Genomic DNA, 72,089 nt, shown 5'->3' on the forward strand with positions numbered 1-72,089 from the left:
AATAAAATCTGTCCTACGTGAAGTCACTGACACATTTATTTAAATTGAGGTTCTTTTTCAGGGCAGAATTTGACAGGCTGTATAAAGCATAAAACGTTCTGATCTTTTTTTTTTTTTCCCCTAAGAAATGCAGTTCTTTCCTCCTGCTTCCACTTTTGCATTTCAGATTGCTTCTCAGAGTAGTTTGAAAAACTTGGTAATTTGAATAATTATAAAAGGATCAGATAAAATACCAATTAAGGAAGAGGCAAAGGTTCAACCACTGTTAAAAGCTGTTAGTTCTTTCCTATTCATCTGTCTGTTCCATGCAGTCTCACCTATGTTCACTAGGTACAGGACTGTAGGCATTTATACCTTTTTTCTTAGCTTTGAATTTTTGTTGCTATTTACAGAAACACAAGAGTGTTAAAAAGAGTTTCAGAATACCCACTTGTTATTTTGGCCATATAAATTGTCATGGAGGCTTAAAAACTGCACAAATTAACTGACTTGTACATACGTTGATGTGTGTGAGGTGCAAGACTATAGACACGAGTGAAATCGGAATTTACACTCACGACCCTGCCTGCTACTGACTATTTCAGGGCCAAGTTGGATTCAGGGGCAGCAACCAATGCTGTTTAATATTTTTTTCTCCTCTGGGTTTGTGTGATGGGTCTTTGGGCCTGATGACTCATTAACAGCTGTGTTAAATAACTAATGCGAGGTGACTGTGCTGACCCCAGTCTCCAACCTCTGCTGCTGCTGATCTATGCCTCATTCCTAATTTTAAATTACTGTGACATGTAAATATTTTGTCAGCCTCTTGTACTTTGAAGCACTTGCCAAGCGTTCTCTCTGGCCTTTGAGCCCAATGACTGTCATGGTGTGGTGGGTAAAGACATGGGACAGCCACCACCTGTTTACAGCCTGTGCTTGAAGCAGCCATGCACTTGGAGCCAACCATTACCACTGCTGATCTGACCCTGGTGACATGTTCTGTGAATCCAGCCCCCTGTGCTATTCCAAAATTCTTCAGGAATTCTTCAATAAGTGTATTTCATTTCAGGTACACAGTGAAGATGAAACCCAGCTTTCCTCTGTGTGCTCTTGTGCGGAGCGCACAGCTACTCTGCCTGCCTTTACTGCAGGCTGATACACTTGTGTTGCTTTCCCTTGTGCAACACCTTTCCCCCAGCAGCAGTATCTGAACGTGTTCAGTAAAAGCTTTCCCATTCTTGTACAACCCAGCTAGGACTGCTGAGCAGTTCCTCTGTTGATGTATTTAGTGCATGTGTTCAAATTCCTCACCCAGGAGCCAGTGGTGTGGGCTGCTCCAAACCCAAGCTCCAGCTACCCAACACCCAACTGACCTGAGGTACATGGATTTATTTCTTACTTGACCAAAAGGAAAACCAAAGGACATCGTGAAGTCTGCACCTTCCACACATAGTATAGAATACATTTCTATATGCTGTATTTTCAAGGCATTCACCTTGAGAAATTAAAAAAAGATAATGATGGAGATAAACCTGTAAGACAATGCAGCTACTGCTGTATTAAAGAAGGCTGAACAGCCCTTAAAGTGACAGTCTGAGGAAGACATGATGTGTACCATCTAGGGAAAAAACAAACCAGTTTTCTCAATAATGGGTTTTAGCTATTTTTGGGTTTACTTTTTTTAACTTAGCAACCAAAGGGGATGTACACCATAAATTACATCTCTAAGGTAGCCTGTGTTTCTCATGACAGGCTGATTCTCTGGGAAATAAGTAACTGTTAGATTACATTAAAATAAAAAAAGTAAAAAAAAAGCTTACTGCTTCAAAGTAAGATATTCAGAATCTCAAAGTAAAACCACAGTTTTGGTTCAGATCACTTCCACATTATGAAATAGTCTTTACATACAAAATCATAGTACTTTTAACCCACCATGGACCCAGGACCTGGATAAATAATATATAGAGTGGCTGATTCTGACTGATTCTCTTCAATCTCTCACAGAATAGGCCCGGCACAGGAGGCTCAAGGACAGCTTCCTCACAGAGCACACCACAGCGCTGCAACGTGGGAGTGACAGAGCTTCTTAACCAAGCAGCTGTAATGATTTACCTACACTGGACCTTTACCTTAACCTTGTTCCTGGAAGTTTCATGTGAAACACTCCTTAGAAATAAAGGGTCAGCATTATCATTACAGAAAATTTCAACCCAGATGGCTAATGTTTGCCAACATTCTGATGCACAACAGAAAAATGTGGTCTCAAAAGGGAAAGCAATAATCATCTTTACTGACGATTGTACTGGAATGGAATGCATGCTCAGAGAAGCTGCTTTAGAGAGCCTTCTGTCTATTGAGAACACAGAAACACATTCTTGTGGTGCAAAGCTACCCCTCCTGTCTCACAAACTAACGTGTGAGTGAACTTCAGTTTAAAGGAATAAGCAACATGCTCAAAAAACAGGTCTGGTTACTTCTCGCTCAATGAGAGAGAAGAAAAAAAAGCCTCACTGATATCTTGATTTTTTTAATGACTAAGTGTAACAAAACCAAGCAACCATGTAACAAGATAATTGTACACATATATTCAGTAACTTCAGAGGTGTTAGTCTATAACTAGATCACGTGAACTGACCTCAATACTTGTTCCCTCCTTAACTCTTCCTTGCCCTTTCACATGAAAGATTCATATGCAGTGCAGCTCCAAGCCACTGCTCAAAGGCAGTAGAAATATTTTCATTACCTTCAGTAGGAAATGTCATAGGCCAGGCATTGAAATAAAAGGCCTTTCTGGCCTCTGTTTTAACTTCCTGTACCTCAGTGTTTGCTTTCACTGATCAGAATACCCTTTCTGACTATCAGATTAGGATTTTTTTTTTACTAGCAGGAATCTTCTGAGAGTTCACATATTTTTCCTTTTGACATGACTGCGTATTTCAAAGGCTCTTAATTGATTCAGATGTAAGATTTATATGATCCAAGGTGTGCAACAAATTTACAATCTAATCATTTGATAGTGCAAATACAAAACTGGCAATTAACTGGACCAAAAAAGTTTTCTTACAGGACAACTCTGTTCAATCCTTACTATTTCAGAAGGACGCCTTGGTAAATCCTGCTCAAAAAACCACATTATCTGTTTTGTGTTAATACATTGATCCCATGAAGGAGAGCAAATTTTTATAATTCATTGTGTTGAAGACCTTGAGAGATTCTGCTGGATAAGTCTTGCAAGTGCTTCTTTACCTAGGAGGAAAACAAAACAAATTTTACTAAGACAGTGAATTATCAATATCATATATTCAGATTTTGCTACCAGTATATGTGACAACAGGAAGAACAGAGACCAGGGAGATTTCAGGCATTTTAGAATTAGGTCTATAAAAAACACTTGTGCGTACCCTGTACTAAACATGGAACACAGCTGTGCCTTAAACTTCCCATTTGGAAGTCATTCAGCTTTCATGAAAAATCAGCACTGGACAATCTACATACCCTCTACTACTGAGTTAACCTTTCAACATGTATGTACACTGGATTTATACAGACCTTATATCCTAGTTCTTTTGTCTTTTCTTCCAGCATGGCGTATTTCTCTTTGTTCCTGTTCAGATGATCTTTATCTCCAGTTCCCTCTACATGCTTCAGTTTCTGGTGTGAAATCTCTAATTGTTTCTGATAATGATGGTGTTTTTCAATTTTTGCTTCAAAGTGTTTCAGCTCCTCCTAAGACAACAAATACACATAACTTCACAGGATTCTTTCCTTCACAACTTCTTTCCAAGGCTTTGCCTCTCTTTCCTTGCCAAGACATCCCTAATGCTATTTCACTAAGTCAAGCACAGAAAGCTTTTTCAGTTCCCTGCTTCTTAAGAATGTCTGGACAATACATTACCACACAGACACCAATTTTGAAGGCAGGTGCTGAAAACATCCCACTGCAGAGTCCTCAAAAGGAGGCTGCTGATGGCTGTGAGGTGCTATGAGATAATAGCAGTGAATACCAAATAGAAGTTTATACATAAGAACAGTGGACTGGGTGGAGGGAGACAGACAATTTTTAAGAGAAGCCTCTTTTAAAAATCAGGTCCTGGATTTGCTATTTTCTGCTCAGACTTAAATGTTTTCTGGGTTTGCAGTCTGCTATGATTTATCTGAAATAGGATGAATTAATTAACAAACAAAAAGCCCTCTTAGTTTGTCCCAAAGACAGTGGCCAGACTGACTGTGGTGTTCAGGGACATATCGGAGACAGTCCTCAGATAACCTGGTATACTGCAAGGGGGACCAGAGAATGAGTAATGTCTCTATGCACCAAAGCATGCTCTTGTTTTGCTACTTCAAGGCAGTAAATTTAGATTCTCTGTGTCTTAGGACACCTCCTCTGTGAAAAGAGTATGAACACTTTAAACTGTTATGCCACTTATGGCAGCAGTTCTATGCGTTACATGCAGAAAAACTCAGACAAACCCTACAGTGAAATCCCCGTTTGACAGAGCTCACCTAATTTTGGTCACTGATGTGTTTCAGTCCTGATGGCTGACAATATTCCTCTCATTTGAAGACAATTAAAAAAAAAAAAAAAGTAAAAATCTATCGTACTAATAGATCTTCTTGAGCTTTTGAAGCAAAGGGCTTTTGTTTTTGACATTTATGACAAGGAAATAGTTTCCTTTTGCTGTAGAACATTCCAGTCTGTCTTACATACTCCATTCAGGACCTCAGTTTGGGGTTTTACTGCTCTGAGAAATCATTTTAGCTGCTCCTCTCAGATGATGTACCAGCAGAGCAGCACTTGTACCTCTCATTATTAAACCCTTTTGAAGGCTGGTACTGTGGCCAGTCAGGAGAAGACAACTTCAGCTGCTCAAACAAGGCTGAATGGAATCTGCACATGATTTCTTTAATTCTGCTTTCATGGACTTTTTAAATAGTCAGATATTTCACTATGATTCTTACTGGCTTTCTTTTGTTGGGATATCCCAACATTCACAGTAACAAGACAGGTTTGCTCTGGTTCTGGTGAAGAGGGTTTGCATGAATGAAGATTTCTACTAAGACAGTACAATAAGCAGGTATGTGTTCTTGCTTATGGAACTGGGATCTTCTTTTTCACTGCAGCAGATACGAAGGCCAAATTTACCTCTCATGCAATTGTACAGTCCTGACGAAAATGTCCCACTGAGGTCAGCAGAAGCCTTGCTGCAGACTTCAGCAGGCTTTCCTCTGACAGTCTTAAAAGCAGGGCCACTGAAATCAGTGTAATTAAAACACTTGCTTTGTAAGAGAATCAGGATGCATATGAGTTAAAAGAAATCAGATGGGTCTTTGATATCTAAGAGACAGATTTCAACCCCTGTCCCAGGCAGTTAAAACTGTCTCATTACCTTATCCGGAAAAGAAGGTCAAGGTGTCCCTAGCCATGTCTTGGAGGGTAAGACAACATTGTAAGTACATGGAACTCCGTGAAGAAGCCCTAAAGAGTTACTTCTCCAGGCTACCAATCAAAATTATTCTGATAAACACGCAGTCAGATGAAAAAACCACCTGTTTTTTCAACTCAATTTGAATTAAATAAAACCCCACAGGAATTAATTTCTATAATATTTCCTTGAAAAGTGGTCTTTATCATGGTACTTTTGGGTCATTTCAACACAGCTCCAACACAGGAAGTTAGCAATGCAAGAGGTGGCCATGAGAGGGAAATTGTTGGGTATATAGAGTGCACTGCTTCCCAAAGAAGTAATTACATTAAGACATTGGGTAAGAGACAGAAATCTGGTGCACTGGAAACAAACAAGTAGGGCCTGATTTTTCAAAGATGCAACACTTATTTTCACAGGAACCAGAATTTTCATTTTGCCCATGCATATATGACCATTTACATATATGTTTATGTATTTGAAATATTAAGAAAGAAGCATGGCTCTTTTTTATGGTATCTGAAGAGCAATATAGAAGTGGCTGCACTCAGAGTAACATTGAGTGTTTCTTTATGTGGGGAAGTATCTTTCCGTAAGAGATCTAACTGGAATTCTACTTACCCGAAAAGATTCAAGCTCCTTCTCAGTAAAATTTGCCGATTTGGCCATGTCCCACAAATCAATCACTCTTGGTTCTTCAAATTCTAAACAAACACATACCACTAAATGAAAATCTGGACACAATGCTTTTATGTCCACCTTCTGTAAGAGATGAGTGTAGTTTCTCACACACATACACACAGCACTGCATTACTAATAGGTCTATTTAGATGAAAAGGGGGAAAAATCCAAGTACTTAACTTAAAACTATAGTATTGCTGTAGCAAGTATTTTTTAAAAAGTAAAAAAAACCCCTAGGAACTGAATAATGGCTCTGCTTGCCCTACATGTTGTCTCAGTTACCTGCCCTCCTGGGCTGAAGGCATAATACCCCTTCTCACGTGGGCACGGAAGACAGAACTATTCTCTTTACAGGTTGTCCCTATTCTTTAATTCGGCTTCTAGTGTTGGCTTCTAAATAGAACAGGCTGGCTTATCTCTTCAGCCCATTGTGGTTACACCACGTACTGTGATACCATGACTACATCTTATTACTTGCCCACTGATTTTTAATTTTTTAAAAATGAGATTAATCCCAAATAAGCATAAAACCCACTGTATCATACCACTGGTTGCGTCATATCCCTGGTGACTGACTTTACGCAAACGCTCAAACCCCTGATTGATGCTTCTTAGCTTGTCTTTGAGTTCTCTGTGTTTGTTGTGCAAGATTTCCTCTTTCACCAGGTTCTCTTCAGATGGGTTGATAACATTTTTGTGGATATCTGTTGAAGAAAGAAAGTGTTATTGATTGTGAGCCAAACTGTGATAGGTCAAAAGCTCCAGAAATCCCCCAAATCTGAAGTGGATAAAAGATGATAAGTTCTTAGCATTTGAGCTGAGTGTAAAGCATCAACACCACACTCCAAGAAGCGGTAATTCCTTTTGCAGGTCAATATTAAGATCAAAGCCCCTCAGTGCTCTGGTGGGTGATATTACAGAAATGCCTTTTAACTCCTATTGGCCACCAGCCAAAATTTTAGTAAGGAAATGTTCTTATTTTCCTAGATGGGCAATATCCCAAGGAAATGGGATAAGGATGGTTGATGAGTCCTGTTCCCTCTTCCCTGGGCATTTCACGAACCAATGAGCACATCTGATGTTGAAATGTCTTCCAGCAGCTTCCAGCTTGGACTCCACAATGCACATCAAACTGCCTATAAGCTTTAGAATACTTTGGCTCTAACAATTTTATCGAGGATTAGTACAGCAAGCTGGGTTCAGATCCTTGATGCTTTAATACACCTCAGGCTCAATGCCTAAGATATTCAAGTATATCCTCTTGGGCTCCCAGCTGGTGAGATAAAACATGCATGTTCTGCAGACTTTAGGACCACATTTTGCAGCAGTGGATCTATGCTTGCTGCATAATTTCCAGTAAACTACTATGGCCATCATTGCTAATCTGATGGTATCTTCCCTGCATGAAGTGCAGGCAGAATCAGAAAACTGAAATGGCAACATTTTCATTAGCTGGCAAGATTTTTGGCAGCTAACGCAGAACTAAACCCAGCAATTATCTGGAAATGTCAGCATCTGCAAGCAGTTCTGACAGAAATGTCAGACTTTGGGAGTTTCAAAGAAACTTGGAAACAATGGAGGCAATGGGCAGAGAAAAGAGTTGTACTGATCTCAAAAACATCAGATAAATGATCAAGCACCTTCTGTTCTGCTCACAGTCTCCAGCAGAATATTGTATTCACGAATCTTTTCTTTGTGATGCTTAAATTCTCGCCAAAGCTTATCCAACTCCTCATCAGAGAACTTCCCAGAGGTCTTGGCCTGAAAGAAACATGAGCTCATTTTGCTTTCCAGGCCAAGTGCTTTTAAGTGTACTCAACTGCCAAAACTTCTTCCCACTTCCCACCACATTTAGAAAATTATTAAGTCCAGCTTTTCCTTAAGATCTTTTGTTTTAAATCCCTTTATATTAGTGTGAGGTCAGGATTTAGACATCGATGAATATGGTGGCTTTAATCATGTCAAAAGAAAGTTTGCTTCAGGCTTATAAAGCTAGACTTGCTATGGACTACCCAGTAAAAAGTGTCCGTCGTTTCTATTCCACAGGAAACAATTTAATACAGAAATAAGGGCCATGGGCTCCATATGAACTGTAAGGGGACTGTTTGCATGAGGGATGCAGCCTGATATTAAGCACAGTCTTTACTTAATCTTACTCTACCGGCAAGTGAAGATTTTATCACTTCCATGCATTTGCTCTGCAGTGATCTGTTTCCCACTGGACTGCTTTTTAGCAATTAGGGAATCACTGGTCAGACAGCTGGAGCACTACCCACCCCACAAATCTGGTGACTTATTTGCTGCAATGTATGATCAAAAGTGAATGTTTTTGATACCTATTCAGCCCCATCTCTTTTTTTGCTTAGGGAATATTTCTATCTAATGCACTTTACTGTTCCCCAAAGCACATAACATCATGTCCCTTGCCAGAGCTCTAACATTTTACATTACAGTAACATTTTAAAATCCAGCATTTTTTTTTCTCTGCTTTACTACCACTACACTAGACTGACTTAAGAATTCTTTGCTTTACCTGACTACTTGTTTCTTAAAACTTGAATTATTTCATTTTTGAAGATTATGACTTTGCCAGTTTTAACCACCCAGACTGACAGTATTCACTCGAATACCATGCTGGGAAAGTCCTTATTTAACACCCCCCACTACACATTTCACTTTTAAGCATTCTATGAAATGGTTCTATTTTAAATGCATCTTTTTAAAAGAGTCCAGAAACAACACTAAGAAAACCAGGAAGAACACCATAGGTATACTACCACACACTGCAATAGTCACACAAAGGGAAATCATGAGTTCAGTGAAATTTGAGGAAAAACTCTGTCTGTGGACCCAGGATCTTATCCTCTGTGCAGACTGATGCAGGTGTGTTCTTTGGCGAAGAGAACCTGCCACACCTGATGACGTGGATGCAGATGGGATGTCCTCAGGGCACAAAGATGTGAGTTACAGAGCACAGCAGCTTGGCAGTATTTAAAAGCAGAGTAGTAAAGTTATTCAGTTCCAAGTCGAGGAGCTATCAGAAGACACAGACAATAGTTCAGTGAATAAACACTGATTTCCTACACTCCAGTTCCTGGAAACCTTGCTCACCTTGCTCCATAATTTTTCCAGTCTTGGATCATCTAGTGTATCACTTTCTGTACCGTCTTTAATGTAGTTGGTATCAACTAGTTGAGAGTCCTTCTTTCCATTCATTCCATATTTAGTCATAATGACTGCAAGGGAATAGAAGATACAGAAACATTAGATCCATCTATGGATGTATGAAAGATGAGAGACTGGCTACATCCCTGATTTGCAGAGCTGGATTTTGCAGCTCATAGTGGAAAAGCTAACAGTTTAGGATGCAGAGGTCCCAGGTTTAATGACCTCTTCTGAAAATATCAGGAGCAAAGCAATCTGTTAGCCTCCTGCAGCTCCCTACTGACCTCCAAAGAACTTGTGTGTGCTCAGTGTCTGGAAAGACAACCTGTTATTTAATGGTTCAAATACAAATACAGGTGTCTAAGCATACGTCTGATGCAAAGTTTAAACTCCTTCTGCAAAGATATCTTACCATTTAAGTTGCGTCTGAGTTTGGCTTCTTTCTCTCCATCTTCATCTAGCCCTTCAGCCTTCAGTTTTTTCCAGCTTAGCTCATCCTTTTCTTGTATTTTTAGATCACTGTGCAACTCCGCCAGTTTCACAGCAGAGAGATGAAGCTAACAAGAACAGAGCAAGGTTTGTATTCAGTTATGTGGAGTCATCTCTTGCTGCAGTGTTACCTCAGAAGCCAGTATAGATGTGCAGCCAGTATAGCACAGGTTTTTTTTGTTTTACTCTAATGCTATGTATCCACCTGAATTTAAGGGCCTTAAGGTATGAGCCACTGCATACGTAACCCCTCTTGCCTATGAACACGGCTATGCCCCCAGCATACTAGTGTTAACAGAGCGATCACACAGCCTTCTCTCTCAGCTCTTCAGCTACTTGGATAACAGCAAAATTACGTAAGTGTTAAAAACTTGTATCTTTCTTTGCTGTTCCTTCAAGTAATATTGAAATGGCATTTTTCCTCCACTTTTAACGGGACCACCTTCTGAAAATGATTCTACCTTAAAAATATCCAGTACCAATACAGAGAATGTAAAAAAAAAAAAAATTGATTAAATCAATTCAGTCTCACTAATTAACAAAAGGCAGTAACAACCAAATTTCTCAAACAACATGCCATTGCTACCACATGTGCTTTCTTGTGGACCACCTTCTAACCATATAGTTAGTGAGTTGGTAAACTTTATTTGTCAGTGTGGTTTTGTAGACTACCAGGACACTGAGGATGGCCTGGCAAGTCAAAGAGCCACTTTATCAGCAATTTTTACTATGATCAAGGTGCAAAATTTTCTAAGATCACGTGTTAACATGGTTTATGTGCATTAAAAACATATAAACCCTAGAGGTATTTCTGTCCCACATAACAGAACAAAAAGATAAGATATTGAGGCTGAAGCAATGAAAAAAAATTAAGATTTAAATGAATGATAGATCAGCTTGAAATTTTGTGAAATATAGGGAAAACTGGAACAGGGACAATGACTAATATGCAGTTGGCTAAGCAGCACTGCTGTAAGTTCAGCTTGAACTGCTGAACTTCCACTTTAGCTATTCAGTTTAAAACAAAGAATTATAACAAATCTTATTAATGCTTCAGAACTTCTTTTGTGTGTGTGTGTGTGCATCTTAATAACAAGGTGAGGTAAGAAAAAGCCCAGAGAAGAGAGGAACTCAAAAACCATGAGCAACGTGACTTCCAATACAGTTCTACCTGACCTGTCTGAGTCCTTCTGCCTCCGACCTCTGAGCTGATAGCTCCTGGGAGCTCAGGTCCAGCTCTGAACCACCTCGGCTCATCTGTCCTAGGACAAGCTTATTTACTGGAGGGGTTATTTTGGTCATTAAAATCAGATTACAGACTACAAAAATACTCATTTTCAGTGAGGAAGCAGTATTTTTAATAAACACAGACTCAGAACTCATTATTTTTAAACATCAGAATGAAACTGAAAAGGTTCAGCCATTCATTTGAGCTAATGCACTAAATTCCTATAGACAAGAATTCAGGAAACTGTGCACACTGTTTCTGCTTTCAGCTTAGGCTGCCCTATTAATTAGTCTTGTGCTAGTGAATAGAATTATTTTAATTTTTAAACTAAGTTTTTTTCCTTTAACTTGCATTTGGCTTACTGAAATAATTTAATAAAATCTAGAGTAGTTAGAATCACAGGTAAATATAAAATTTATAGAACACATTTTGTGGCTTTCTGAAGGACTGCTCACCCAGCTGTGTGTTGCAGTGCTGAATTGCAGTATCTATCTTTTATGTCAAAACAAAGGAGTTCCTTATTTTCAGTGCTTTCTCCACCACTTCCAAAATGACAGAAAGAGAGTTCAGCACTGGTGCACACAAATACTTCAAAGCAGGTCGAACACACAGACATAGTTTTCCTCTTATTTCAGACCTTACCCAGACATACTGAAAAATCATTTTCAAAAACACAGGCTAGGTGTCAGTTGTACCGAGAAGTGAAATTTAGATGGTGGCAAATTTAGTTCAAGCAGGTGTTGTCTCTCTGAAATCTGGCTCACGTATACAGAATTCACTAAAGCTTAGTTCTTTACTCTGACAAAGTTAACTTCATTTTACATTTTACTATCTTAATGTAGATGATGTAATGCATCTCAAATTTGAATTCCAGAAGATCCAGACATGAAAAAAGACTGTAATTCGAAAAATAAGAGGAAACTGACAATACTATCATTAAAGTTTATTTGTAGTCTCCATGTTGTTTCCTCTTCAGCTGTCAGTTCACAGCTGGAGTTTCACTATCACACACTGCCCTATCCCCCATTCCATCCTTCTCCCACTGAGGGAAGGATTATTTTTGATACTTTCTTTTGGCATGCTGGGAGGCAACGTTAGGGCAGCATTACAGCAAATTTATTTTTTGACTAAACCCTGGGATGTCCTACCTCTAATTCAATAGCTCAGGCTGGGGAATGTCTATCCAAGATACAGAAAACCCAGAATCAATATTAACTATATTTCTTTGCCTGAAAGAACTAAACCTTTACCAGCCATGACCCTAACTCCACAATATTCAGGGGATAAATATGGGTATGCAGTGCACTTCTCCCCTCCTATTGGAGCTGTTCTGCTTAGCTGTAATTAAATATTTTCACTGTAATTAAATATTTTTACTGTATTTTCACTTAAATATTTTTTTAGCTCAGAGTGAGAGAAACTCAAGTAGCACTGTCAAAATGAAGGCTCTCATCTGGGAATGGTGATACCCATTTGCTGGTCCTCCAGCATCTGACTACATCACCTGGTATAAATGAAGGTGACATAACCACCAAGGTGGAGGGTTTCTTACTTTCCTGCGCAGTGAGCTCCTGTCCTGTGCAAAGCAGGAACTAAGGCCACTGCCTTCAGACAGATGAGAGCATCACGCCCCCTAACAAAACGGCTAAAGCATTCAATCAGCGACAACAAGAACCAGGCTCGGATCCTCCATGGTACCAGAGAGACTTCACTCTCCCTTCTGCTTCCTGGACACGTAGTTTAGCTGCTGGATTTAAACATGGGAAGATCAACACTTCCCATGACACAGATACATATGGCAGGAGAGGGTAAGGAGATAGCACCTGAGAAGTCCTTACACGGCACCGCTGGGACACAGCGCCGCCTAGAACAGCCCGCAGGGAGCAGGGCTGTGTGGGCCCCGCTCTGAGCTGCCCGTCAGGGACAAGCAGACTTGAAAACCAAACAAAAGCCACCGCAGCCCAGAGGCCCCACACCAAGCCGGGGCCTACCGAGGCGATGCCGGGCCGGACAACCTCGGTTCCTCCTCACACACAAGTCCCCCGCTCCAACCGCCGCCCGCGCCGCTTCTCCCGCCGCATCCCATCTCCTGAGGCGGCTGACAGGGAATGCGCGTGCGAAGCGGCCGAGCCCGACGCTGGGTCTCCCGCAGAGCTCTGCCAGGGCACCCCCGCAGAGCACCGCCATGGCCCCGGCTCCTCCCGCGCCGCCCTCACTCACCCGCTGCGCCTTCTCCCAGATCTGGTTCAGCCTCACCACCCGGAACTCCCCAGCCTCCCGCCGCTTGGCGCCGGCGGCCGCCAACCCCTCGTTGGCCTCCCGAGAGTACTTGCTGGCCTGGACGCTAGCGGCAAGGAGAAGCGCAGCACCGAGAGCCGCCAGAGCCCGCGACGCCGCCATATCGCGCTGGACGGGGAACTACAAGTCCCGAGATGCCGTGCGGCTTCCCGCCCTGAGGGCCTTGTGCGGCGGGGGCTCCGCGCCTTGCTCGGCGTGGGAAGCGGTGTTTGTGTAGGAAAGCAGGCTGAAAATCCAGTTTAGGTAGAAAATCGAGTGTCTACTTTGGGGTCTGGGTAGCGTGAGAAGAATTGGGTTTGGGGTCTTTCTCTTCAAGCGGGTTCGTGTCATTCTCCTGAATGTTTACTTCACAAAATGTGGAAATACACTGAACGTGGCAGTTCTTGTGAGTGGTTTTTTTCGCAGTCTGTAGTGACTGTGGTGAACGCGCTCCTGCACCCAGTGTGTCCTTCAGCGAAGTGTTCTGTCAGCTGTGTGAGGAAAAGGGGACACGATGGGTTTAAACACCACACCTTTGAACGAATAAAGTTTTCAGATATTAGCACGATGTTCAAGAGCATACAGAAAAAGAAAAGGCAGCTCAGGAAGGGTGGAAGGCAAGAATGGGGACCAGTTCCCCAGTACTCCCTATGAGAAGAAGAAGGACTCTGTCCTTCCTTGGAGGTGGTAGCAGAGGACACCTCTGCCCAGGACAGTACATAGTGTTTGATGGTATGGGGAGAGGGAGGATTGTGAGAAATGTAATAATGAGTACATTGGGTTGTTATCAAGGGGTGAGCTATGGGAATGTCCCTGAAGTTGGTGGTGTGTCTGAGTGAGGCTCTTGGGCAGGAGTGCCCCGTCCTGCACGGCACCAACCTCCCTTCGTAGTGCTTCCTCCTCAGGTAGGCACCCAAGAAGTGAGGTAGGCACGGGAAATCTTTGGAGGTGATTAAGTCAAGCTGTTTAAGAAAAAAACCCATAATGCTGCAAAAATGCCCAATATTTAATCTAGGGTTGGTGTATATCCTCCCTGATTTTTAAAAAATGCACTAAAATCGAATGCTGCTGTGAAAGAAGTGCAGGAGATGCAGACCACACTCCACGTGGGTGTTTCTGATGGGAAGGTGGTGAAGAAAACTGTTCCTTCTCTTTTCTTGATGAATCCTCTTCACACTGCACAGTCTGTGTAGTACGGGGTCTTTGGCATAGTTGGGCATTTCTGTGTTGAGTTTGTTTAGCAAGGCAGTGGTGGGGTTACTTTCCTGAGCCTAGCTGGTGGTGGAGGCAGAAGTTCACTTCATAAACTCACCTCAGATCTCGTGTGTGACCTTGAGCAAATTAAAGCGTAGCTCTGCAGTACTGTCAACACCAAGCCTTCACGCATTATAAATCAGTCCTATGAAAACGAATAGATTGCCTGCACTATAATAAGATTTCTGAAAACAGTGCCCCAGGGAGGATTTTAACTGGACTTTCATTTTTGCCTTGTAAGCAATATAAACATCTTGTCTTTTCTCTTTCACATTTTCCTAAATCAATGCAGAGATTCTCAGTCATATAAACCTAGAAGCTGTTGCTATAAGACTAAATTGCAGAGGCGGGCAAAAGTATTGCGATGTACATTGCATAGAAGAGCAACTGAAGTGAACATTGAAGTCTAGCAAAAATGATGGGAAAAGAAGCCCACCAGCCTTACCCAAATCTTGCAGAGCTCTCCACGTCAATTTTAGGATTTAGATCTTGTTTTAGTCTCATTGTTACTGTGTATACATGTATTGTTGAGTCATTTTGGAACAGATGGTTTCGTCTTGTCTGTCATTTGAAGTATTGATTGAGTTTTCAGGCTCTGCAAATAAATTCAACCTCCATGCTATATAAACTCTTACAGATTATATAGCTATATAAACTCTTACATTACAATATATAAACTCTTACAGTTCCCACTCTTTTTTTTGTATTGAGCGTAGTTGTGCATAGCTTTATGCATTTGTTTGCTTGAGTTTTTGAGCTACACTGGGAAAATTTTTAGAAGTAGGTAAGGGATGCAGCACCATTAGTTTTCTTATGCTGGCTGGTTGGATCTCATTCTCTAGTGCCATTACATCTGTGTCAAGTGATCTCTGCTTGGTATTGTTCTGTATGTCTTGGCCCAGGTGCTTCAGTCTGACAAGTAAAAAACCAAAATAACTCTTGGGACTTCTGTGTAGAGACTTTGGATTTACATTGGTGTTGATGAGGCCAAGCTCATCAGAGAGTGCACCTTAGTGTAAATAAGAAACATGCAGTGGGAGGTCATGGGAAATCAACTCCATCGTTTCCCTTTTCTATGTGCTTTGGGTCAAATTGTCCCTTCATTTTTCCCTAGCATAGTTGAAAAGCAGCTCAACTGAATCACTGGAACTGTGCCAAAACTGATATAAGCCATGGAAGTGTTGCGGGCTCTTTTGTTTGCATTGTTCCAGAGGGCTGTAGCTGAGTTGATGGACCATTGCTTTTTGTGTGTTCATTCTTTATTATCCTTATTAAAAAAGAAACATTAACAAAACATGATGTAGACCACATTCAGAAGTCTGTCTTCTGCTCTCTGCTCACTTGAAAAACAAAATTAGACAAATTTGAAATGAGGATGACATTGCAAGGCAGTAAAAAGATCAGAGAAAGTTTTAGTTAAAAGAAAGACAGAAGGAAGTCTAATGGCACTTACGGAACAGTGCAGGGTTCCTGGTAGAATAAAAGAGAAGAGGACTTTGAAGCTGATGTTCAGAGGCTTGAATGTGATTCAAATTACATTCTTCTGAGTACAGTGCCAGGAGACCTTTTCCTTCAAGAGTCAGTATAAGAGCTGGATCAGCTTCTTCTGTCTTCAGTTTTACCAAAACCAGTTCACCACTGAATTTGCACCTTCACATATTATATATACCTATAAAATCTAAAATACTTATATATCTAAAGTCTATACCTATATATCTAAAATTTTTTGCAAGTGATAGAAACTGCCCAGCATTCCAACTACTCTGTTGCAGAGCTCTGGAAAGGAGAGTAGTTGCGGCCTTTCTCATCTCCATCTTCTATCCTAGCGATATGGTCTGCAGGCTGCCCCAGATGGAAAGGGATGTGTTAGATGTTTCCCAGGGTGCCTTTCCCTTCCCTCTGGGATACCACAGATATCTCTGTGTAGTAACATGCACCGTACAAGTTGTAGGACTTTTCCAATGCCCCACTCTTAGCCAAACTAAATTATAGCAAAGAACAGCACCATTGCATAATTTTGTTCCATCCATGTACGACTGTCAAGGTGAAGTATGAAAGTTTGTTTTTATGACCCTCAGTCCTCTCTGTAATGAAGGATTTTCTTAATACCTGAGCCTTGGTAAAATTCCCACCAAACCCATCACCTCTTTCCAACCACAACCCTCATCCCGTGTATGAAAGAACAGTTCTACAGGCAGTGGGCTAACCTTTCTACCTTTCATTTTTCAAACTCTGGTCCTCATTCTATCTGTGCCAAGAGCAGCACTCAGGTGAATCAAATCTGTATCGAAGTTTTAGGAGAATTGCTTGCTCTTCCCATCCAGTTCTTCCACATTTCTTCTGTATGTCTCATTATCCTATAACAAACACACTTCAACCTTTTGTTCTCCAAATTCTAGCCCAAATCTTAATTTTAATAATATCCAGTTCACTGGGAGACATACCTCTCCCAGAGTATTTCTACATCTTTGTCCCACTGCACTTCATCTTTCAAAGCCCAGTTTGAGCAGTAATAAACTGACCTACCTAACTCTTTATTTGGAGAAAAGTTCTCATTCTCCAAACCCTAATCCTAATTGTCCTCCCAGCCGGAATATAACCCAAGACAGGTTTATCTATATTAAACCAAAAAACATAATGTTTCCAACTAACTCCCTCATTTTACTTGTCTGAGCAGCCTGCAGTAAACATTCTTTAGGACTTTACTTCCAGAAGTGTAAACATAACCATAACAATAACACTATACAGAAACAGACTGTAGTTCTATTTTGCAAAAATAAAAAAAAAACCCAACAGCCTAATTTCTCTTCTAAGCCATGTTTCTCACTCTACTTCTCCAAAGTCAACATTTAAGAGTTTCTCACTTGTAATGTGAATTGAATCATAGAATCTAGAAGGATTTGGATTGGAAGGGACCTTAAAGATGATCTAGTTCCAACCCCCCTGCCATGGGCAGGGACACCTTCCACTAGACCAGGTTGCTCAAAGCCCCGTCCAACCTGGCCTTGAACACTGCCAGGGAGGGGGCAGCCACAGCTTCTCTGGGCAACCCATTCCTGTGCCTCACCACCATCAGGTCAGAATATCTAGTCTAAATCTACCCTCTTTCAGTTTAAAACCATTACCCCTTGTCCTATCCCTACACTTTCTTATCATCTTTCCCTTTAAGTACTGGAAGGCTGCTCTAAGGTCCTCACTGGGGCTGTGGGGACCCGAGCCACCCGCACTCACCCCTTCTCCTCCAACTGCTCCTGTCCTGCCAGGCACAGGCACTGGACAGCATTGCAGGAGCTGTGCTGCTGGTAAAGGTCATTGAAGGTCCCATCCTCCTCCCAGGCAGCATCCCTGCGTGACCTGGGGGATGCTCAGCCCCAGGGGCGAGGGGGACCCCCCGCCACAGCCAGGGAGGCAGAAGGGGACTGGCTGTCACAGAGCAGGAGGGAGGCACTGGGGAGTGTGTCGACCTGTTCAGGAATTTTGATGCCGAGGCAAAACATCGGCGCCTGGTAGGTCTGCATGTCTTGGCAGAGTGGGCAGCAGAAGTGGTGGAGGACAGAGCACAGTGCCTGGCCCTGGGACAGAGCTGTCATCAGTGGTGGGGGGTTCCCGCTCGCTCTCCCAGAGCTGGGTGTTGGGGTGACGACAGGAGTGATGTCAGGGGCCGGGGGCAATGCTGCCTGCCTGGATGCAGCGGCAGTGGAACCAGGTGCTGGCACAGGCGGGACAGACCAGGGTGTTGTAGCTGGGCCGCCCCGCCAGGGCCTCCTGGCAGGTGGGGCAGGGGGACAGGTCCTGCTGCACCGCTCGCACCCTCTGTACCTGCCGGTGCTTCCAGCAGAAGGACCTCTGGGATGGAGGTGAGAGCTTAGCCCCAGCCCTCCTCTGCCCTGGCCCTGGCTCCGGCCCTGATGGGTGGCTGCACTCAGAATCACAGAATCACAGAATCAACTAGGTTGGAAAGGACCTTGAAGATCATCTAGTCCAACCATTAACCTAGCACTGACAGTTCCCATCTACACCATATCTCTCAGCGCTATATCGACCCTACTCTTAAACACCTCCAGGGATGGGGACTCCACCACCTCCCTGGGCAATCCATTCCACTGCCTAATAACCCGTTCTGTAAAGAAATACTTCCTGACATCTAGTCTAAACCTTCCCTGGCGCAACTTGAGGCCATTCCCTCTTGTCCTATCACTTGTTACTTGGTTAAAGAGACTCATCCCCAGCTCTCTGCAACCTCCTTTCAGGTAGTTGTAGAGGGCGATGAGGTCTCCCCTCAGCCTCCTCTTCTCCAGACTAAACAACCCCAGTTCCCTCAGCTGCTCCTCGTACGACATGTGCTCCAGACCCTGCACCAGCTTCGTTGCCCTTCTCTGGACACGCTCGAGTAATTCAATGTCGTTTTTGTAGTGAGGGGCCCAAAACTGAACACAGGAATCGAGGTGCGGCCTCGCCAGTGCCGAGTACAGGGGTAAGATCACTTCCCTGTCCCTGCTGGCCACGCTATTTCTGATACAGGCCAGGATGCCATTGGCCTTCTTGGCCACCTGGGCACACTGCTGGCTCATGTTCAGCCGGCTGTCAATCAACACCCCCAGGTCCCTCTCTGACTGGCAGCTCTCCAGCCACTCCTCCCCAAGCCTGTAGCGCTGCTGGGGGTTGTTATGGCCCAAGTGCAGCACCCGGCATTTGGCCTTATTGAAGCTCATACAGTTGGCCTTGGCCCATCGCTCCAGCCTGTCCAGGTCTCTCTGCAGGGCCTCCCTACCCTCGAGCAGATCAACACTCCCACCCAGCTTGGTGTCGTCTGCAAACTTACTGAGGGTGCATTCGATCCCCTCGTCTAGGTCATCAATAAAGATGTTGAACAGGAGTGGCCCCAAAACCGAGCCCTGGGGGACACCACTCGTGACCGGCCTCCAACCGGATTTAACTCCGTTCACCACAACTCTCTGGGCCCGGCCATCCAGCCAGTTTTTTACCCAGCAAAGTGTGCGATCATCTAAGCCTCGAGCAGCCAGTTTCGCCAGAAGAATGTTGTGGGAAACGGTGTCAAAGGCCTTGCTAAAGTCAAGGTAAACTACATCCACAGCCTTTCCCTCATCCAATAAGTAGGTCACTTTGTCGTAGAAGGAGATCAGGTTTGTCAAGCAGGACCTGCCTTTCATAAACCCATGCTGACTGGGCCTGATCCCCTGGTTGTCCCGCATGTGTTGTAAGATGGTACTCAGGATGAGCTGCTCCATCAGCTTCCCGGGTATCGAAGTCAAGCTGACAGGCCTGTAATTTCCCGCATCATCCTTCCGACCCTTCTTATAGATGGGCGTCACATTGGCCAGTTTCCAATCTGTCGGGACTTCCCCGGTCAGCCAGGACTGCTGGTAAATGATGGAAAACGGCTTGGCGAGCATCCCAGCCAGCTCCTTCAGCACCCTTGGGTGTATTCCATCTGGTCCCATAGACTTGTGTGTGTCTATGTGGTGTAGCAGGTCACTGACTCTCTCCTGGATTGCGGGGGGGTCGTTCTCCCAGTCTCTATCACCTGGCTGAGGGGGCTGGATTTCCTCAATACAACTAGTCTTGTTATTAAAGACTGAGGCAAAGAAGGCATTAAGTACCTCAGCCTTCCCCTCATCACTTGTTACCAAGTTTCCTTCAGCATCTAGCAGGGGGTGGAGACTCTCCCTGGTCTTTCTTTTGCTATTGACATACTTATAGAAACATTTCTTGTTATCTTTGATTGCTGAAGCCAGATTAATTTCCAGCTGGGCTTTGGACCTCCTGATTTCCGCCCTGCCTAGCCTCACAGCCTCTTTGTAATCACTGTGAGTGGCTAGCCCCTTCCTCCAAAGACTGTAAACTCTCCTTTTCTCCTTGAGTTGCAGCCTAAGCTCCCTGTTCAGCCAGGGTGGTCTTCTCTGCCGTCTGCTCCTCTTAGAGCACCTGGGGACTGCCTGCTCCTGAGCCATTAACACTTCTTTCTTAAGGAGCGCCCAGCCTTCCTGGACCCCTATACCCTTCAGGACCATCTCCCAAGGGATCCTGTCAAGCTGGTGCCTAAACAAGACAAAGTCAGCTCTTTGGAAGTCCAGGATGTCAGTCTTGCTTAGCCCTTTCCTGGCCTCTCTAAGAATAGAGAACTCTATTATTTCATGATCTCGCTTGAACTCCCCCAAAAAACGGGAAATGCAGCATCGCTTGCTGCCGCAGGGGAAGTGGATGTTTTGGGGGCATCACCAGCCCCAGCAGGTGACTGAGGTGCCTCCCAGCTGGCAGGTGCAGCACCTCTGGGGATGGCAGAGAGGCAGCTGATGTCAGTGCCGCACGCCCCTGGGGAGCCTGGTTAGCCCTTGCTCAGCACAGCCTCATGACATTTCGGTGGGCTGCCTGGCCAGTGACACCGGACCACTCATAGAGTTGTGTACCCTCTCAGATCTCCAAATTCTGCAAAAATGGGCCTTTTTGGATACACGAGGATTTGGTGAGTTACTTGCAGATGGCTGCCAAAGCATCCTTGGGGGGGAGGTCGCTGGCCTGTGCAGAGATGGCCACAGGACATGGGGACCGTGGTGGTAACACATGTCCCCCTGACGTCTCCTTCCACACCACCCACTTCAGCTCAGTCTGGGTGTTGGGGAAGAGGTAGCTGTAGAAACCCTCTTCACTGGCCCCTCTCTAGGTCAACCCACTGGCATGGTAGTGCAAGAGGGGAAAAGAGGGTGTGTGCTGGGGGCTGTTGGCGGTGTAGGCCTGGGGGCTGGGGGTGTCAGGCCCCAAGGACTCACCAGGAAGTTCTCGTGGATGCAGAGCCTCTTGTGCTGGTACAACTGCCCAGTGACCTTGAGCCACAGTCAGCCCGCCAGCACAGCCAGCACAGTGCCAGGGGACAGAGGGATTGTCACCCTCATCACTGTGCCCATGGGGGTAGTGCTGGGAGCAGAATAGGGGAGAGGCCTGAACACCTTCCGACGGTGTGGGGGCCTCTGCTTGCATGGGCGGGCACTGGTCAAAATCTCCTCTGGCAGGTGCTGGGGGGCTTATTCTGTGCTCACCTTCCTCCTTGGGGACCTGACGCTTCATTCTGAGTGGGGATACTGCACAGGAGAGTCCTGCCTGCTCCTCCAGCAGCGCTGTGGGACAGGGCGGGAGGGGCTGTGGCACCCTGCAGCGCCCAGACCTCAGCTCCATCACTGCAAGAGGCTGTAGTGAAGGAGATGGCAGGGCATGAGGATGTTGGTTTGGTTGAAGACCATCTTGATCCTCCAGTGTTTGAGACAAACACATCCCTGAGCTGGTGGTGGATGCCCAGCGGGGCTGCCCAGCTCGGGGGCGTTGTGACTCAGCTCCACACATGCTGTGTGGGGAGGGCCCTGAGAAATGGGCCACCCCTGGGTGAGATGCCAGCGTCACTCCACAGGGCCATCTGGGTCATGCTCAGGGCAGGAGCTGAGCCCAGGCTGGGGAGGGGGAAGCACTGCAGGAGCTGCCATGGGGCCAGGCCGCCCTGCCCAGGGGGAAGCAGTGAAACCAGGGTGCAGTGGGGGCCAGGGGGTCCCTGTGTGTCCCTTCTCTCGTGTCGGGGCTCCAGCATGGACTTCAAAGACACCCAACGGGCTTGAAAATCCAGACAATTTCTTTAAGCATTAAAAGCCCTGACTTCTCATTAACAGGCAAGTTGATACCTTTTAAATAATTTTTTAACTTTCACTTTCTTAGCAAGCAAAATTTAGTTTAACAAATGTGTGACAATTAGAATAAATTTTCCCATTGAAGAAGGATGCAGCTCAAGCACTTTGTTGTGTGTCTGGTGCTGAGGGCTGAGCCCACTGCACTGGGGTGGCAGTGGGGAAGGGTCAGTTCTCCAGGGTCTGGAAATGCTTCAGATACGCCTGCACCCAGGGTGCCTTGGGGTCTGCGCACAGCTCCTTCCCCTTCCTGGTGACCAGGCTGCCGGGAGAAAACCAATGTTAGGGCGCTCTGCTGGGGCAGCGGGGTGCCTGCGGTGAGTCCCGCTGGCAGAACTCTGGGTGTCCCCGGCCATGCCCCCTTCCACCTCCCAGCCACTCTCAGACACTCTTGAGGCACTCCCGGGCTGTTGCACCCAGAGCCCCAGCAGTGTTGGGCACTCACATCACCCCTGGCAGGGAGCACATGTTGCTGGTCATGTAGGCGGAGGAGATAGCACCACGCGGAATGATGAGGGACACGTATCTGACGCAGCAGGAGGTGACCTCTGTGGGAGCAGAGAACAGCCCCAGTGAGACCTCACACTGCGGCAGAGGCTCTGCCTGGGCTCCCAGGGTATTCACCATCACCTGTGCTGTAGTCCCCAGGGACATCCCCTGGAAGCCTCCATCGCCGAGGCTGAGTCCCAGCCCTGGTGATGACCACCCGCTCCCAGCCCTTCCCATGGACACAAGGGTCCCGTCAATGGGGTCGGGGCTTTCTCCCGGGGAGGGACAGCAAACCTGGCTTCTTGGAGGACACAGTAGTGCTGGACTCACTAGGAAGGAGGTGAGCCGAGGAGCAGGTGGCCATGACAAGCAGAATGGCCAGGGTGGCTGCAGGGACCTTCATGGTGCTGTGGGAGCCGAGGGAACCACCAGTGGGGCTGGAGCTGGTGTGACTGCAGGGATCTCCTCTGCACAATGCTCGGTCCCTGCTGCAGCTGCTCTCCTTTTATCCCATGGCTGCTGGGTGGGCACAGGGTTTCAAGGAAAGAAAATGGGTGCATCATACCGGGGAAATTATGTAAGGATCACCCAGTTTTGCTGAGCTAGAGAAGGCAAGGAAACCACAGAAGGGGAAGTGCTGGCCATGGGGCTGCAGCTTTGGATTCCTTTTGGGGAAAGGGGCTGACTAGAGCCCAAACAGTTGCGACACCAACCCTGCTGGTGCTGCAGTGATCCCACCAGCCAAGAGCCAGGCTGGGGCACGAAGGTCCATAACCAGAGTCCTGAGAAAAATCAGGGCAAGGCCAGAAAAAGGAAGAAAAATGAGGAAGGAGCAGGTTTTGCAGCTTGCTTTCTGAGTGTGCACTGACAGGGGCTTTGGGAATTACCTTCTGGAATTGCAGATGCTGCCCTTTTTCAGTCACGCTACAGTCTCCTTGAGGTTTCATCTGCAAGGCTGCAATAAGCTGATCTCAATGGTTGCCAGAGGAATCCTCTCCTCCCTCCAGCTCCTACTCTTATTGCCCTAGCTACTCCGTGACACCGGTGTATTTGCTTTTTTTGGGCTATGCCAGTAGAGAGAGCCTAAATGGGATGAAGTTATCCTGCTTGGAAAGAAGTGGGCAATGTGACTGTCAAGAGGCTGCAGACCACAGCCAAAACTAAAATCCTTAGACAGAGAGGTGTAAATCCTCTGTTCACCCTGGGGACAGGGAGGAGGGCAAGCCAGTCTGCACCTTGAGACTACTGCTCCAGCCATGGAGCAGGGCAACAGAGTCCAGTCATAGAGTCCTAGAATTCTAGAATGATTGGAGTTGGAAGGGACCTTAAAGATGATCTAGTTCCAACCTCCCTGCCACGGGCAGGGACACCTTCCACTAGACCAGGTTGCTCAAAGCCCCGTCCAACCTGGCCTTGAACACTGCCAGGGAGGGGGCAGCCGCAATGTCCTCTCTGGGCAACCTGTTCCAGTGTCTCGCCATCCACACAGTAAAGAATTTCTTCCTTATGTCTAAACTACCCTCTTTCAGTTTACACCTCTCCATCTTTCTGTAGGCCCCCTTTAAGTACTGGAAAGCTGCCATATGGTCTCTTCAGAGCCTACTCCAGGCTGAACAACCCCAGCTCACTCAGCCTGTCCTCACAGGGGAGGTTCTTCAGTCTCCTGATCATCGTCTTGGCTTTCTCAGGACCTGCTGCAACAGGTCCATGTCCTTCTTGTGTTGGGGGCCCCAGAGCTGGACATGGCACTGCAGATGGGGTCTTAGGAGAGCGAAGTAGAGGGGGAGAATCCCCATCCTCGCCCTGCTGGCCACACTTCTCAATGCAGCCCAGAATACTGTTGCAATACCAGTTGCAATTCAGTTTGTAGGTGAAAATGCTGAAAAACAATTCTATCTGCACAATTCCATCACACCTTTTTTTTGAGGTATTCAGCATCCATCAATTTAAGTTCATAAAGTTTTAATTTCCTCCTTTGCTCCTAGTCCAACCCTGAATTACATGATTTATACTTTTATCAGGTTTTAATATAATTATTAGCTCTTTTCATCACTCCTTCCCTCTCTGTTTCTGAGGGTTAGAAGATCCATGAGTAATGCGAGTTCTGCTTTCCCAGTTCTCTTTGTTCCTACTTCTGTCCTTAAACTTAACCCCAGCTGTAGCCTTAAATACAAACTAAGCATATCCATTATCCCTCCTCACTGATCTTTAGTTTTGCAGATATGCGTAATCCACCAGTGAAATGAAATTACAGATGTTTACTTTCCCAAAGTATAGTATATACTGTAAGTCCTAACTTGTATTATGACAAACTTGAACCTATTTGAAAAGATACTCCATTAGTATATTTTATGGCCAATGCTCCACTCCGTGCTGTTGTGGTCTGAGTAACTTGAATTCTGCTAACTTTCTGCCTACTTCTCTATATTTAAAAATGTGTAAAGATCTTATATTTAACAGAACCTTAAACATATTCTTGGGACCACTATAAAGACCAAAAAATGAAAATAACTGCTAGTATCTGCAGATCCTGATTTTATGCTTGGTTTTGTAAGTCTGCACTATCCCAACAATATATCCAAATCATAAACTCATATTTTCCTAAATGTTTAACTAGACTACAGCACAAGCTGAAGCCTGAGGTAGGTGACCCGTAACTCTTCCAAAATTGATTTAATTACTTTAGTATAATATACCTTTGTCTCTGCTGAGAACATCCAACAGCATACTGGTCAACAAATTATGTCCCACTACTCCTCTTTAACCTAACACTAATTGTAAACCACCACTAACAGTCTCCTTAAACACTCCCTTTCTTGTCTGCCGTGGTAAAAAGTACATGTACACTCATCTTTCGGTTCTAATTTAAATACATTTAGGACATTTTATGTAGGGGAGGCAAATAATTTTGAAACTGGGGGGTTTTTGTTTGTCTGTAGGCTACTTTTTAGTTAAAATAGAAGCTGCCCTTTGACTGACCTTTTATCTTCATTGAGATAATATAAATAATATAATTAATAGATCCTTTGTGCTTATCTAACAAACTATAAAAGCAATAATAATTGTCTCTTGGATATAATATTTATGTATATTTATAGTCCCATTCAGAAAGATGCACTACAAAACCCAATTAAAGTTTTGAGAATGACAAGCAATTAAGAATCCTAAATTTCTTGATTGAGATTAGTTATCAGGAACCTATTATATCTGTGCTATAACTATGCTTTTCCTCATTTAGAAGAAAATTAATCCAGATCCCAGCACTATTTAGTGCTTTAGTAAATTAACCACATCATAGCAGATATCTTGGACAGGTGCTCAATCAAAGAATAACTTCCTTCCCTGTCTATTTGGAAGAGAAGCAGTGATATAATGTCTTTCTGAAGAATGTAGCAGGAAACAAAAACAAGCTCAGGTACTACCTTATTCAAAAGTTCCCCCAGTTACAGATTTCTGTACAGTTCTGCTCTCATCTGTGAAATTTAGCATTTTCTACTTTCTAGAAAGAGTTTTTTCTTTCTTTTTAGCAGTCAGTTTTATATCTATAACAACCTCACAACTTTGTGATTATTAAATATTACAGAATAAAAATAGAAGAATATATAAATGCTTTTCCAAATAGTCAAGGTTTGCCTGTAGCTTCATCTGAGGTACCATAGTACTTGAGCATACTAACATCAGTCCTAGTACATTGCCTATTTCTGTTTTGGTGGGAACCACTCTACATTTCACCCTCCTGAAGATCTTGACTTTTTCCCTTGCTTCTGTGTGTTAAATAACAGAGTTCAGCCAAGGTTGATCTAAGATAACTGGAGATCTTCTATCCAGAGGTTAAAATCAGCTGTCTTGTTTTGCAAGAGACTATACAGGCCCCCTAATGACAAGATTCAGTCCCAAAGAAGTGGGAGAAATGTGATGAGAAGGCAAAATTGGCTTGAAGGCATCTGTCTATGCCATTTTAATGGTGATGGCAAACCAAAGCTTCCTGTGGTACATAGCACAGCAGTTAGCTACAGCCTGATCTTGTGAAGAGGCACAAACGTACCTTAACGCTATATATAATCCTACTAGCTCTACTTGCGTCTACAAGGTTTTATTTTGCATTAGGTCTTGATAGTTTAATATCTTGTTGGCCTTATAAAGATCCAGGTCCATGCTGGTAAAGCACTTTTGGGTTAATGTCAGGAATTGATAGCACAGGAACCTTCCAAATCAAGATGGCTTTGGAGATGCCTGACTGTTGCTTGGTTGGTGACACAAAACCTTCTCTGTGTCTGGTGTCTGCCCCAGTATGGTTTTGTAAACAATGGAGGGATCCTATTTCTTCTTTTACTTTCTTTTAGTAACAAAAGAGAAAGCATAATTCTGGATCTTATACATTCATTTTCGGAGAGATTCATTGTACCTTATACTCTATTTCACCTTAAATTAAAGAACTTTTATTCAGGTGTGCTTTAGATTTTCCAGGACAAACCAGTCCGAGATATGTATCTGGGTTGATACTCAGCTGAAATCTGTCATCAAAGACACAATCCTGTTTGTCAAGGGGTTAAGCCTTTTCCTTTACTGTGTGCTGTTCTGTAAATCTCAGACCAAGGTCAGAGTCAGCTTTTAAACATCAATTTTGACTACTTCAGCAGGGCCAACAGGACCTGTATTCCTCTGATATTCCCTTAAGGAGTCTGCAATAGCTCACTGTGATGGAAAGTCAGTTGTCTTGAAAACACTTTACACACATTCCTCAAATGGCCCAGAGACATTGTTGTAAACCTCCCTTCTCTGTGCAAACTCCATTTTCAGCTCAGAGAAGCAGTCTTCATCACAGCATCTGTCTCTGTGATTCTCTGCATGGGTAACTCTCAGTTCCCTGTCCAAGCAAACCCAGATAATGTGTCCTTTTCCAGCACTAGAAGTTTTAGGTCTGCTTTGTTCCAAGTCCAAATCATTGGAAAACTACTCTGTTGTAGCGTGGATGAAACTGGTTTTGGTTTTTTTTTTTTTTTTTTTTTTTTTAAATATAATTTCATCCATTTAATTAAGCTATGTAACTGTCTTCTTTTTCTGAAATAGCTTCTATATTTTTCTTGGATTTAATTCTGTGCATTCAAGCAGAAAGTTAAACAATATCAAACTGAAGAAAATGAATCACATAACATGCTGAAAAGATGAACTGGGGAAATGTTCACTATTACATTAAATTCTTAACTATGTCCTTAATGTGAATTACTGGAATGTCAAAGAGAACTAAACACCTCGGAATTTATTTTTAAATATGTATTCTCATAAAGTGGATCCTTTCTTCTATGCACTCAATTTTAGTGAAAGAAAAATGCAAGTGTTGGTATAATATTATTGCAAAACATCTCTAGTTAATTCCCGTAAGTGGTAACAGCTTTCTATTCTATTGTCATTATTTTACTGAAATTACTTCCTTAGCTAAACTGTTTAGGACTGATGCTAAAGATAAGTGTATGAAAACCAGCTTATGAATCCTGCCCTTCTAGAAATGATTTTTGTGGCTGATTAAAGTGAACCCTGACTTGTTCTGGAAAGAAACAAAGTACTCACTGGCATTCTTGGCTGTTTGTTTTAGTGCTCCTGACTACAGCTCTAGATGACTTCTGGCTGCTGTGGTGAATCCAGCTTTCCTTTTTATCTGGTTTCCAACACATGTTTTTATAGGCTCTTTCTTTCTTCATAAGTGTGGAGGGGATAATAAGGATTTTGTAGGTGGAATCTTGACTTGTGACAATGAGACAGAGTTTAGGTACTGAATAAGCTCAAGATCTGAAATGCGAGGCGGTTTCTCAAGCACTCAGAATCCCAGAAACCATCTTTGTTTTATAATCCTGGTACCATGTTGTTTCTCACATGCCAGCATGGACTTTACTGTTATGAGACTACTTGCATTTTTATTAAATATATAAGTAATTTTAAAATAGAATTTGGCCTGTAAATCATTAGTATAAAATGAACGATGAATGTAAAATAAATGAATTGCTAACAGGTATCTCACCTGCCAGTGAAATGCAGCTCCTCTCTGAGATGAAGCCCATCAGTGCAACACATGGTTGGGTCTAGATCAATAAAAAATGTAAGAGCAGTTTAGTGAAACAGAACATGAAATTACAAAAAGGATTCTGAAAAATGCCAAGTGCCATGTCCTTGAATACCATATATTTAAGTGCTGTATTTTTCTCTCATAAAACTATTACAAATAATTGTAACTCTCTTCCTCCTGAATGATCCTGTATGGAATTCAGCAGTGCAGTGTAGAAACAAACCTGACAGATGTGCTCCATTACATCAGTGTTCTGTCAGAGTAACTGTGTCCTTTTTTGTCAGGAATTTAGTTAAGGACTCCTTAAAAGTATTGTTGCAGTTTAACTTGATCCCTGTTTCTCCCACAGAAATGTAGTACAGCAATCCTGATGGCTTCTAGACTGCTGATTGTCACTGTGAGATGTGACAATAGGAGGTCTACAGTACTGAGCAAGTATATGTGTGTGTTCATGATTGGCTGTGCTGCCACCTTAAATCCTTTCTGCCTCTTGTTTCTTTGCCTCTTTTGCTTCTTCTTCCTCTTTCCATCTAACTTTGGCTATGTCATTCCTTGTTTACATACCTTCATGGGCTTCCTTCATTTTGTCCTTTAGTTTTCACATCAAAACTTTCTAGATATACCTGCATAATACAGGCTTGCATCCCTTTGTTTTCCTCCTACTCCTCCATTGCATATATAGCTTTCAGACTTTACCAAGCAATACCTATACCTTTCAAAACTTATTTGAACTTCTGGCACTCTTTTCCTAGATGTGCAAGGAAGAGTTGTATGTCACAGTTCTGCATTATTCAGATGTGGCTTAGTATCTTTTTCATATCTGTTGAGACATACAGAAAACATTTTCTGGCATATTTTTCAAAATATTTTTGAAGTTACTGTTACATGGGGGATTGAATTTTTGGTGAGCAGCTTTCAGAGGTGGCTCGGCATTTTAGAGTATTACAAGCTCTGGCATGAACACTCAAGAGTATAAAAGGAATAGTTTTCATTCTCATTACTGTTCCTGAAGTTTCAGCTGTTTAGGCAGAAGAAGGGTTGTGGGAGCTGTAGAAAACTGAGCCAAATAAACAGATGGGATCTTCTCGTCCAGCTGAAAGAACTACTCTTCCTGTGGAGGGTTCAAAGAGAGGATTTCAGAGCTAGAAAAAAATCTGCATCAGCTGCTGTGTCTGAGATCTTAGTGCTTCTCAGTGGGCGTCACAGAAATTCCTCAAGGAGGGAGAGACCGCAGTTGTGTTAGAAGGACTTCACCAGCCAAACACTGATTTCAGGGTGTTTTGTTATCCTTATTGGCTATGAGGCGTTCAGATGTAAAAAGTCTGAATAGCAGTGGCTGAACATCTGCTCAGGAGGAATGAACCCAAAAGGACAAGGATTGTAGAAGGAGATGAGGTCACACCAATCTCAAGAGTGAGAGTCATTCTTGTTGTTTTGTTAGCTTGTAGTGTTATGACAGCCTGAAAAATAACTCATGAGGCAGAAGACTTGCTCTTACCCTGAAATACACACTATCCAAATAGAGACACGCTGTGAAGAGGGAGTGCAGGTAGTGTTATACAACAGAGCAAGAAGTACTGAGCGTACAAATATAAGATAAATGGTGAGTGTGAGCTATGGGAAGGATGATGAAGTGACTGTATTTGCTATAGTCTGGTTCAGAAAGTGAGAGGCAGACAAACCTGCACTATCTGGTGACATCCTGCTGTTATTTCAGCAGTTGTTTCAGTTGGATTCTGTTGCTTCTGCAAGTTGGGCTACCAACAATAGAAATCAGTGTAATTGTCAAGACAATTATTTTCTGGAGAAGAGTGGTTAAATGAAAAGAATGGATCTGGATAGTGTTAAATGTAGCATAACTAATATTGAGCACTACAGATGACAAATCTACCAGCCAAAAATATAAATAAGTGGAAAGCTAAATGTGAGCCACTTAATAATTTCTATTTGTTTTTCCTAGATAGCATCCAAACTAAAAACTGATCAGGAAAGATGGAAAAATAAAGTGAACAATCAAAAATCTGCTGCACTTGGGAGTAGCAAGATCCAGATGTGGCTGTTTGCTGCCACAGGGTTAAGGAAGAAGGTATATTAAAGGAAATGGAGGATGTCTTCAGGGTTCCCAGAAGAAATCTGAATGTCCATGTATCTTCATCTGTTCTAAAGGACATGTTGCTGAATGATGTGGCCAGTGAAGATCCTTGCTGTAACATAGCAATGGAGCTTGAACTGGAAAAATGCTATTATTTTTATACCTTCATTCAAAAGACACTGGTGATCTGCCCAATGAGACCAAATGCTAGGAAGCCTGATTTCTCTAGTATTGTCTGAACTGGCACATACCTATAAACATTGCACAGAATTAATGAACAAACAAGCAGTGTTCACTGTGACCTTGTTGATAAAACCTTTTCAAATGTTCTCCTTCTTTCCAGGCTGCAGTTCTGTATGCTTGGTCTGAACAAAATGTTCTTGGAAGGGAAGCATAGGTAAAAATCCTTTTCAGGTATTTCCAAGAGAATGAGAGTTATTCCTTATCCTGGCCTCCCTCTCTGTGTACCCAGCTGGGTATGTAGTCCTCATTTTCCATCACGTTCTACAGACCCTTCTGGAACCTAATGCTAAGCAGATACTGTTTCCCTTGAGATGATAATTAAAATTCATTGATCAGAGATAAATATTGAGCAGCAAGGAAAATTTGCAGTCAATACTTATCTGAAAGAAAAGTTGATTTTATTTTAATCAGAACAAAATTGTGTGATGGGCTGTGTGTGCGTTAGGTGCATTCCAATGTATTGAAAAACTATGGCTATGGCTGAATAAGTTAGTTGTGGCCCAGGATTCCTATTCATCCTCTGTTCTGGGCTGTATGTTTTCCAGAAACAACTTAAAATACTTTTGAGTATTTTGAGCACAGATGTATTCCTTAACTTTCTCTGGATTATTTGCGAGTGGGTTCTTCAACTTGGATGGAGAACACAAAAATCTTGGTGTAGGAAATTCTGAAACATATGTATAAATTGAAGTCAGACTTGATTAAAGCCACACGTGTTGTCTTGGAGTTGATTCTGACCTATTAAAGTTCATAGGGGTCTTCCTCCCTATCACCACACCCTAAAGATAACATAAATCAGTTCTAGAAAAGTTAGTGATAAGATTTGACTCTTCTTCTTTTGCTGTATCGGGGATATTGATCCCATGGGATTATTTCTGTTCCATGCCTCAGAAGAGCCATGAATAGAGACATGCATAGTCACGGTTAAAAGTTTAAAATTCCATCACCATAATTACTTTTAATACTCTGCTTAAATTTGTTGCAGCATTGATGGTGTCTGTCAGAAAAAGACCCTCTGTGAGAAGGAAAAGGTAACTCATTTTTGCACTGCATAGCTGGCAATCATAAAAGAAAGATAGAGATGCTTATCCTTATATTTCCAGCCTTGACAGCTGGACAGAAAAGCTGAGTCATATTAACTGACTATTGGCAGGTAAAATAGATCAGGTCGAGCACTTTCCATGGAATATGTCAAGTGCAATTAATCTTCACAGAAACTGTAACTCGATTTTCAACAGCACTTTGACATAATGGTGAAGAATTTAGACTGCTTTAAGCTGCATTCATCCTGTCATTTATATATATAAATCCTTTATTGCAACAGTTTTCTCTCAGGTGTGTGGCTGATCCAATATTTAAGAAGTTTTTATTATCTCCAAGTTTTTTACCCATGAAAAAGTTGTAATTGTGTTGGTTAAGCTATACCGTTTGGCTAAGTTGTGGGGATTTCAGAGAATACTTTATGCATTCAAGAGTGGGATGATCTCTTCTGCTTCGCACATTAATTCTGTAGCCTGGGGGACCTTGAGTTTGCCATGGGGAGCTTCCTTGTCAAGTCCCTGACCTGCATTGCAGTCTCTGTTATTGCTGTGTGTTGTGAACTCATTACTAAGAGTCTGACTAAGTCACTAAGGACCTGATCCAAAAGACATTTAAGTCTGAGAGATTCTGTTTACTTACATGGGTTTTGGGTAAGGTCCGGAAGGCCCATGCCTGTTCCCAATGAAAGGAGAGACGATTGTCTCTTACTCTGGAAGTAGGCAGGATATGGTTCTAATTCTGGATTAATAAAAAAGCAGTAAATCCAAGGTAGACAGTGCTCAGAAAGAAATGCTGTCACTACTAAACATGACCATTGAAGGTGAATGCAGATAATCATAATTTCTGCTGTGAATAGCATCATCAGGAGAAATGTAAGGAGCCAGAGAGACTGGCATCATGTCTACTGCTTACACTTCCTGTTCAGTTACTACGCCATAACATGCCAAACCCAGCTTTGGATCTAGGTTTTGGAAGGGTTTGGAGGTGTCTCTCCCAATTCTGAGTTCCATTCAGAAAGATTGTCCAATATATCTGAGGTTGTGCATGAGAAACAAATAAATAAATAAAGAGGAACCCTCATAAGATTCGTTTCTTCAGAATAGTGTTTGGCCACAGGAGGGCAATACTGTTCTATAATAAATTTGACATGCTTTATTCACTGAAAATCTGGTTTGCACACAGGTACCTGAGGGGGGAATGGGATTGATCATGTTTAACAGTCATCAAAGTCGTATTGATCAGAAAGTGGATTTACGCCTTTAGCTATGTTTGCAGGTGTTGACCAGCTAGTCCTCCCAACACTCCTGTTAATATCACCCTCCTTCCCAGAAGAGCAAATTGCAGCACAGAAACTGAGAGCTGTGATAAGACCTAAGGAACTGCTGCTTTTTCGTCCTTGGTTTAGATTGGTACTGGTTTATGCCCCCCCTTCCTTCCACACTCTGAATTGGAGGCCAGAAGCCAAGCGGTGGCACAAGCAATACAATAGTGAGTATGGCAGCCCCTCATGGTGCTGGTGGAGGGTTCTTTGTCCCTTGTCCTGCAGCGGTTTCAAACTGAAGTAAGGAGAGTTTTAACTGAAAATGGTGAGTCTGAGTGTGTGACTCTCACTAATACTGGTAAGGAGTATTTAGTTGGGAAGGGTGGGTCTTATGTTTCATTTGTTCCTTAAGAAAGTTTCTGTGTTTTCCCCAGTGGCAGAGGACATGTTCTTCTTTACTAGTACCCAGGCATAGGATCAGGACTCTTTTAACTTACTAGGTTATTGATTCATGCCCTCACTCTTAGATAAATTTTTCCTATAAAGCCCTCTAGGCTTATTAGAAGATTCTCCAGAGAAGCAATGTTGTGCGTTTTAAATCCCCAAAGCAGATGAGAGACTTGAGTGTGCCTTCTCTGGCTCTTAGATGAATAAGAGATACCATTGCTGGGTTTTATGAAAGAAAATGGAAACTTTGCTGTGTTCTCTATGAAGATTAATCTGCTAGGAGTGCTTTGAGACTAGTGGATTTAACCTTTAAGGGGAGGGAAATACTTGGTCTACACAGACTGAGAGTTTAGTGTGAGAATGGTGTTTGGCACAGTTAGAAATGTGAGTACATTTGAGTACTTAATACATCTCTTAACATGCTTCAAGTTTTTAAACATTAATATGAAAGTAATTTGTGGAGTCTGGGTATCTCCTGAGTTTGGAGACAGCTGAACTTCCCAAACTAATCGAACAGGAAGCTTTCTAAGGGTCAGCTCTCTCATCTCTGTTCTTAATATGCCAGGAATGTGCCAAGAAAAGTTGAAATCATATTGAAAGTTAGAAAGACATATTTATGAAGGATAGAGTGCGAGCTTCCTTTTAGGTCAATGGAAATGAAAATGTTTCAGAGAACGGAGCTGCTGCCTTTTTAGCTTCTGTTTCTGAATAAAGGCTCAAAGATGTCCCCTTCTGAAAGACAATTCTTCTGAGTGGTGTTTTTCAGTCTGTAGTTTGCATGCTACTTCTGATAGGCCTGCAAAGGCTTGAGATGGGCCTGCAAATGCTGAGACCCTTGTCTTTACCTTCTCTTTAGAAGTTGCTCTACTTCCACTGAATAAGGGAAGAAAGAGCATTCTCAGGTATGTCTTAAATGTCAATTTGTTTATTTTATGCTTTACATTTAAAGCATGCTTTCAGTTTCATAATCCAGAACATAGTCTTTTGTTTTGCAAGAATAAGATTTATTGCTTTTATTTTTAAACTGGTCTAAGGGGAACTGAAACAAATCTGACAGTTTCAAGGTGCTTGCATTGGCAAGGAGGTAAGGAACCCAAGGAAAATGGGTCCTTTGCAGTGCTTGTAACCCAAGCTGGCAGTTATCACCTTCCAAACTACTGGAGTCATTTTGGGACCTGGTATCCTCAAGTGCTCAGAAAAGGAGAGGAATTCCTTCTGGTGAGTGACAACCAAGTCTCTTTGGCAAAGAGCAGGTAGTGATGATACAAACCATGATGTGATGAAGTTTTCCCAGCTGAGAAAGTTTTTTTGGAGGGGAAATCTACATTTTACAATTAGACACTTAGGTAAATCTCCTTATTTCATTTTACACATAATTTAATTTGTATGTATAGTGAAGATAAAACAAGTGGAGCCAGTGACCCAAGTCTGTTGTGCACTTTTTTATGTACTTAGGTAAATCCCTTTCTCACTTTACTCCATAGTAATTTTTTCTACTAGAACCACTACATTAAAAATCCCATATTTGACTTTGGTATCTTATCCTTAAATATTGAAGAATTAGATTAGTGCTTTTTTGAGTCTTTGAGTGTCAATCTTCTAACACTTAAAACATGTGAAAAGGTCATGTTAAAGGTGATTCTGATGTTACTTCTTCCTGAGATTTTTTTCTACCCTCTGCCACACATGTGGTGTATTCCTAGATAGATCTGCACATATTTTCTGTCACAAGAAGTTGCTCAGCAGAAGTCACAAGCAATCAGATGTCAACTGAATGTCAGAGAAATGGCCCTTATAATGAAATCTGTTAAGGTGTCCAACAGCCTCATGAAGAAGGCAAGATAAACTTACTTTGTGACCTTTAGGAGAAATCATCCAAAACAATAAAAACCACACAAAATAATGCCCTGCATGGGGATGAAGAAGGTGGCCAAGCATTAGTAGAACTTTTCTGTTTTACCGATGTTTATAATTTTTTTCTGCTTTTTAAGTAATTCACAAAGATTATTCCTTCAAATACTTATTTCTGTCCCACTTCTGAATGTTAGTAGGCAAACCCAACTTTTAAAATTATTTTTATTTTTTCTCTTTTGTATAATCAACCTATTTTTCTGACTAATTGTGGAAATATTTGCTGTTTCTTTATTCACTGATTTAGAGGCTAGAAGAGACCATTAGTATTGGCTCATCTGACCTCTTGTACAAGCCAGACCAGAGGACTGAACTCCATAATCCCAGTATAAATTCTTCTTTCTGAGATGGGCAATGTGGCTTTTAGAAAGACACTACATTTTGTTTCAAGAGTTCCAGTGACAACTCACTATATTATCTGGTAAATCCTTGAAATGCGTAATTACCTTCACTTAAAAATTGCGTCTTCTGTCTAGCCTGGATGTAATTTGCATCAGCTGGCTGCTATGGGATCTGGATATGTCTGGTTAGTTGCCCATGAGAGAGTACCTGAGCAGAACAACACAGCATACATAACTTGTCTTGTTGCTCCTGGATCCCGATGCCTTTAGCAGTCTAGCTGAAGTAGCCACAAATATTTTTGGTCTCAGCTTGGAAAAAACACACCTAACTATCTACACCAAGGTTTTGAAGGTCTGTGTTTTGAAGGTCGGTGGGACAGAAGAAGTAGCATTAACAAAGTCTAACTTTAGCCAAAAGAGTCCAAGTATCCCTCTGTCAGCAATGAAAATAGAATAGTACTGCCAAGCACCCAAGTTAGAATATTTAAAGTTAGGCGTCTGATTTCCCAGGGCCCTGGAAGACCCTCTATAAAATATCCCGTAGGGTCTACATTGTACACTTCTTTTCTTAGAGGTTTAATTTTCCCTCCTTCTTTAGTAGCTCTTTGACTACATGTGGGGAACTATTTGAAGGAAATGTACTTCCAAAGAGAATGGATTGGCTTTCACTGAAGAATCTGTCAATAAAGAAAAAAATATTTAAACCTGAATTAAGGGTAGTTTTCTTGCCTCTGCCAGATTAATTCTGGTAGGTGATTGTTTACTCTTGTAGGTGAGAGAATAGTTGTATTTATATAGGTTGAGAACATTTAAAGTCTGTAATAATCAATTACATAAACTAAAATCACCTCTGACCTCAGTCTGGAGAGATGCTGTGTAACCTTTTTTAAGGCTATTGTTTTTAGTGAATAATTTTATCTTTTTTCACAGTTTTTTTGTCATGTTTGGTTTTGTTCTATGCTTTCATCTTATCTGGTGATGAAAAAGCACACTGTGTGTGGGACTGTTCCTGAGCTCTAGAAACATGATAGCGCTTTGTCACTTTTCACTTACACAAGCCAATCTGGAGAAAAATATTATTCCTAAACATTTCGGCACATGAATTACAGATTTTTATTGTTACAAAGAGGGTACTTCAGTCAGTCAGCTGTTCAACACAACACATCAATTTAAGAGTCCTGAGGGGTTTTCAACAACATGGCCAGCACATACTGGAGGGGCATGATTTTTCTTTTTCTTTCAGCCTTCCCACAACTTCTATTTTACAGTAAAAACTTCTCATGTCTTCTATTCAGCCTTTAACAAGATGCTTATTAAATCTCATGTAGTAGCTAAAAGTTCCTGAGAAGTGATGCCTTTGGCTATCTGATGGATTGCTCCTAATTCAGTTCTCCTTTTGGCTTATGCACAGAACTACACTGGATGACAACTGCTGTCACCACAGGTAGACAAAAAGAACCCCTGTAATCTGAAGTGGAGGAGAATTGTGCTGATGGTAAAATCTTCTTGGCTGATTTATGGCTCTTCAGGGATGTCATGAAAGTCTTAGAATAAGAGATGCTTCAAACAGAGTAGAATTAAAGAGAAATAAATAGAATTGACCGTTTGAATTGGCATCGTAGAAATTAAAATATGTATGTTCTGTTGTCAGTTCTGTCACTGACGTGCTCTTTACCTTTAGCAAGGCCTTTCATCATTTTTCTCTTGCCTACAGTTGTCAGCTTAAAGGGTGAGCCTTTTGGGATTGGAGCCCTGGCATGTTATGCAATTTGGTCAGGCCCACTCTGCTTTTGTGGCTTCTATTAAAAAAATGATAACAGGAAGCTCCAAGGCTGTAGAGACACACAACTTTGTACTCTTTTGCAATTGTTTTTCAGGTGTTATTATCATCACAAATTGTAGCTAACAGATTCAACACCGCATTAAAGGCTTCTCCTTGGTGATATACCACAACAAGGGGTGCTTATTTCTATTTGTTGGTTAGTTATTCCAGGAAGAAAAAAAAAAAGCTGCTTAAGTTTTTAAACCTATTATGCAGTATTCCAAAAGGTCAAGTTGCTGTTCTTTTTAAATGCAATTTAATTGAAAATGGACAGTAGCCTGGATCTTCTTCAGCCGTAATGAAGCAGGCTATTGATATGCACCATGTGTCCCTGATTAAAATCAGAAGGCTAGGAATGTTCAGCCAATTAGGCAATTTGTGAGACACTGGCCCAATTAGTTTGGGACCATGGAGAAGCAGGTACACAGAAAGATACTTTGTGTGTTCCCTGTAAACAAAAAAAGAAACTACAAGGTGCTGAATGATGTCCAGGCTAATAAAGCCAATTAATTGGCTGAACTCTTGTTGCACTTTATTTGTCCCCTCGAAAGATTTGTCTGTAGTGGAAATTTAGAATGTAGTTTAATATAACAGTGGGGAGATAGAGTATTTTTGTCATGAAGTGAAATAACTATCCAGCTGACATCAGGATTTTGCAAAGAACAGTTTCAGAACACGGACTAAAAATGAAGACCCAAAGACATTGGAGAAGTCCCTTGTATGAGATTATCAGTAAAATCCACTTATAGCTGTGCTATGATATAGGCAAAAAATTCCTATTCTTGCTCTCAGCTTTCTGGCTGTGCTGCATATGGTGTATCTGCAGACAAAGAGAAGTTACTTATTTTAGCTTACTGAAAATAAATAAAAGGGGCAAAGTTAGGTCTTCACCAGAACATAATATAGATCTATATTTCACAAATTAATCATCCCGCAGGATTTCCAAGAACATTAAGGCTTTCCTCTGTGGCAACAAGCAGAAGGTTGAGAAGTGTGAGGGCTGTGTATGTAGTGAAAACACAAAGTCCTGCTAGCACAAACAGTTTCGGAAGGGGTCTGCGTCATCTCCAGTGATCATGTTTGGCTTTAATGACACCTAAGTTACTGCTTTAAGATATTAATGAAAAGACCAGAAACCAAGAGTGTAGTTTAACATCTGGAAAAATCCTCTAATTTTATATTACATATGTAGTGGTTTCTGAATGCTCATTTTACAAATCCATCTAAGAGCAGGTGTCATTGCCTAATTCTCTAGTTAAAAGAATGACTTATTTAAAGAAGTACAGATGTGGTTTTCACGATAAATGGACTTTTGGATCGTCTTAAGCAGGAAACATTCACTGTGGAACATGTTTACAGCCACAGACAAGTAACTCCATATATTTCAAGTTCCAGTTTTATCTTTCTGGTTTATCAGAAATTACAACTTGTACAGACCCTTATGAAGTACAGAGACACATCTAGTGGAGTACTATTATTTTTCAAAAATATGCCTGATCATGAATCTACCCAAAGTACAGAAAAATCTCTCAGTAGGTTTGAAACATCAGAATTATCTTTTTTAATAGATGTATTTTATTAGAGAAAAAGGAAATGTTTAATTAGCTCTAGTCTAGGAGACACACACGGGATATTCATCAGATTTGCCAAATTTGTTAGAGCTGCAGTTGTTTCTAAACAGAAAAAAATATTGACGCTGTCAAGGAAAGATGGGATATCTAGCGATTCAGTCTCCCCCATGAAAAAGAAACACCACATTACAGAGGCTTTAACTGAAAAGTAAACCTTCACATAGTTTGCTTAGCTGGTGCTAGAAAACGTGCTTCACAGCTCCCGAGTGTTTGGAAAACAGGTTGATTTAACCATGGACTCAAGGGCTTTATTCACATAAGCAGGGGAATTAAAGTCCAGCTACTTTGTTGTGGGCTAAATGTTAATCCTAAAGTGACTGGTACTGAGGTGCCTAAGAGATAGCAGTCAATTACTGAAGGTGATGAAGGTTTTTTGGCAGCCTGGTGCCTATTCATTGCATTTGTGCTGAACAAGGAAGCAACTGGAACAAAAGAATAACAGCCATGAATCCTTCAGTGAATGTCTCAAGTCAGAATTAAAGAGTTCTTTTGCCAGCCAAAAATTTTTGGTGGCAAGTGTGATTCCTATAACAAATGCAGCTGCACAGTGGAGTCTGACAATACCGATCAGGTATTTATATTGCTAGTAGGGGCAGCAAATATAGGAACGTTTACCTATGTCCCAGTGCTGTCCCATCAAAGTCAGCTGGAGTCATTGGCTGTCTGCGCAGAGGATCGTGTGGCTTTACTGCAGCTAGCTGCTCTGTGCTGGGAAGTGTACTTTAAGCTGTAGTACATGAGAAAAGGCAGTTCATGAGGAGAGCAGAAGCCCTCACTTTGCAAGAGCTGTCCTGACCCAAGTATGGGGCATAACAATTAATTCCTCTTGTCACACTTCCACTGTATTTAAAATAATGAAGTGCTTACTAGACCATGGCAAATAAGTGTGAGAATGATTTTACAGCCTAGTAGCTATGGTGTTTCCCTGAGAGAGGTCAGTGCTAGACTCCAATCACTGAGTGCCTAGTAAAAAATACTGGGAACGTGCTGGGAAAGCGTCTCATTTTTCCAACAGAATTCTAAATTATTCCTCGAAAAGCATAGATTTAGTAAGAAGGTCTGATGAAGCCCTTACTTTCTAAAGAAATTGTGGGCTGTGTGTTAGAAGTATCTTCATACAGGAGTGGGGAAGGAAGACAAATTAGGTGAGTACTCTGACAGTCAAACCAGTGAGTTAAACGAGATTGCATCCTTCTCTGGCCCAGTTTTGTTATTTGACTGGTTTTATTTGAGAATATCAGCCATACTGTAAGTGAGACAGGAAGGGGACTGTGCTACATTGTGAGTTCAATGGGGCTAAGAGCTGGGATAGGTACTTACCTTCATGTGTCCATCAAGACGTAGGCAATCCTGGCCATTTTAAGCATCCTCAGGATTAGATGGAAGTTGAACAACAGTTTTGAGGGGCCAAATTTTGCAGGATGACATCTCAGCCTTTTTATAGATGCAGTCCCAAAGCAAACACAGGCAATCTCACAAATTTATGAATTGCTCCACAGGTTCCTGACTTTGGCCTTGTACCATAACTATTGCACCACCTTCCTTTCATAGTGTTGAAATACAGATGACAGTATTTCGTCTCACCTACCTGTAGCAGTGCTGGTGATGAGACCTTAACCACTCTTCTTAAGTATTCCACAGTGTGTTAATCTTATTTTTGACCATGTCATTATTATGAACCTGCATTTTCTCTTAGTTCATGTCCCTGTATTATACTGATTTATACAGTCTGAATCAGCCTTTCTAAATAGATTCTTCCTCAGACCTCTGCCCTAGTCTTTGCAGCAGGCAAGAAACACTCACTGATTCTTAAGTGACTCTATATGCTTTCCCAGACCACCATCATCACCAATACATTACTTAGTTTTCTTGCCCCAGAGGGGGATGTGTCATAACTTTTAGCTTTACATGGACATTCTTTCAAGATCCAGCAGGTGTAAGGTAGAAAAGATGATGCTTGTTCCAAGAAAGCAAAATGTTAAATTGCAGGCTATAAACACAATTTTAGACTATATTAAACAACACAAATCCTCATGATCTATTCCCGTATCTTCCACACAGAATTCTAAAAACTTGTAAAAATATGTTTTAGCTGGTAAGCTACAGGAATTCTCCACTGTGTAATTTTCCAGTTGTATCCCATCTCTGGGTAAGCACCTTGCAAAATGCACTCATGAGGTTTTCTGGTTCCCTCTAAATGCAACTGTGGCATTTAAGAATGAGTTAAGAAGACTCCCCTTACTAAAACGCTACCTGGTAATCCCAGTCTCTGATTTGGGTAGTCACTTGTACTGTAACTTTGAAGGCTGTTTGGATGCTTAGAAAGTATTCAGCTATTAACTTGGCTGGTGATTTTTCATATTTTCTGGGCTGTATAAGCTGGTACTGACCCTTCCCGTCTACCCTTTTCACTTCCAAATTAAGATGTGCATGAATCTGTGTCTTTAACTGGTTCTTCAATATTCAGATACCAGAACACACTTTACAAAAACCTCTTTCGTAGCTTTGCACCATTAACAAATTAAACATAATTAAGAATCAATCCCACAGCATCGTGTAATTTACAGTACCTGTGAAGTTCTTATTCAAACACTGTAAGTCAGCAATGTAAATATCAGTTAACAGGAAATTTAGGCAGCCTCCTCCCTTCCCTTCCATATTTTGTTTCCAGTGCCATGAAAAGGTTGTGGGAAGAAAAGAAGAGCAACCACTTTCAACGGTTAGGAGAAAGAAGCATGCAAAGCAGATAATACTCAAAATACAAATAGACACAACAATGAACATGTTGATATATGATACACATTGTTCAATCTGCTGTTACTGTTTCCTTGGAGGGCACTGAAACATTGAAATGCTCCTTCCAAGTGAGGATCAAATCATAAATTCCTAAATGTATCTCACAGCCATCAGCTTCACAAGCTATCCATTTAGCCAGGAATGAGCACCAGGACTCACCTGTTGGTGGCAAATTTGCATGGCATACACTGAATCCTCAGAAAATCTTCTTGTGTTTTTACGTACCTACCATATATTTTGCAACATGAATGATGTTTCTCCAGGACTGGAGTCTTGGGTCCTTTGATAGCAAGTGCTACATGAAGCTTTTCCTACAGCTGGAGAATTTATGAGGTCTTTCTGCCTTGCAGATTTTCTGTGTGAGATCATGGTTCATACTTTAAGAAACTGGTCTCCTTCTGGCCACCTATTTTTTGTGATGACAGTAAGAGCATAATCATCTTTGAAATGTCAACTCTTCTTTCATCTTGAACACAAAAATGACCAACAGTGCCACAGTTTATTAGGGAAGACACTCAGACGATATTATCACATAGATCTTATTTCCAAAGGAAATCAGTTGAAAAATAGACATAAAGTGTGATTAAGAATGTCAAAGTTACAATTTCCTGTTACAAAACTAGATAAAAACAGTAATCAATGCATGTGTATGAAGCTCTGTTACTGGTTCACAGCATAAAATTACTAAATTATATCAATAATAATTACTAGAGTACTAAAAACTGGTTTTACTTCCACAAGTATATATCAATTACATATTCTGACTAGTTTCAAACTCTCAATTTCCTTTTATATTGTCAGCAGCTCAGGAAATTTTGGAAATTTTTGTCATTGTCCATCAAATCTTAGTCTGTGGAATTAAATTTGTATCTTGTCTGAAATTTGTGTTTTGCTTATTTTCTCAAGCTCATGCTATTCTTCACATCTGATGTACTCATGTATTGTGTCTAAATTTTGTGTCACCAGGAAACTTCATTGGCATACTCTTCTTTTGATTGATGTCATTTATGAAAACATTAGTTAACAGTTCCAAGACTGATTCTCTGAAAATTCCAAAAAGTAAAATCCTGTCATCCCTGTCAACACTTAGGCTTTCTCCAATTCCTTACTTAGAATTTTTGCCACAGTTTCTAAGTCTCAGTTTTAAGACAGTATTATGGGCTTTGCACCTTATTCAGTGCTTTACTGAGAGATTAGATCTATTTTATTGTGAAATTCTTGGGTCTTAGCTCTCAACCACAGATCATCTGTAGTCTTTAAAAGATACCTGCCACTTACCAAGTGCTTTATACTTTACCTAGGTTGTAGTCATAAGCTGAAAAATTGTGCCTGTGATTATTTACCAAAGCTAAAATGTTATTCAAAGAAAAAACTGCAGCTTTCTCTTCTAGAAACTGTAAGTTCAATCTACCAGATAATCATGTGTTTAGGGTTATGATAACAGACGCATAGTGTCTATGAGTCACCCATATTTTTTTATGTCAGATCCAAAATTATAGCTCTCTTGATAATTTGTACTCCAGAGTCTTGCTTCCAGAGGAAAAAGGTGAAGGAACAGCATCTGAATATTAAATACCATGTGGAGAATATGACAATTCATCTTTTCTGTCTTGGAATTAGAGTTTAATTACAATCAAAGAACCCTTCAACCTAAATTGCAATTGCAGATTTTACAGCCACATCTGATGGTTCATGTCTTACAAGTAGTTTCATAGAATGATTCGCATCAGTTTATACTCAGCTTGATAAAAATATTTCTCTAAGAAAGGGCTCCAGCTGAGGTGATGGGCAATGTTTTTGAAATCCCCAGGGCTTCACTAGTTTGAAATTGTTTCTCCTCCAGTTTTCAGATATGATATTGTCCCACAGCTATGCAAGCCTGATAGCAAAAGTCTGCTTTTTCCTTTTCTTGGTCAAACCCAGTTGGAAAAATCTGAAACTGTAGTTTTAGTGAACTGTCATAGCAAATGGTGCAGTTTATCTTGTCAAGCAGGTCACAAAATATGCACACTCTGTCTATAAGAAACCTGCATGATTCCTCATTGGACAAAATAATAGTGGGGTGTACCAATAATTATATTACACTGATATCAGTCTTGCCCTACATCAGTATCATATAGTTTTAGTTTTTTGTGATGGGGGAATTAGTTAGGAAACATTACTGCGTTTTAACTACTTGGCCAACTGGAACTGTTTCAGCTCTGGATTTGGGGTCTTAACCCAAATTGTCTACAGCTGGAAGTTCTCTTCTTTTCTAAAAGCCAAGCTCCTTTCTGTAGAATAAAGAAAATAATCTAAGCCAGAGAAGGCTAGAGAACAGGAGAGAAAGCATAAGGAGGCTCAGGTAGAATTAAAAATAAAAAGCAAGAATAGTGGTTGTAGCGGCTTGGTTTCACGTAGCAATTAAAATATAGATGAATCCAGGTTTTTTTAGCCTCAGATACAAAGGAAAAGCAAATTTTTGCTTACATGTATTACAAAATGAATTGTAACTAATTTCACCCAGCTAATTTGAGGATCCTTCTTTCTGAAATTAGGGGAGAGAAATCCAGGCCTAAATGTTTTTTTGTTTCCACTGCACTCTTGATTTCGTCTGAATGTGTACTTGCATAACAACATTGATTGAGAGCTATCCTGGTTATATGAAGGGCATTGTATTCCTGTTAAACTCATTATACACTGGTATTAGTGAAATATGAACCAAGCCTAACCTTTGTCTTTTCCTCATCTTCAAAACTGACCTAATACTTAATTCTTTTCATAGGGGTTGATGAGTAATAAATAACTCATGGGTACTTACGTAACACTTATGTATCCTGACAAAGACAGCATAAAAGAAGGTTAGTCCCTGAGCAAGCATTTAAATTTCCTCCGTTGTTTAACAGTCTCAAAACTTTTTATAAATATTATCAGTTGAATGCTCAGAACATGGGGGATTATAGCCTGTTTGTCTGAAGACTATTCCAAGGGAGATCTCATGTGCCCAGCATCTTGTCTCATTCTCTCCGAGCTGGGAAGACACTGAAATAACCCAAGTGCCAACTCTGTGCTGCCCATCACATGGTGCTTGCTTCACACGCCTTCAGAGCAGGTGTGCTTTGTGGTCCACCTGGTCAATTTTCAAAATTAATTCCTGTTTGCTTTGTCTCTTCTTTCAGTAAACATCTCCAAAAGGATTAGTATCATCAAGGTCACCCTAAATGACTCCAAGCTGATGAGCACAAACATATGATTTGGAGGCTCCAACTTTAAGATTGCTTTGATAGCTTCAAGCTGATCACATCTTTTTGCAACTACTTGTTTTATATCAGTACACAACAAACCTAAGCACTGTCCTATTTCTTCTCCCACCTGTTTATGTGAATGCACCTTTACAGCAATCATCCTTTATACAAAAGCAACACATTTCAATGCCCTTACTTCAAAGTGAATGCTGCCAGAGAAAACATACCAGTATGAATACTTAGATTTTTATAGGAAATGCTGGAATAAGGAGTTTGACTTAAACCCATCAAACAATTCTATTTTTGAGAAATTACTTTTTTTAAATTTCCTTGCAGACTATTTGTTCACTTCAGTTTACATCAGAGCAGGCTATTTTTTAGTAAGCAGCATTACATCAGAGTGGTCAGCACACAAAAGTGATCGTTCTGTGTGCCACAGAATTTTGAGAATACTTTTCAAAGATTTGAAGGGTGGCAGTAGCAGCAATTTTGAGAGAAGAAGGGTGGTTTATTAATCAAACAGCTAATCCAACCAAAAGCTCCCTTCTGTCTAGGTAAGTGACCTGCCTAAATTTGGTGGGGAGGACCAGAAGACATACCGATATCATGAAATTGTGTAGGGAAGCTTCCTTCAAGAAGGAAGAAATGCCATAAAGACAGCTTTTAGAATGCTATATTGACTTTTTAAAGAGGATTGAACTGTGTTGAAACTGAGATATGTGAATGTATTGCTTTTCCTCTGATGCTTCAAAAATACAATTTTCAACCTCTTAACTGGAACAAACCTGCAATCATTTTTCCTCTTCTCAGGTCTATGTGTCTGTCAGATGTTCTTTAAAAAGGCTATTTGGCAGATGTATGAAACAGCACGTATAAAAAAATCTTAAAGGTTTCAAGATAGTGTCAGATAGGTATGTAAGTTACTGATCAAATGGGCAATTGCAAACATTTTGTGGCACATTGTGCTATCTTCTGTTTTATCAGCTCTGCTTTTCTATGTCTAAAACTAGACCCTTGAGGAAAGATTCAGGTATATGTGTTAATATCCCATGCTCTTACAAGCGAAGTTTCAACATCAAGACTGAACCCACTTCCATAGTGGGTTTCAGAGCAAAAATATGTGGCAAAAATAGGTTACTGACACTTTGTATGCATTAAGAGATATTAACTTTACAGAAATATTAAGCGTGTCCATTAATCTGTTATGAGCAATTGCCCTCCTGGTAAGTCATCCATTTTCCCATTTATTGTATTCTGCCTCAGCCAAATTATTACCATTTCAGAACAACATGCCAAAAATCAGCTCAGGCAGAAGTTTACAACTCACAGAAATGGGGCCTATTTAATTCATGGAAACCAATTTATACAAGTCTAAATGCATCACAATTTTAGAAAGACAACAATCATTACAATTTATTTTATTACTATTTAACCAGCCAATAAATGAGATCTCTGGTATATTTGAACTCTTCATAAGGCTTTAGACTGTGTTGTCTTGTAGATAACAGGCTTTAATGAAGTTCAATGTAAAAACAAGTATGATTTACCCCAAAGAATTTGACCTCTGGGAATGTTTAGGGATTTCAAAAGAGAAAAGTCACAAAGCACATTAGGTCACAACAGCTATTCTGCATCGAGTGAAATGTATTTTTATGGTTGAAGCGTTAAATGTAATTTGCAGGAATATGCTTTAATGCTTAAAATATATACATTGTTTTATAGTTGCTTTTAGCTAATTAAAAAAAGGCAAAGTTCTTATGTATGTCCATTAATAACTATACAAATATGATAGTTTACAAAAATTTAATTTATTTCTTCTATCTTGGTATCACAAAGATCAAAATTGTATTTGGAGTTTTTAAATAAATTATCCTCTTTGTCATTAGGTAGAATGGAAAAGTCAAATGTGTAAGGTTCAAAGCAACACAGACATTTCATGAGATAATGCTGTCTAGTAATGCAATTTTTGTCAGTTCTGCCAGGCCGAGTTAACAAATTAGAAAATCTCTCTGCAATATAAAATTCTTCACCCCTGTCAATAGTTATTAACGTAGTTCTGTTTACTCTTTCTCCTAGGCTTTTGAGCCTTTTACTTTGGTATTCTGTTTTTGCCATCTTGAGATTCAGTCAATAAGTTCCCAATGAGCATTTCCATACTGTTAATGTATTTAATTATCAGATATTTGTTATTTCCTTATCTAAAAAGGATGGCTTGCAACAACACATTTCTGCTATGTATGGAAATGTACTTCTATGCATGTATAGATTTTGGATTTTAGTGGATTACACAATGCTTTTAGCGGAAGCATTTGTATAATTTAGAGCAATTAAAAAGTTTACACTGTTTTGGCACATGTTTCTCTAATAAGAGCAGACATATATTTTGACTCTCATATACTCAGTCCTTTAGTTCTTCTGCCTATATAGCAAGCAAAGAAAAGAGCAAGTCTATGTAGGTGCCAAAACCAATTCTTATCACATGAGACCTCTGCACTCCTGGCAATGTATGCTGGGTTCTGGCACGGGGGGAATGCAAGGTGAAGTATTCTTTCTATGTGACTGGCCTCTCAAGAAACAATGTGCTATAGCTCCACAGCATAGGATTCATCCATTCACATTTTATTTTGTCTTGCAGAAGGCAGCAAGAGTGTGAGGGACTCCTGTTCTGAAAGTCACGGAGGCTGCTGTGTGCTACCTTGCACTTATTCTATCACTCTGCTCAGACACCACTGACTGTAGCCAGGGATCTTCTGTCAAGCAGGCAAATAACACTGCCAGACCAGAAGACTGGAGGTTTGGATGTAATTCCATTTAGGCTAGATAGGAGAATCATTGCTGTATTTTGAGTGAATATGTGTTTGGTTTTACTAAAACAAATGAGGAAAACTAGCCAGTAGAGCAATTTATGAAGTGTTTGATGGAGTCTCCATCACTGGCAATTGTAAGTCGAGAATGCAGATTTTTGAAAGCATGTGCTCTTCTTCAATCATGATTAAAGTCAGGGAAGTTTGTTAGTCTGCCTTATGCAGAAAGTTAGAAGTTCATTTCACAAAGATCATTTCTGGTCTTTCAGAGCAGGAGCATCTTTTTGTTATCATTAAAAACAAAAACATTTCTGCATCAGCAATGAAGTGATTGTTTATAATGTTAATTGCTTTAGCTTAGTGTCTAATAAACTCTGCCACTTTCAAATTTATAACTGATTTTCCATTTGTAACAATTTGTAACAATAAGTAATAACATCATGCAGGATTTTTTTTTTTTTTTTTGGCTCTCTCCTGGAAACATCCTTATGTGCTGGTGACTCCATTAACCATAATTTGAATGTTTTCAATCAGTTTGATAAAGACAACGTTATTTTTTGGTAGTGCCAGATTTTTAAAATCAGACTGTTATATGGCATTAAGTGAAATGCTTTGCAGAGATTTGAACATACTATGTCAACACAATTACATTTATCAGAGAGACTGAAATCTTGTCAGGGACCCTGACTTCTATCAGATTCACATCTTTCAGCTTTAGTGAAGAGAAAAAAAATTCAGGGTAGCATTTCAGTTTAATGCTTGAAGTCAAGTGAAGGATTAACCTGTCCTTCTCTAAAGGTGGGTGTTCATTTGTATATCTATATCCATGGCATGTTCATTTTCAGGAGCTTAGACATTTTTTATGCTGCTTCAGTAACTGACAGATGAACTGGAAGTTAGGTTTCACTGCACATACTTTAATTGTATCACAGCTCTAGCACCATCCAGCTTGATAGCTGAGGCAGAGGAATGTTGCAGACTCTCATTAATACCTGACAGAAGTTTTAATTTACCAAAAAAAGCCCTGATCCAGAAAGAGCCTGCTGGATTCTCAGAGTTGTAGAACATGCTCTTGTCCAAAATCTTCCCAAAGCTGATGGAATTGTGTCTGTTTCAGAGCTAATAAATTTTCTGACTCCATGAGCAATTTCTGCTTTGATAAAGGGAGACAGCACAATGCGAAAGATTTGTGTTTAGAGAATATTCTAGAGCCGCAGTTTGGCTTTTGCAAGTTGTTACAGTTTGATTGACTTCAGTGGCATTGTTCCAGTTTGCACTGTCTAGATATTTGGCTCTGCTTCTGATTGCAGATTTTTTTTTTCCTCATCTAAACTCCTCATCTAAAAGATTTTCCCCCACCCCTGAAACCGCAGGTGTTCAAATGCAGGTATTACAAACATTCAACTATTTGCTTCCTTGCACTGAATCCTAATCTCTGAGAGGAACTCACTGCATCTTGTGGTATCCTATGTGTAATGCAGAGATACTCTGATGCATTTTATTTATGGCAATGTCTAAAATTTACAGGTATTTTTACACTCATTGTTATCACATAAGCATACAGATGTCCAGGTTGAGTATCTGCACTTGTCTGGGATATTCAGAATAGAAGTAATTGTATTTTCCTACCTTTATACTTACAAGCGCTTGGGAGGTAGAGAGATTTTCAGTCCTTGTTTAGTTAGCATTCAGCACAATATACATGTTTTCCATTTAGTGTTATTTATGTAACACATCCACAAAGGCAGATATATCCTTGCTTTCTGCTTCCCCACACCACAAAAGCTGATAAATAAAAAAGAAGGCTACCTTCTCTTCTTTAGGGGCTTTATGCTCTAGATTTCAAGCAGGGTGAAAAAAGTAACAAAACCACCTCTACAAAACAAAGAGAATTACAAGAGTCACCACAACCCCTTTCTGCCTCAGGAGTTAAACTGTGGAAAACACTCCTAACCCCAAACACCACATCAGACAAATGTTGAAAAATTCCTGTGTCCTCATCTCACAGGTAAAATGAATTGCCTATTTTAACATTATTAGAGAAGAAATAATTAATTCCTGTGTAGCTGAAGGTAGAATCAGGTTTAGATAGCCCTCAAAGCAGGAGAACAAGTCCAGGGTGTCAAAGACTGCAAATACCTACATGTTGTTTGTAAACTGGTGAAAGTTGAAGGAGCTCAGGCCCTCTGAAGAATAGATCATGTTTGCAGAGGGCCTAAATCCTTCTGTTAACCAAGGAAATTTGAACACTTATACTGTATTTCCTCACTGGAAAGATGATGAGTTCAGACAAACCTGCTTGTTTAACCCCATTTCATCCACAGCCCCAAAGTGAGATCAAAAATAAGAGCTACACTGTTTCCTAGCAGATACTTGTCTAAGCTTTTTTTAAGAACCTCCAGTGATGTCAAGTCCAGTTTTCCAGGCAGTCTTTTCCAGTTTTTAATTATCCTGAATGAGAAAGCATTTTTCCCTTTGTAGCAATTTAAGCGCATTACTCCCTGTCCTACCCTCAATGGACATGAATTTTGCTGTCTTCATTTTTGTTACAGTCTTTAACAAACTAGAATATCATTACGTTTTCTCACTCTTGTCTTCTTTATGCACAAGCAGCCTAATCTTTTCAGGTTTTCTTTTTTATACCTTATATACAACACTCCTCTTTATGTAATATGACATTTTCACAGCAACATGTTTGCCTATATGGTGGCAGTAGGCAAACAAAGTCAAGTGCATGGAGTTACAGGACAAATCTTTCCAGTTGCCTTTTGATGTTCAGAGTTTATTAAAACCCATAGCCAAACCAAAATTTGTCCTTTTTTCATTCCCACCAGATTGCTACCGGGGATTCTTATTCTTGTCACCTGGAAAAAGACATGAACAACATGGTTAACAAAGTTTGCAGAGGTAGTAAGTTATTCATGGTAGCAAAAGTGACAGCTGACTGTGAGGAATGGCGGAAAGAAGAGGTCTGACTGACCAGTCAACAGAATGTCAGATAGAATTCAATGTAGATAAATTGATGAATGTAGGAAAATGTGTGAACTTCACCTGATTGGCTCCAAATTGGCATTACCACTTGGTGGGGAGGTCAGGGTTTGGCATCATCAAGTTCAGGGAAGGCAAACAAGGATCAAAGGCATGAAATGGCTTCTGTACAAGGAACAGTTGTGTAAATTGGGAATCTTCTGACTGGAAAAGAGACAGTTGGGATGAGAGCCACAAAATCACAATGAACTTGGAGAAATAGATGGGGACTTTTCTCTATCTCTTTATATAAAAGAAGTAGGAGTATTGAACAAAAATAATGGGAACCATGTTCTAATCAGACAGGATGAAGCAGTTCATCACATGGTTGGTTGTAGACTTGTGAATGTGCTTTTTCAGGATATTGTGGCTTCTGGATTCAAAGGAATTTACCATGGGCTCAGAGAGGCTGGACAATTTCATGGAAGAGAGCTTCACTGAGGGTAACTAAATACACAGAAAAGCATATAGAGCCCAGGAATCCCATGAAGAGGAGACAGAAGGTGGGAAGTCAGGGTAAAGCATCCTTGTACTGAATTTTGGTGCAAGTCGTTTGTGGAGACACAATATTAGGCCACATGAACCTTTGGTGTCACCCAATACTACCTTTCTTCCTAAGATCAGACCAGTGCACGTCATTTTTGACAAGTGCAATGAATATTTCCTCTTCATCAAAGAAGACGAATATGAAATTCTGGGCTTGTTGAAGACAATGACAACTTTCTCATTGAAGTCAGTAGATGGGCACTTCATTCCAGGACCTTCAGCTGCAATAAGTTGTCCTGGAAGCAAACCTGAAAGAGAGAAGCCTGCCAGCATGTTGAAATTTCTGAGAAGATAACGAAAACTTCAAGGTACAGCACAATGTTAATCAGCTTATCCCAAATGCACAGAACCAACATACAGAATGATGACTGTCACAGAAGAGGACTTAACTAGAGTAATATTTTGGATTATCATATTTGAACTTTGAGTTTTTACACTTTCTTCCAAGAGCCCAGAAACATTATTCTAGAAATAACAGTTTTCTGAAAATAAAATTGCTGTGACCATACCATGGTAATACTGTCTCATTCCTGTTTTGAATTAGAACAGTTGAAGGAGACTCACAAGACTCTAGTCAAAAGTGAAAGCTTTAGGGCAGAGAATGGTAGTTGATTCTGGAAATTATTTTCAGAGAGTTGACACTGCTGCCCTGTTAATGGCTTTATTGTAGGAGATAGATATGATGGAGAAACTTAATTAGAAGTTTAATTTTATTTTGCTCTAGAAGCCATTTCTCTGTTCCTGAGGTGTGACAGTCTCATATGTTTGTTCTGGTTCTGACATTGATCACTGCAGTTTCGGCTACGATCTCCTGCAGAAGCATAACCAAGTTTCCCTCTAAGGAAGGTACAAAATTTGTGTATAACTGTATGCCACAAACACTGCCTCTCCCATCCTGGGAGTATACTACTGGGGACAAAATGCTGTGTGAAGTGTCACAAATGGTGCTAAATACAAGAAAGTGCTGGCTCACTTAATGGCAATTTAGATGCTTTATAAAAATCTAAAATTTTATGGAACCTTAATGAGATTGCATCAGTTCCAAGATAGTGCTTGGACACCAAAAGAAAATACATGAGTGTTTGAGTGCCCAGAGTAGGACTTTAATTTTCTAGTTAATCCCCTGCATACAACCATAAAGTTATGATTTATGTAGTTAACTTTGTAAACTGGAAACATGTACAGAGGCACATGAAGTAAGCTGCTGCTGTTATTTATTGCTTGTTCTATAACAGTGTTTAGTAATCCAGTCAAGGGGCAGAGCCTGGTGTATGAGAAGCACTGTATACACAAATATCGGTAAACTTGACTCTTTGGAAAACAGTGACTATATTCCAACAAATATTTCAAAATAAATTATTCTCTATTTGTGTCTGGAAATTTAGCTGTGCTTTTAAAATAAGATGGAAGCATCAGTTAAAAAAAAAAGTTTGTTTATTTCTAGCTGAACAGTTTTGAAGGGAATGGCAAAACTGCTAAAAAGAAAAGCCATCTCTAAATGGCTTAGCAATATTTTTGTTATGAGGCTTCAGAATTCTACTTCCCAGTATAGACGGCCATCTGCTTCCTTTACATTCGGTATGGCTTTCAGTTCCTCACAGAGATTCTTATTCCAGATTCTAGTTTTTGACAAAGTGATGGAGTGTAACGTTGGCTTGTGTGAATATGCATGAGAATGAATGTGACTCCAGGTCAAATGGCACAAAACTGAATATGTTTATGAGATCTGTCAAACCTCAGACACTCTTTTTGTTGACTTCAGTGGGTGATGAATCAGAGTGTAATATGACACACTGATGTATATTTTCAGTACAGATGTGCTTTGTATATAAGCTTGAAGAAGCAGTGTGATGCATGGTTCTGTAACTGCCAAGCAACCAAGATGATGCTCCTTTCTTGTGAAGCATTGGACACACAGGGGTGACACAGACTGCCATTCCTTGGGCATTTTTTTCAACATTACACATACTTCTGTACATTGGATTAATGTGCTTGACATGTCTGGTAGGATTTTATCACACATTTGTCGAGCAAGGACTTTGCTATAGTGATGTGTCAGCAGTTTATGGGAAGAGCAAGGGCCCGTCAGCCTCAGTTGGGAAATAGGTTAGAGCCAGCTTTAGTGGGAGTGGGTGTACTGGGTTTGTGTGTGACGGGGCTTTGGTAACGGGGGAGCGGCTACAGCAGTGGGTCATGTGAGAAGCTTCTAGAAGCTCCCCCGGCTCCAAATTGACCTGCCTCTGGCCAAGGTTGAGCCAATTAGTGATGGTGACTGTGCCTCTGTGATAACATATTTAAGAAGGGGAACCTGAGAGGAGAAGGAGAAGTGAGGGAAATGCCTCTGCAAACACCAAGGTCAGTGGAAGAAAGAAGGAGGAAGGGGAGATGCTCTGGAGCAGAGACCCCCCTGCAGCCCGCAGTGAGAGGGCAGGCTGTGCCCCTGCTGCCCATGGAGGACCCCACACTTGAGCAGATGGCTGTGCCCGAAGAAGGCCAGCACTCTGAGGGCAGCCTGTGCTACAGCAGTCTAGCTCTAGGGGTCTAGGGGTAGGGGGGAAGGTGTTTTTAAGATGTGGCTGTGTTTCTCACTGGCCTACTCTGATTTAACTGGTAAATCGGTGGTGGTGTTAGAATTAAACTGATGTTCTTTCTTCCCAAGAATTTTGCCTGTGACCATAATGGGTGAATCGTCTCTCCCTGTCCTTGTCTCGATTCCTGACACTTTTGTTACATTTTTTCCTCCCCATCTCACCATGGGGAAAGTAGTGAGTGAGCGGCTGCATGGTGCTCAGTTGTCCTCTGGGCTCAAACTACAACAATGGGGCAGAAAAGATCTATGCAGCCGTGGTCCCTCAGTGAACTGGGTCTGTGTATGTCACACCAGTACAGGAATAATGATGAAAAGAGCAGGTCATCTTTCCTTAGCAAACCTCTTGTTAATGATCTTCAGAAATCACCTTTCACTCATCTTCTTTTACAACTTCACCTTATCCCCTCACAATTTATCGATTCACAACAGCTGACTGTGAAAGGATCCAGAAGTTCAGTCTACTCAGTTTATCTAGAAGAAGACTAAAGCCTTAATTAGTGTGAGAAACATTCTGATTGCAGGTACCTCTTCAGCCTAGCTGAGAAAGGTATAACAAGATTCAAGATTTGCAGGCTGAAACTAGAGGGTTTCAGGAAAGAAATAAAGTATGTTTTTTATTTGTTTATCTTTATTTATTTATTTTAACCAGTGAACAAAGTAGCTCCCAGAACAATTTGGTAGTAAGTAAAAGTATTTCTTTTAGCTTTAAAATTGCTATCTTTGATACTTAAGTCACGTAGTTACACAGAATAAGTCACTCTTGTCTTCTCCTTGGATTTAATTATAAATTTGTTTTTGTACTAGATTTAAAAGATATTATAGAAAAATGTAAAGTCTGTCACAATGTCCTAAATTCTTCATATTTGATCTTGCCAGCACATTCTCCTGCCTCAGCTATTTGGTTTTTGATATTAATTTTAAAAACGTACACAGAGCTGCCAAGTAGAAGTACTGGTAAGCATGCTCTGAGGTATAGATAAATAAGATAGAGCAATGGAACACAGTTCTTTCTTTGAGTAAATACATACTTCAGAGGGTGAAGTGGCTTTAATTAGAAAACTGTGATCAGAGGACACTGAAGGAGACATGGCATTACATAGCTAGAGATGAAGAGGCCACGAGGAGTAATGCCACAAAGCACTGGTGGGTGGTAAGTGTCTTGAGATGATGTAGTTAATGTGGAGAAGTGTAGTGTGGAAGATCTAGAACAGAGGCTGACCCTATGGCCATGGCTACCAAAGCAATGCAAGTGGCTCAAATAGTTCTGATAATGCTTCCATTCACCTTTTCCAGCAGTAGACCACATCACTGCCCCTCCATCAGCCATAGGACTATTGTGCTTTCTGTATGCCAAGGCTTCTGCTGGATTCTTGCTCACTTATGCTACCCTGATAGAAATCTTGAGCCTGGCACTGTGTTGGCTGGCTACTAATTAGAATGATACACCTTTCTTCCTTCTTTCTTATTTTCCCTATGGAAAAATTTAACTCCTGTTGAAGTCTGTAATGGAACATCCCATGGTAGAAGGTTATACAGATGTTTGGGAGAAGGTAATCCCATGGGGCTAGATATCTAAATATATCATGGTGTAACTATATAATTCATGTATATAAACTAGGTATACCATGCTGTAGATATATTTTAGTCTTTAACCTGAAGGCTCTGAAATGAGCTCCTTTCAGAGCAGTGATGCTGGAAAAGATTGACTAATGGTCTGGCAATTCCTAAGTTCTCCTTTTTTAAAATTCTTTTCCAATAAATGTTTTCTACCAGACATTCACCAATGTTATTTTTTTATCCTATTAAAATTCACATTCAAGTGTCCCATTATAAGTTTGCTAATCTTCTAGGAAAATAATATTTGAATGCAATATATTTTCTGTTTCATACCTGTGAAGAGGTGCACATTCTTTACTCTGTTGTAGCATAGCAGTGTCTTACAGCCTGCCACCCCCTGAAATAAGGGATGAGACCCAAGATTCCTACTTCTCCAAAGCCATTTATCCAAATTGACGTGTAAGCTTTAAAACAAATGTAGCTGGTAGGGTTAAAATTGTATGAGCTTCATGTAATTCACTTTTCATAAGAGGCACAAAGCTCTTTGTTATGCAGATCTGTGTCTGTGCCAATGATGTACTGCATATCTCATGTGCCACTGTTCCTTCCTACCTTCATTTGTATAAGCTGTTTTAAGTGGAATAGAAATCTCCAGGTGGATCTCTAATATGTATTAAGGTAGGGACAGGCAATTGAAGTCATACTAAGGGTATAAAGTGATGGCTGCTGAATTTAGGGTCACATTTGTACTTACCCTGAAGCAACTAACAGAAAATAATAGCAATGACACCTATATTTTATCCAGTGCTTTTTGAGTGCAAAGCACTTTACAAAGGTAGTTAGAAAAGCGATCACAGAAACTGCAGCCACTCTTTGCTTCAGTGACTTCTCCACCCAGGAAACTACTAACAGTGCAGTTCTACACCGTGAGCTAATCCTATCCTTTGAGGTCACTTGCTGCATTTCATCTGGAAGAAAACTCTAGGTGGGAGAAAAGAGTAAGACGTGAAAGATGAGAGAACTGAAGTAGTCAATTGGGACTGGTTCACATAGATTTTTAAGGGCTGTCCAGCAGAGAAGCACCACTTATATGATGGTTTGAGCAAGTACCAAACATAGATACCATGGTGAAATTATACAGGTGATGGGACTAATGTACCAGACCTTCCTGTGAAGCGGGTGTGCCAGCTTTACCAAAGCCTCCACTTCTGCCTGGACAACTTGGGACACCTAATTTTTCATTTTGGTCTGGTGACCTTTGATTGTCCTGACAAATAATTCCAGGAATGGATTAGCATCCCACTTGAGACCACTGCAGCCCAAAGACAGGCAAGCAATTGCTAATGAATAATGCATAGGTAAATGTAATATGCATTTCCAAACCAGTGAAATTGTTCCTTCTTTCTCTTTTTTTCAAATGTCACAAGTTTCAACTCTTAACACTGCAAGCACTTAAAATAGGCACACTCCATGCTGTGGAATCTTTTCACCAGGAGAAAGCTTTCATACCAAAATGAAAGTGAAAACATTTCAGGAGCTAAATTTTTTCTGGTTGGCTTTTTTATTATAATTATTTTTCTGGTCTTATTTGGTAGACAAAACTCCCCACTGCCTTTCTCCTAGATAAAACCCGCAAGATTAAAATATATTTGCATACATCCTCTGTGATATCTTTTTATTCCTGTCTTGAGTTGACATAAGATTTCTTCCTGCATGTGTTGCACTGTCATTCATTGCTTCCAGCAGTCTCAGAGGTAGTGCATCGTCACTGACTCTTCATGCTTTTTCTGAGATTTCCAATGATGACAAAAATTGCACTAGATGTGGTGATTCTATTTTTTTACCAGCTTTTGCTTCCAAACGTTTAATTTCCCTTCTATTTCATGTTTTTCTCTTCATTACTTCCAGGTGAGTGTGAGCAAGAGTAATAGGCCCTCTCACCCTGGTGCACAGCAGGATGCAGTCATCTGTCCCTATGGTAGGCTGAAGGAGGAAGGGCATGTGCTCAATGCTCAGCATCCTTGCCCATGGTCTGGCAAATCGTCTTCCAGTACACATTGCGCTGTGGGGATATTGGAGAATGTTTGGTCTCCACAGGGCCCCGTGTCAAGTTTCTTTTCAGGTGCCTTCACTGTTGCACAAAGGTTTCCTCAAAGCAGCTTATTTTATGAAACAGGACCAGAAGGAGCAAAGAGAGGGGAAGGAACTTTCTAGGACTTTATTCCTCTTGTGCAGAACAGGAAGCTGCTGCTGTGAGTGCTTAAGTCAATGAAGCATTGAATTTGCTGTCTCCTTGGGCTCGGCTCATTAGCTATGGTGTTATTATAGGTATGCAGGTTAATCTAGGTCTGTTTCAGTTCTGTGGGGATTTGAAACATGGAAGAAAAGCCTCATCCTTCAGTGACCTCTTCCCTTAGTGATTACCTTCCTTTCGAGCACCAGGGTCTGTTTTCCCTACGGCGTGTTACTGTGCTGAGGACAAAGAGTCTCAATCATGGTCAGGTAAGGAGGCCCTTGCACAACAGAGATTTTGGAAGGTGCTGAGCAGAGCTTGCTGGCTTGTAAAATTATGCAGAGTTTTGTTTATAAACTTGCTACTGAGCATGACTGATTATTTTTCTTTTTAATGATTGCATCCAGGATGAAAATGATGACTAGGAGGCTTGGATGTGGTGATAAAGTTAACTCACATCTAAAGTGAGATCACAGTTCAGGGAAAAAGGTCTGCAGAGAGGAGGAAAGCTGCAAAACTGAAGAACAGCAAAGTGTGTATATGTATCAGGCATAATTTCCTGGGAAGGAGGGGTAAGTACAGCAGACAAGAGGGCAGAAATCTTTCCTAATGACAGTAACAGAAGTTCTGTAGCCCTGATTCTTCACAATTGTAAACAGATACAGCTCCAAGAAATGAAAAAGAAAAGCCTTTTGAAGCAATAGTAGTTTATACCATTCAAAACCAGCTTCTCAGTGGTTCAAGACACCCTGAAAGTGAAGCATTATATTAGCACTAGTAACCTTTTCTAAGTAAGTCTCACTAGAAAAACCACTTCAAATGATGTGTTTCAAGAATTATCCTGTCCAACATGGTCATGGTCTGTCATTTTCAGGGGGCATATTACACCCCCCCTATGATCTAAATCTATAGTGACTTCAAACACTACTGGAAGCAACTGCTTTTTGAAAAAACACTGACTGCTTGATGGGGACTGTCAATCTTTCTGATTGTAAGCAGCATCCAGGCCAGTAAAAGCAATCTTGAAATACAGAAATCAGCTACTTGAAACTGTAGGGATAAGTCTGCTGTCACCTGATTGTTGGAACTGACCACTACTGAAACAAAATAACATTTGTTTTTCACAGGTCAGTTCTGAAACAATTAATAAATACATGTAGAAAATGGTATTAAGTATAGAAAGTCATAAAACTTAGAAGGCCAATATATTCCCAGAAAGAGAACTAGCAAATGTAACATGGAGAGCATCAAGGCTGTCAGAAGAGAGGAGGGTCGGAAGATTCTAGTACTGATAATATATTTTGCACATTAATAAAAAACTTGTTAGGTGAGATTATTAGACTAGATTGTGATATTATTTACACCAAATTCAGTGTAAATTTATTTACAGCTGGTGTATTTTGCTCTGATTTATGTTGATATAAACCAAGACAAGAGTTGACACAGAACCTCTTAGAACAATTCTTTAAATTAAACCTCACAGTCTTGCCTTTGTTTCTTTTTTCCAATGTTGATTGGGAATTCTCTGTATGCTCATCTAACATGGACCCTCATCTTCATGAGTCTTGTGTTCTTCCCAACGCACTTATGGTAAAATTATTTCCAGGACAGTAGAGGATAATGTATTATTTCCATAATAGATAGCAAAAATAATCTCTAATTAAGTAAGTTGTGATGTTGCAAGTATGGTACTAAGACACACTAAAATAATTTAGTGGCTAGAGAGTGGTGCTGAAGCATTTGCTGAGTATTTAAGATATGTTATTTCTATGTGTACAACTGTTCTGCAATCTGTGGGCTATTTGACTTATGTAATGATGCACATATGTCTTTTCCCATGGAAATTAACTAGGCTGCAGATTCAAATATGGAATCAAACCTTCATCCCTCAACCAGGCGGTAAGACTAGGGTGGAAACATTAGCCTGTTTTTTCCTACCAGCAGAGAAAACTGCTGTTTGCATTTGGAACGTATTTCCCACAGGGACATACACTATCACTGTTCTGGAAGGCAGAGATGCATCTACTGACTGTATGTTAACACAGGAGCTCGTGAAGACCTACATCCAGTGGAAGCACATGTGACACTCAAAATGACCTTCCACCACCACATGTATTGGTCAGAGAAAAACAGTTAAGTATCAGATTCCAGAACCTCTTCATTTTTCCTATAAGATCTGTATTTTCTTAAATCTCCCCTTTTCACAAGGGGATATCATGACATACATTTTTATTCAGGTTCATAATCATGTGGTGTGGGAAATTCTTTATTTTTCAGCTGCAGTAATACCTTCAGCAGTATTAAAATGGGTATGTGTGATCTGGTGGGCCAGAAGTGTCAACATCAACATGTAAACTTGCTCTAACGGTTGAAATTTAATGTGAGTCATACTGGACAAAGTAAAATCTAGGGACTTAAGTCTGTAAACTGGCTAGGTCAAATTATTATGTAAAGAAGAAAAATAGGTCAGAGTAAGCAGGAACTCATTTTCTGTTTACGGGTTGTATATGAACATATCCTAGGCCTCAATTTCAATACAAAATGAATTGTTGAATATTGGGCTCTACCCAGAGGCAGCGAATAACTGCTTTCTGATTTTCTTAGTGCATGTTTGAGATTATCAGCAATATCTCAAACTTTTTTCCCCAATCCCTAATTAAAAGAAATACAATTTTTAGTATAAAAATTTAGTACCTCTGGAGACTATAGTATCATAGACTTAAAGTTCGCTTTCTTTGAATATTAACTTACTCCATTTTTCAGTCCTAGAATAGCTAGAATGTTTGTAGCCGATAAACACAGAAACAGGTACCCAGAGCAAATTCATTTAGCGCCTCATGGTAAGGCTACTAAAGGAAATGGCAGTCTTTCATATCCACCATGATGGGCTTTGACTAGGCCCTTCAGGAACTTATTTCTGCAGGATTCATTCAGTTCTGTAATTTCTATTTCAGATTAATAAACAGATCCAGAGGGACAGAATTCACACATCACCCACAAAACATCTCATTCAGTTGTTTCTGGAAGCTGCTGCATAGCTTTTGCTTTTAGCTTCACTGTTGAATCTGAAGTCTTTTAAAATGTCATTACCTTCTGTGACACTAAGAATTTTTCAGTAAGCAAAATGTCAGAAAGTAGGTATGTGACTTCCCTCACATTCTTGCTTTCATGCTACTGATGTGGGCGAGTTCACTCCTTCTGTGTCAACCATAGTTTTTCTTTCAATTAGCAAGACAGCTAACTATCAGAGCATAAAATCACCAAATTCAATTTTTTTCATGTGGCTCATTGCCTCTCTTATCTGCTAATTAATAAGGTTAAGCAAGGTTTGTTGATGAAATGCAGCCACTGCATTTCCTTTTGCCATTTTAGAGAAGTGTCCCCCAAATTCATTTAAGTTTTATATTCATTTACACTAGCATAGCCTACAAACCAATTTCTCACCAACAAACCAAATCCTATGATCTTTCCTGGAGCTTGGAAAACTGTCTGTGATGAACAGGTCTGTAGCAACAGCTTGCTTTGATCTGTCCATCCCCCTATGCAGGTTTTAATATTAAGCTACTCACAGCTGTATTTGCGGAAACCTTGACTTTCTGTATAGAGGCTTTTCTTATGTGTCATGTTTTTTGCAAATGATTGACATGTATTTGCCAGCCCAGTAATTTCCCTAGCTGTGCTTCTAACATGGCATTCAGAATTCATCACTTGCACTAAGTTGCTGGTGAGTTAAGTAATTCAAACCTCCCCTAATTAACTTTTCATGAACACATCTCAACTCATTATTCCCGAAACCCATTGTGGTTTGGACCACTGGCAGACAGAGGCTGCCATCTCTCCTGCTGACTTTGTTGTTTCCATCCAACTGTACCAGGCGTGTTTGTGTCTCTCATTCCTTATCTAGGACTCTAAATTAGTGGAGCAGTGACCATCTTTCCCTTTTTCACTGAAGACCTAGAAAAGAGGATTCCCAACACATCACCAAGGCTACTAAGTGGAAGATGTTTTCATGCAAATGTTAATCCATTAAATGCTATATAAAAAGCAGACAAAAGGTAGTGATATATGTATGCTAGTTTCAGAAAAAAAAATTGTATTAAATATAACAGCTTTCATCCATTTTCTAATAAATTCAGATTGCTCTACAGTTGTATTATTGGATTATTCACTCTTAAACTGTAGACAGGTACCCTTTAAATAACATAGAAAAAATTCTGAACAGAATAATATAAATAAGAGACAAAAAAAGATCCATAATGGAACTGAATTGTTTCAATTAACATCTATCTTGCTCAGACAGTGCTATTGACAGAAGCAGGGCTGGGAAGTTAACGTGTCATGTTTCAGCAAAGCATGAGCAGTGGGATCCCAGGACTGTTCTTGCTGGCATTCCTGTTCTCAGCAGGAGCAGGGCCTGGTCCAGAACATGCTGGGAAATTTTCATTTTTCAGGCCCATAATCCTTCTCAAAGAGGCTTTTTTAAGGGGGCTTCCAGTTTCCACCCTACCTCTTTCCTCTCTTTCAGAGGACCTGGAGAAACCCAGCCTTGCATCAGAGGAGGGGCAGCTGTACAACATCTTGATAGAACCAAGACTGGGAATTTATTGCCCCATCTAATGCCCCATCCTGTAGCCATGTGAGCTTCAAGGGGATTCCTGACAGATCATAAAGGTGTCAGGTTTGCAAGGAGAGAATCGTAGTTTCTAGCAAGTCTTCCTTCTGGTCTACCCAAATAAATGTTGGCTAGCAAGCTGCAAAGCTCTGGTTGTTGTGTGGCTGGGTACCAGCTCATGTAACATTTGCAGTCAGGGTTTCAGAGCCACTCTGTATGTTTGCAGCGTACAGTACAAGGACACCAGAGTCCTGTCTGACAGTACATTGTAAAAGTAACCTAATAATTCACCTATTAGGCCTTACTTTGTGGTACATTTTATCATATGCTCTCATCATATGCAGTTTCATTTTACTTGATTGCATTGATTTTTGTTGTAAATACCTCTATAATACAGTGGAGGGTATGTTAGATACACTTAGTTTTTTTTCCTCTGTGGTATGTCACTCTGACTTTAAAGTTCTTGGCATGAAACCAAAAGACAAAACAAAACTCATAGGCAATATAATACCAGTAAGAAAGACAAAACTCTTCTTCAAAGAGCTACTTTGGCCATATGGAGAAATTTTTACTCCCTCAGCACAGAAATAACAAGGCGTAATAGCTAACTGAAATGAAAAATTCTTTCTGCTTAGTATTAGAGAGATATTCTGCATTGACAGTATCTCCCTGATGGTGCCATTAAAATGGAGCAGGAAATAAGAAAATCAGAGTGATAAAGAACAGTAGTGAGCATAATGGAGAGCCCCATATGTTTTGTAGAAATAGGTGTTGCTTCACTTGACTTCAGAGAGGGCTGCAGTGTATTGGTTGGTGGAAAGATGCCAGTGCACTGTATTATAAAGTTTGTAAAGAAGCGTGTGACCTTTTTAAATTGCTACAAAACTGCAGCAGATTAACAAAATGCCTTAGTACTTGGAGTGGAAAAACTTTTTTAATATTTTATGTGCCCTGACTTACATCAGAAAATAAATAATTATTTCATGTTATAATAAACTTTAACTTTGTTTTCTAGAAGCCGCCTGCAGTCAAGAAACTATACTCTTAATTGAAATATTGAGCAAAATCTAGAAAAAGTTATTAAAACTTCATGTGAACAGCCAAACAGGGCATTGCTGACTTGCATTCTATTTGTCTTCCTGCAAAGATGATATTGTAGCAATAATAGATGTAAGGCAATTATGAATATAAGCCAAGCACAAATATTCAGAAAACCAAGGAGATCATAAATCTAACAATACTGAGGAAATTTTGAGTCTAATTCTGACTTATATTGGTGGACAAAAATCAGGAGTGTCTCCTTAGCTACCACTGGAGTCATCTGGGAGTGATAGAAAAAGTAGTCCTTGTACCTTGTGCGAAGAATAAAAATCTATAAGATATTGCACATGTTAGTTCAAATGTGAACAGAATAATGAATTATACTGCAAAATGAAGAAGGGTGTTAGTTAAAATGAGCACATTTTATATGTGAGTGTTAAGCCATATTTGAAGTATTTTGCGGGGGGGACGTCACAAGGTGGGGAGGTTTTACCAAGGTAATCTACAGTTTGTTTCTAATTTCTCTAGTTGTCACTGTGATGGGTAGAGGACTATTGTTCTTAGAAATTAACATTTCACAAATGTTCTTTATCTGACTGAACTGGAAAACTCTTTTGTGAAACAAGAGGGGCTGATGTAAACAGATCAGATGTTTTCTAAATAGGTGTTCTACACCATGAACACTGCATACACCTGACCTCTTGGCCATGCTGAATCTTTTAAAATATCCTGGTGTATTGCCAACCAAAGATTATCTTTGTTGCTTTGTAATTCTAATAAACAGCTTTAGTGATTGGTTAAATTACTTGGGCCATTTCAATCAAATCACAGATGCTGTTTAATTTAGAAAGCAGTTAGGATCATCCTCTAAACCCATGTGCTTCTGAGCAAAATAAGCGAGTGTGGACACTTTTCCTCTTCAAGGTAACATTCAGTAAATATTGCTGTATTATAGCTTTCAGACTTTAGATCAGTAATGTGCATTTAAGTAAATCAGTTGATAGGGTTGTATATGTAAGAATATCTGTCTGACTTTCACAAGGCACAAAACTTTTTCTCTCAAGATCTTAAGACTAAAATGAATGCAGTGCAGCTTTGCAGATGCACTGTGTTCTGACAAGGCAATGACATTTGCGATTACCTGCTTTGTGTCATTACTTTGGTATGTCCATTCACAGACAATGCTGTAAGATGTAAGGGAGGCCAGCTAAGGCTAGTTTTACATTGGAGTCTTCAAATGATGAATTGATGGATAAAGATCATATTTATTTCTTTCAAATACAGTTACTGTAGGATTGTACCATCCACAGTTGTAATCCCTGTTGGCATAATGTACTGGAGAATTGAGCAAGTGCAGCTCTGGCATAGTCTTTCAGCCAAATAAATGTCTGTCCTGTTGTGTAACCGTCAGCTGGGGAAGTGCTAGAAATGTATGGACTGAGCCTGAAGAGTTATCAGTTTCTGAGAAGTGATCTCGTATATGAAACCCACTGGACACTACACTGTTGCTACTGATCCTGCTCAGTTTGGCTGCTTATTTGAGGTGAATATATGAGGGCTGCATTTCCAAACTGGGAACCCACAGTGTCAGGAGCACTGAGGGGGTAATATGGGATCTGAGCACTGCCTAAAACCAGGACTTGGTGTCCCTTGTAGTGTAGAGGTGTCTTTCAAAATGTTATCTTACTTTTTGTATCTGTTAGTTTGCATATTTAAATGTACAATTTTTTGGTGACTGAATTGCCAGAACAACTGGTATCTTGAGGTAAAACTATTGCTTCATATGAAGAAATCGGTGATTAATATGCTAACACTGGTAAATATTTGTGAAGCCAGAAAGGACTGAAAATGAAATTATTTTCAAATGAGGATTGTAAAAGATTATACAATTCCAGTTTCCTCTAAGGCAAGGATACCTTCCTCCTGATGAGGAACAGAATATAATTTCTATTAACACTGGTGTTAACCTTACTTATGTTGTGGGTAGTGAACCATGAATAAGTGACAAAATCATCTGTTTGGCATTGACTTTCAGGAATAAAACCCTTTGGTAACTCTGACATGCAAGTATTACATAACCTACCATGCATAGCCATGATAAATCAGTTCAGCAAGTATTTTGGTATCTTGTTTTTTGGAATTACTGTTCAGAAATATTCGCGAAATTGGGAAATGCATTATTTCACTGGAGGATCATTCCTGATGGTCAGGTGTGACATATGCAGAAAAAGACTATGGTAGACAGCAGGCAGAGTTGCCATCTACAAGTCATCCATACCTTCTCCTATAACTTTGTTTCTAGGAGATTCAGATATACTTGTCTAAAGGCACACTTCAATTTTTCATTTAAACTGGATGTTACTGATTACATACCTGACCAACAACTTAAAAACTAAAAGACAATTTAATTATGTGATCTTCCCTTCTTGTCTCCATGGAGATGTAACATTTTACTTTTTTTTTTTTTTTTTTTTTTTTTTCTGGACCTTTCAGTTGAATATATTCTGAGAACAGCTGCATTTCCTCCTTCAGAAAGAATTTTGCTAATCTATAACACATGAGCATCCTGGCAAGCTTCATGAGCATGTGTGAAGATGGAAGTGGAAGCTATTTTGTTTCAAGATGTCCTTTGCCCTATGTTGCTGTAAGCCTTGGAAGCTATGCACCTTTCATAGGCAGTGCCCCCTCAGCAGTGACTTGCAGTTTAGCTGTGTTCTTATAATCAATGGTTTTGGTTTCTTTGATCATGACTAATATGAAATAAACTTGTTTTTATTTTCTGCATTAATTATTGATTTAAAAACCTACAATTTGAAAACAAAATAATTCTAACCCCACAAGACATGCAGTATTCTCCAATTTTGCTCCATTCACATTGCCCCATTCAATTCAGAAAGGTCACAGATATCCCAGACATCTACAAATTAGGACTACAGTGCCTTCACTAGCAGTTTTTGAAGATACTTGTAATTGATTTATTTTTTTCTTAAATTGGTGATACTGAAATATGGACAACCTTTGTATATATGGAGGTCATTTGGAAAATAGCCTTCATTGTCTGATAGATGTCTATAAAGGAAGGTATTGTTTTGTTTTAAATAAAGATATTAAAAGAATTTCAAGATGGCAGAGAAAAGCATAGAAACATAGGACATTCCAGAATTAAAATCAGTCATGAAAACTTAATTTGACTAATGTGTGCATATTTATCATCATATTGCTTTAATTACCATAATCATACTTCCCCCTGCGCCCCCCCCCCTTCAAGATATTTGCCAGTTTTAACATCTATTTGGCAAGTTCTATCATCTTCGTCTTACTTTGAGAAGATTACAGCTTCTGTGTTTAGGGGATGTATTGGTCAAGAGATTTGTTGTTGGCTTTTCAAATGCTTGTGGCCCAGTGGGTTGGAAGACTCAGAATAAGGCTGTTTGTTACATACATAAATAAGGCTGTTACATACAAATCCGATGTATGCACTTGTCTGGGTCCTTCAACCTTCTGCTCTGAGCTGAGGCCAGAACTCTGACTCCCAGTACTGAGAGATGTCTCTCCCTTTATGGGGGCTCTGGTTGGACTGGGATATCCAGTTCTGGAAAGGTCAGATTTTTTTCTTGTGGGTTTCTTTCAGCTTTCCTTTCACTTGTGCCTCCTGGACCAGGCTTTATGCTGCACTGGGTCCTGTAGTGCAAAATCAAAGCTCTACTGTCTAAAATCAGCAACCTCTAGGGTGCTGCTTGAAGGTGTGGCATTGCTGTATAGACCTGAATGGATGAATAGTTAGATGACATTTATACCCCCCAGTGAGGAGGACAGAATGGCAGCTTGCCTCAGTGATGCTCAGCTTCTGTTCACTAACCTGTTTTTCAGCATGTTTCCTTTGTTTACATCCCTGCTAACTGGGCATTCAATTCTGAAGTGACAAAGGCTTGTCTAATAATTTCAAGTAACATATTCTAGAGGACAGCACACTGCCACAGATGTATACCTCCAGTGACCTCTTAGTGCTCATTTTCTCTTGATATTAAACCAAGACATTTCAGATCCTCTGTGGCATTTTAAATGGGTCTTGGTTTGGGAAGTCAGACTGTAAATGTAAGATAACTATCATGATCATTATACAAACAACCCCCCAAAGTTCACACTCTGCTTGGAGCAATTTAAAATCTTTCCCAGTGTTTTAAGGTATGTTGGTCTTAGAGAATCTTTTGAACTCATTTCTAATTCCTCTGTATTTAAACTAATTAATTCAGGTTTAAGCCCATTCAAAACAAGGATTTTCTGATGTGTCTGTAAGATGCTGGATTGAATGGTCATTAAAATAGCACTGGGACAGCAGAGTAGCAATGTGTTCATTGTCCATTTCAGTGGTTTTACTTGTGTAGTTTCCTGGTTAATGTATCTTTCTTTATAGCTATTACAGAGCCAAGCTATCTGGATTTCAATCTGAAATCCTCTAGTCCCAGTACTGACAAATAGGAAAGAAGGTAGCCTTCAGTAAGACACTGTAGTATGGGATACCAGGCTTGCAAGTCAGGAGACACAAGGACTCATTTCTCAGCCACTGACCTGCCATGTCTCTTAGTCTGTTAGTGCAATTTCTCCTTCCACTGTGTCTCATCTGTTTTGTAAGCTCTTGAAGCAGGACATAATCTTGTCTAGCATTTCCTCAGGGTGTAGAAAAAGAGAAGCCTCAAGATAAAATATTCCCTTTCTAAGCTGCTTGGGATGGAAACAAATATGATGGAAAAGTGATGATAACAAAAGGGCAAACACAGATAATAACTCTACTCCTAACCACTTGAGGAGGATGGGCCATTATTGCTTTTTGATTTCTCTAGACAGCCTGGTCATTTGATGCCATACCCTTGGAGACTAATAGCTGACATCTTTCAAAGGAAAATGTAGTATGGTTGTCTAACTGATTAAAATGATTAGTTGTGAACACAACAAATTTTTAATTTATTTATACTCTTATTAGTGGCAGAATGTAATTGTTTTGTGGGTGAAATACATTCAATTAAAACCTGAGCTATAGGGGGAGAACTAAGCTGTTTTTCCAGTTCAAATTCAACTTGGCAAATAATTTAGGCCACAAAAAGTGGAGGAAAATATTCAAGTATCCAGGTATGGCATCTCAGTCACTTTGAACTTAACTTTGGCTCTGTTTAAAAATGGCATTTTTCTATTTAAAAATGAACCTAAATTAAATGTACAGAACCACCTCTATATTCGTGTCATCTTTTGACCAAACAAAACAATCTAAGCTCCCCACTTACTTTGCTGCAGCTGGACTGAAAAACATAATTATTTTTCAAGAGGGAAGCCACTTTTGCCCACACTAATGTGACCAATATTCATTCATTTTTCAATCAACTTAAGTGGCCATACTCATTAAATCTCCATAGTTTGTTTACTTCTAAAACATGTCCATATCTCTTCTCATTAAAGTAAAATATGACCACTGTAGCAGTCCAGTGTATTCACATTTCAGATTTACTTTTAAGGAAATTAAGCAATTATCTTCAAGTCATCTGTAAATTAGAAAATGCATGTCAAGAACTGTACTAGGTAAATGGCTTAATAATTACAGCTAAGTGAGATGTTTGACAGAGAATCTCATGCTGACAAAACCCCAGGTGCCTGCAGAGTTACTATGAGGTCAAAAGAAACCTGACATGGAGGTGCTGAAGTGCCAGCAGTTTTCAAGCTGTTCCCAGTACGTGAACTGGTGACCTTTCTGAGACTGGAAGGTAAATATAGAATGAATTCATGCACTGTGATCTTGCTCTGAATATAATTATGCTCAAGATACAAATGAACCAAGATGTGAATGACAGTCAGGGACTGAGGGATTGGGAAGTGCATGGGGAACTAAGCTTCAGTAGATCTCTCAAGTGTTTTTTCACCTTGGCAGTGTATGTGATTGGAATTAGTGTTGAAATTCTTTCTAACACTGACGTTATTAAATGTAATTTGGCATATGCTTGAATAGGTAAGCTTCTGTGACTGACTACAGATTTGAGGTACGGACACTATCCTCTGGAAACAAGAACTGGTTATCCTTCCACCACTGATATGCTGTGCTCTGCAGACCACAGCAATGGCTAGGCAGTAACAAGACCAACAACAGAACTTCTTTGTTCCTGCTCTGGACATCTGTCTGAAGACTGTGAGCCAGGGCTGGGTTAACACTGAGATGGAAGCCAAACTCCTTAATTTGCCATCCCTGAGGAGTAGACAATGACACATTACCTGCCCTGGGGAGGAATTCCTGTCTGTATAATACAGGGAGAGACACAACAAATGTCCACTCAGATAATAGTTCAGGAAATTCTCATCTTGCAAGGTCTTATGGTTATTACAGAGAATGAGAGTGCTGGGTTATTCACCAGAGACTTGAAAGTATCACTCTGAAAGAGCAAAGAATTACTATATTATAGAAACTATTCTGGAAATAGCTTTGAAGCAAGAAACATAAGATAATCCTATTTATTTTGATGCATTCAGGGCTACAGACTGTTATAGCACAGCTCTGAGTATATATTTTTAGCTTTATTTTGTAAGACGGAAAGTGTATAAGAGAGTTCACCATCCTGTTCTGGGATATAGGCCTTCTTTTAAAGTTTTCATAGGGGAATTCCTCAATATTAGCTATTAGGGACATTTCAAACCCATTAGGTTGAACAATAAATCAGTAACCATTTTGCTGTTTTCTTCTAGGAATTGAACCTCAGTCCTATGGAACTAATAATATATTTTAGTGCAGCAAATAAATTACCCATCTGGTAGCTGTATGGTGTTTATATCTTCATTTACTGGCTTCTGGAACAGCATGTAGAGTGGATTTTAAATTATGAAGGGGTATGTGCAGATTTTCTTTTAGAGGGTACCTTTGGACTAGATGTTGTAGGTCCCTTCCAACTGAAATTTCTCTTCTCTTCTCTTCTCTTCTCTTCTCTTCTCTTCTCTTCTCTTCTCTTCTCTTCTCTTCTCTTCTCTTCTCTTCTCTTCTCTTCTCTTCTCTTCTCTTCTCTTCTCTTCTCTTCTCTTCTCTTCTCTTCTCTTCTCTTCTCTTCTCTTCTCTTCTCTTCTCTTCTCTTCTCTTCTCTTCTCTTCTCTTCTCTTCTCTTCTCTTCTCTTCTCTTCTCTTCTCTTCTCTTCTCTTCTCTTCTCTTCTCTTCTCTTCTCTTCTCTTCTCTTCTCTTTTCTCTTGCCTCCCCTCCCCTCCCCTTCCCTCCCCTCCCCTTCCCTCCCCTCCCCTCCCCTCCCCTCCCCTCCCCTCCCCTCTCCTCTCCTCTCCTCTCCTCTCCTCTCCTCTCCTCTCCTCTCCTCTCCTCTCCTCTCCTCTCCTCTCCTCTCCTCTCCTCTCCTCTCCTCTCCTCTCCTCTCCTCTCCTCTCCTCTCCTCTCCTCTCCTCTCCTCTCCTCTCCTCTCCTCTCCTCTCCTCTCCTCTCCTCTCCTCTCCTCTCCTCTCCTCTCCTCTCCTCTCCTCTCCTCTCCTCTCCTCTCCTCTCCTCTCCTCTCCTCTCCTCTCCTCTCCTCTCCTCTCCTCTCCTCTCCCCTCCTCTCCCCTCCCCTCCCCTCCCCTCCCCTCCCCTCCCCTCCCCTCCCCTCCCCTCCCCTCCCCTCCCCTCCCCTCCCCTCCCCTCCCCTCTCCTCTCCTCTCCTCTCCTCTCCTCTCCTCTCCTCTCCTCTCCTCTCCTCTCCTCTCCTCTCCTCTCCTCTCCTCTCCTCTCCTCTCCTCTCCTCTCCTCTCCTCTCCTCTCCTCTCCTCTCCTCTCCTCTCCTCTCCTCTCCTCTCCTCTCCTCTCCTCTCCTCTCCTCTCCTCTCCTCTCCTCTCCTCTCCTTCATCCTTCTCTCCATGGCTGTTCATCTCTCTCCCCCACTCTATTTCAGGAGTGTGCCCTCCAACCAGCTGGCTATTGCTCTGATGCTGAGCACCCCCCTTGAAAGGTGAGCTGCTAACAGCAAATATCTCATTCTGTGCTGGATGCTTCTGGCTCCTATGTCTCTACAGCAATTCAGAAAACCTATTTGTCAAGGCTAAGCCAAGTCCTGCATCCAGTCTAAACATTTTGTTAAGCTTTTTGTCTGTCCTGTACTTTCCATGTCAGAGAACTAGCTTTAAACTT

The 72,089-nt window shown here is 40.7% G+C and overlaps 1 protein-coding gene, 1 long non-coding RNA gene and 1 pseudogene across 3 annotated transcripts; all 3 read right to left on the bottom strand.

Moving 5' to 3' along the window:
* Window positions 1–1,629: 1,629 nt before the first annotated feature.
* Window positions 1,630–13,388, bottom strand: LRPAP1 (LDL receptor related protein associated protein 1). Its single transcript, XM_074865660.1, has 8 exons — window positions 13,186–13,388; window positions 9,661–9,805; window positions 9,195–9,319; window positions 7,724–7,844; window positions 6,629–6,787; window positions 6,024–6,106; window positions 3,529–3,705; window positions 1,630–3,225 (listed from the first exon to the last, which is right to left on the bottom strand). The coding sequence occupies exons 1-8, from the start codon at window positions 13,363–13,365 to the stop codon at window positions 3,160–3,162; spliced, it is 1,056 nt and encodes a 351-aa protein (XP_074721761.1). The 5' UTR covers window positions 13,366–13,388; the 3' UTR covers window positions 1,630–3,159.
* Window positions 13,389–17,723: 4,335 nt separating this feature from the next.
* On the bottom strand, window positions 17,724–21,852 carry LOC141941987 (uncharacterized; annotated as a pseudogene).
* A 333-nt stretch (window positions 21,853–22,185) lies between these two features.
* LOC141942073 (uncharacterized) lies at window positions 22,186–23,141 on the bottom strand. 2 transcript variants are annotated; one of them, XR_012628511.1, is made up of 3 exons: window positions 23,004–23,141; window positions 22,630–22,732; window positions 22,186–22,446 (listed from the first exon to the last, which is right to left on the bottom strand). It is a non-coding gene; the product is annotated as an uncharacterized LOC141942073 (long non-coding RNA). The 2 variants fall into 2 exon arrangements; XR_012628512.1 differs by having other exon boundaries at window positions 22,968–23,134.
* Between the last annotated feature and the right edge of the window lie 48,948 nt (window positions 23,142–72,089).

Source organism: Strix uralensis, chromosome 4, assembly GCF_047716275.1.
Source record: "Strix uralensis isolate ZFMK-TIS-50842 chromosome 4, bStrUra1, whole genome shotgun sequence".
Taxonomy (NCBI): Eukaryota; Metazoa; Chordata; class Aves; order Strigiformes; family Strigidae; genus Strix; species Strix uralensis.

What these genes read in the sequence shown, in the direction of transcription:
- LRPAP1 (XM_074865660.1), bottom strand. Translation starts at nt 13,365, where the DNA reads ATGGCGGCGTCGCGGGCTCTGGCGGCTCTCGGTGCTGCGCTTCTCCTT. An exon ending in AGGAGCTTGAATCTTTTCGG is followed by an intron (nt 3,706 to 6,023) that starts GTAAGTAGAATT and finishes TTGTTGTCTTAG; the next exon opens with GAGGAGCTGAAACACTTTGA. An exon ending in CAAAAGAACTAGGATATAAG is followed by an intron (nt 3,226 to 3,528) that starts GTCTGTATAAAT and finishes TTTTCCTCCTAG; the next exon opens with GTAAAGAAGCACTTGCAAGA.